We start from the raw sequence: 72,089 nt of genomic DNA, 5'->3' as shown, positions 1-72,089 counted from the left end.
CTTCTTCAACTTACACACGCACTCACACCTAAAACACACACTACTCACTAAACTCACTCTTTTCACCATCCAATCTTCAAACCAAGTATACCAAAACACTCCTTTTTCACTTGAGAGATGATTTCATAGCTAAAAATTCTTCAAAAACAAGTCTAAATTCGGATTTGAGCTTAGCGAGAACAAGGGTTTCAAATTTTTGAACTATCCATTTGAGGCCGAATTGGAGTGAAATTTTTGGGGGTTTCTTCACCATTTGCATCCATAATCATCAACCAACAAGTTTGAGGTAACAAATCTTCACCAAATGTTGTCATTTGAATTTTGCCAATTTTTATTTTTTTTTTATTTTTTGGGGCAATTTCGAATTTTTTTCATTTTGTGAAGTTTGGTGCTTTACATTGTGCTTATTGAACTTATTGATGATTATTGGTGATGTTTAACTCATGAGTTTGTAATTATTTGGTGAATTTTTGCTAAATTTATGCCTAATTTGGCTTGGTGACAAAGTTGCATATTAAGTGGCCAATGTAGCATTTTAATTAGCTTTGTGGGAGTTTATGATATTCATGTGAGTAATTTAGATTACCTAATGAATGAAAAGGGGCTTGGTTGAATAATTTCTTGAATTCTTAGGTAATTCTAAAAGAAAAGGTGAATTGAAGATGACCTTAATTGATGAAATTCATAAATGCGCTTATAATCCTTGTGGTTCAATGGTTTCTAGTATTTCATGAATTCTCAAGAAGGTCATTTATATTTTGGCTTGGTGTGTTCGCCTCCATTTTGAGATTGCTTTTGTACTTGCGGGGATTTGATCATTGATGACAAAATGTATAAATGGAACTTATTTTGTTCATGATTGTGGATTTTTTGTGTGAAATTAGCTTCCCTTTGCTTTGGATACTAATGCATATATTTGATTAGCAAAGATTAGCTCATTTCATGTTTTTATCCCTTGAACATTGTATGGTTCCACATGCTTGATCATTTTTCCTTTTTCCTTGAATTGCATGATTTTGTTGATTGCAACCTTTTATTTTTAAGAAATTTATTTGTTTTGATTTTGTCTTTTTCAGGGTGCAATAAGTGAACTCTCCATTCTTTCTCAAATACGGTTGGAAATTCATCACTTGGACATGGATTCGGATTGCGCAAGTTCAATTGAGCAGTATTTTCTTTTACTCTTTATTTATTTTCCTTTTCTCACATTGAGGACAATGTGAAGTTTAAGTGTGGGGGAGGAAATATTTGAACTTGCAAATACTTTCTATGTGATGATATTTTGTGGATTTAAATGGTTAGAAATGTTGGAATTGTGTTTTGAATTATTTGCCATGTGGATAATTTGCTTGAAATTGGGTTTGTTGGCAGAGAGTTTTGTCCATTTATAAGGGAAAATTCTGTCAAAATTTTTCTCAAATCTTTTTCAATATTTCACTGTGACCCAAAAATTTTTCAAATTTTGCATTTTTATTCAAAAAGGGCCAAAGTATTCCAACCTTAAGTGTTTAATTCTTCCAATTGTTGAAATTTTATGTGTATTTTGGAAGGTTTAGTCCTCATTTAATTTGAAAATGGTTATTAGGCAATTAGGATTTTTACATTTTAGAAAGTATATTCGGTAAAGTGAGGAAAATTATACTTATAATTTTACATGTTTAATGAGATTTCTTCTCTTTATTTAATTTTGCAAGTAAGTGATTGATATAGTCAATAAAAGCTATACTCCTCCTTTGATTTAATTTTCTATGAGAAAAAATCTATTTATTTTCTGATAAAAGAAAAAAAAGAGAGAAAAAAAGAAAGTAAATAAAAATTATTTTACTCCAATGATTCTCGTACCGAGTAACCGGGGGTTGGCATCTACAAATGTCGACATTCGCGTAAAAAGGTATTTGAATTAAGAGTATGCATAGCAAATTAAATAAGTGAAATATTGAGTAACCGGAGATCTTCACCTAAAAGTGTCGATTTCGCGTAAAAAGGCATTTTCACTATTTAAGTAAAATTAGTGTGAATAAATCCCTCTTAGTTGTAAAATATATAAAAAAGGGATGATTATAGGAGGAGGAATGCTATAAATTGACTATGTGATTTGCTTATTTGTGAAACTAGATTAGGGTGAGAGATTAAGTTTAACTTGTTAAATTAGGATATAATTATCTTTCCTTTACTTGATATTATGAGTATTTAGTGTAATTTGAACAATTATATAATGATTATTTTCCAAATCTTGAGGAATTAAATTTGACAAAGTGCATATATTGTTTCACCTCTTGAATCATTGTAGTTGATTATATATGGATTGTTTGAGGACAAGCAATGATTTAAGTGTGGGAGAGTTTGATAAGTGACTAATTTACGTTTTAATTGTATGACATTTTATATTATTTTTAGTCACTTTGGTTTATTACTGGAAAAAATGATCATTTGACGATAATTGGTGAAAAAATGCTTTTAAGTGGTTGATTAAATGAGGTTTTATTCACTTTGAATTTGTGCATTTGACAGTTTGACACATTTTCGTAATTTCTGCTATAACTTGAAGCTACAGTGATTGGATTGAGATGATTCTTGAACCAATTGAAGATAAGAGGATAGATAGATCTACAACTTTGGTGAAGATCATCTGAATCCAGGTTTGAAGGTTTTCAAGTCAAAAAGCTGAATTACAAGTAGCCAATTTCATTTGGTCGAAGTTTGAAATAGTCGGCAAATGAGACAGCCGTAAGGTTTCAGTCAGTTTTCTCAGCCTACATTAAATCTAAAGAGGTGATTCTTGATGCATTGAAAGCTAACTCAAAATGAGCTACAAGTTTCATGTTTTGGTCAAGAGCTAAATCAGCTTTATCATCAAAGAAAAGTTCAGTTGAAATTAAGATAAAATCGGAGTAGAGCTGGAAATTGAACAGAAATTGCACAAAACGTCACTATAGCAATCTAGCCGGAACTTGGCCGGATTTGTGGACGGATTGTGGTCAGAGAAGTCTGCTTTTTACGCGAAAAACTCAATTTTATCTCCACTAAGTCACATGTGATGCTAGACATGTGAGAAACATTTCCAACTGTAAAAGGGAGGTGTAAACCTCACTTCTTGACCAACTTTCACCTTTATATAGCCAAAGCTTGCAAGATTGAAGAGAGAATAGAGAATAGAGAGACATACGGGAGAAACTTGGAGTGCAGAGATGTAGCTCTTGCACTTTCTGAGTAGTAGGATAGTTTAGTTTAGAATAGTGTAGCTCTTCCAGTCTTGTATATTAGTTAGATTAGGATGAAAATGGAGATGAAGAAGGAGGAGTTGAAACTCATGTGACAAGGGTTACAATCCTTCCAAACTCTTTATCTTTTGTACTTGATTCCAAGTTTAGTTAATATACAAATTCTGGATTTTGTGTTCATTATGTGTCTTTAAAGTTTATGCCTTGGGTTTGGTTAAACTTTCTATGATTGTTAGTGTTTATTATTTGGTTATTTGATTGCTATTATTTGAACAAGTTATTTAGCACTTTGGCCCTTTAAATCATGATTAATCTGGTACCATTAATTGTGATTATCTAAAGTGTTGTTTCTGCAATGAAAATTGAGATTTAACACTAGTTCAAGAAGTACTAAACATTGGGAGTACACTCACGAGAGTAGAGGTGCACCTATGTGGTTTTAGTGATTAATTTCATGTAATTTCATTGAAGAAATGAACTTGTAACTAATTTCATAACCATGAGAATAGGTATGGATTAGTTATGAGTATAGTTGATTCACTACGAAAGTAGGTTTCACATGCATAAGGAAATTACACCATAACTAGCCTAAATGTAGTACTCAATGATTCAAATATAACACTTGCATGAGTAGTTAGCGATACCACAATCTAATGAGCTTTTATTTGTTATTTTGTATAATTACAGTAGGTTAAATTTGTTATAATTCATTGATAGTCTAAATAATAGAGAAACTTTAGTAATACCGGTAATTATTCACTCTTCCCTGTGGGATCGACCCAATATATACCCTAAACTACTAGTTGACCTGTATACTTGCAGTGAACGGGTGTAATTCGATTTTTTTAAACTTGTATGTATATTAAAATCCCGTCACCAACTCTTGCAATGCTTCTATGAGCACTTTTACCTCTTCATCAGTCCAAAAACGTTTATTTCTCCCTCTTCCACGTACAGTTTCATCATTCTCCATCCTATCATTTAGGAGTCAACTCATATATATCAATTAATTTCGATACACAATAGCATATAACTGTAATTTATAATATAAGAAAGCACACAAAAGAACATACAATTAAATGTCAATCCAAATTTAAAAGAACATACATCAAGTGTCAATCTAATTCACAAATCCACTACAAGAGTACATCAAATGTCAATCCAAATTTAATGAGTCTAAGAGCTAAACATCCATTCATAGCTAAATACTAAGTCCAGCCCTCCAATTGTCAAATATTTCATGTGCTAAATTATTTCTAAAATATGCCCATTGGTCACTTGGCAAAATAGTGGATATGTACTCTACTTCTTCATCACTGTCTTCATCTTCACTTTCATTTTCTTCACTTTGTAGTAATTCTTGTGGATCAAAAGTCATGAACTTCCTTATCAAGTTGTGCAGCAGGCAACATGCCATAATTATTTGCACTTGTGTTTGAATTGGAAAAAATGAAGGGAATGCTAGAATCTTCCACCTTCCTTTTAGCAATCCAAAACATCTTTCTATGATATTTCTAGCTTTAGAATGTTTCATATTGAAATATTCCTCTGGTCTTTGTGGTCGATAACCATTGAATTCATTAAGGTGATATCTTTGCCCTCTATAAGGGGCAAGAAATCCATCAGCATTACAATATCCAGCATCCACCAAGTAATAACAACTTTCAAAATTCAATCATGCACAAATTAATACTAGACTACCTTATTTTCCAAAAAAAAAAATTTGATTGAATGGTATTGGATATTGTAATATATGTTTACCTTGTGGGACTGTAAGACCATTAGGTCTAGAGATAGCATTTCGAAGCACACGACCATCATGTGCCGAACCTTCCCAACCAGGCAAGACATAGATAAATTGCATATTAGGAGAACAAACCCCCAATACATTCGTTGCAATACTTCCTTTTCTCGTTCGGTATCTTGATTTTTGTTTGGTAGGTAGTATCACATTTATTAATGTCCCATCTAAGGCACCTAAACAATTCTATTTCAACAAAAATAAAAAATGTAAAATGAGTTAAAATATCTATATTGGATAGTTTGGATGAAAATATACATTTTATTAAATGATTGTATTTTAATGTTTGAATTACCTTAAAACATTTCCATCTCTTATCTGTGCAATCTTCGGTAATAGGCTCAGGCTTCTTAAGCAATATAGTATGCAATTTCAAAACTGCTAGGAGGCAAAGATTAAATTGACGACTCACTGTTTCTCTACTTCTCCAAAATAGACCACAATTGTTCTATTTTTCTTGTGGTGAGCCAAAACATATACAAACATGGCAACAATTTCTTCTATTGACATGTTTCTTGTAGCTTTCAAACCTCCAGTGTCTCTAATCATTTCACATAATATCCCAAATGTTTGTCTATCCATACGAAGTTCGCTAATGCAATAAGCATCACTCTCCCTAATCAAATTGAATAAGTGTTGCATGCGCTCAGTGACTTTTTCTTCTTTTGATTTTATTTGTCGCCTTCTACTTTTGAGATGAATGAATATTAACTGGTACCACATTATAAACAGTGCAATAACAACCATTATCATTCCTGATAAAATTTGGCTTTGCCCTCGATATTTTTTGTGTCTTCTGTTTTCAATAGGCAAACGTGGCATCTTTGTCTACATTACAATATGACAACCAAACGTAAGTATTCACCAAACTAGATTACGACATCCAAATCTTCAAATGCATTAAACATCAATTGATCTTATTAAAAGGGTCTAGACATGCATCATACATCCGTAAACACAATGATGTACAGATATAAATAAGCATAAACAAACGAAATTGATGGTTAAAACTCGAAATCGTAATGTACGAATAACTATGAAACTGAAAGGTATTCAGGCAAATAATTTTACAAACAGGTACAAGGCAACCAGAAACCCACCCAAACTATACCAGTATTCACGAATCAAATAACTAAAAGATCAAGAATCGATTGACCCTTTGTTTCTGAGCTTCCATTGAATGCGTAATTCAAGAAAACACATTAAAAATATAAAAATAACAAATCTAGTGACATTAACATTTATCTCACCAAAAAAAGGAAACAAAATAATGTATTTGTTGAAATACATGAATTAAAATACATGTATTGCAACAAAATACATGGATTAAAAACATGTATTATTCTCACCAATAATAATGTATTTGTTGCGAAAATAATGTGTAAAGTACTAAGCAATCTTTTTAATTAATTTCTCATTGCGTTTTGTGACAAAAGAATATGAATTCATGGAAGGAAGACTTTTTTGCAAAACTTTATGTTGTGTAGCGTGAGTGAAATAAAAGTGAGAAGGTGATGGGTCCAAAACATAGCATTTTGGTCCAGTTAGTGTTATTGTGTCAGATTCCCTTCTTTTCTTCTTTATTTTTAGCTAGCCAGTGAGTAGCCCGAAAAGACAGAGAAGAAGGAAGAGAAAAGCTTGCATACGGAGAAGAAAATTGCAGAGGCAAGGGAGTTTGTAATCCACTTACCTGGAATCAAGGAATTCACCATAGTAGAAAACTCTTCAACTCCTGAATTCACTATCCAGGGAGAGTCGAAACCCACTGCTCTTTGTCGCTATCCAATCGGTCCTTGCTTCTTACCGAATTCCATCCCTAACTTGAAATCTACTCCTCTTTATCGCTGAAGATATTTGCCCATTCCTATTCCATTTAGATCTACTTTAGATTTTTTTTTCAAGAAATTTTGGATAAGAGATGAAAGCTATATTATGAAGTAGAAGAGATAGGAAATCTGATGAAGAAGAAGAACAGAAGGTGCGGTGTGTGACGGAGAGAAAGAGAGAGTAAGTCCGTCATAAATATTTTTGCTCGGGAATAAGTTGAGGGTTTTGTCCAAAACCTCCTAATTTGCTCGGGAATGGGATATGTCCGATTTTTTAGAAATGATTCCAGAAATTGCATTCCAATAGACTTAATCCAAACAACAAATAAGGGGTTGTAAGGATCGAAGACAACCAAGTAGAAGAGATAAACAACAATGTACAGATCACAAATGTAACAATAAGTAAATAAAAAGGAAAGAATTGCAAACCAATTAACTACCCAACTCCTCTTGAGCTTGTAGATTAATTCAAACAAGTTTCTTCAAGTTGATGAATTACAATCACTCTTGTGTACAAAGGAATGTTCACCTCCTCCTTGCCCCGAACTCCACTCGGTCAAATTAGGACGTTTTACTATCCCTCAGGACAACCCTCACAGAGCTACACTCATGAAGTATTCATTCACAAATGAAAAGCTTACAATGAACCTCACACCACTAAGACTACAAATCTTCCTTGAAGAGTATTTTCTCACTAAAATCACTCTAGATCTTTTGTATCTTCAGTGTGCAAAAGTTGTTTAAAGTATCTGACCAACCACTATTTATATAGGACCAAGAAAGTGCCTTATTAATGCTTCCAACGGATTGAAAGTAGCTGAAGAGTCAACTAGTCGTTGGAGTATCGGACGTCCGGTAGTCCTGTTTTTTGCGTTCGACAGCAGGCAGTGAGATAAAGAGTTTTTCTTCAATTCTTTCGGACGTCCGGTAGGCTGATTTTCTGCGTCCAAAGGTATGATGTAAAACTGGGAATTCTTCTTCAATTCGTTAGGACGTCCGGTAGGTTGATTTTCTGCGTCCGAAAATACTCAATGGTTGTCGGACGGCCGATGCAGTCTTTTTGTGCGTCCGACAGTTTCAGCATACTTTGTCCCTTTCAAATGTGCTTAATTTTGAACCTGATTTGTTTCATTTCTGAAAAGGCCTTTGAGGAGATGTTAGTAATATCCATTTGTTTTGTAATCATCAAAAGTTAGGGACCAATGTCAACATTCTCCCCCTTTTTGATGATGACAAAACAATGGATGGAAGAAGGAAAGAAAAAAAATTGAGCAAATAAGCATAACCTCCCCCTCACACATAGCATCCAAACTTACAAATTCAGAATAACTTTTCCTCACACATAGCATCCATATCTCCCCCTTTTTGTCATCATAAGATGAGAGTAAAAATCTCATACTGTAATTCAGCAACAATAACAGAAAATCTAATATTTCAAATAAAAATAGAGAAATGATACCAGAATTCAGCAATCACAACATTAGATCAGAATTGTTCTTTTCTCTCCTTTTTTGACATCATACAAATTCAGTAATATTCAAGAACATCAAGGAAAAACTCAGTTCAAAGCATCAGATACATCAAAAGAGAATTACAAAAAAAATATTATGAACAAAAATCTCATCAATCTTACCAATATCTTCTACTTGTTAGAGTTAGTATCATGTCTAACTATCCATATGCATTTCATGCCTCTTCTCATGTTCTTTTTCACATAACAATTACTTTTCATGTGACCTTTTTGACAGCAAAAATTACACATAACCAAAGAGTTATTTACATGAACAAGTTTAATAAATCTTACTTGTCTTCTCTTAGAAATAGCAAAATCATTTGCATTCTGATTCAGCCTTATCTGATGAGTACCAAAATTTATCTTCTTCTCATAAGTGCCAAAATAAGGTTTTGTTCCATTTTCTTGAAAACAGTTTTGTTTCTTATATTGTAGTAACTCATTTAAATCATCCATTTTTCTTTTCAAATCACTTGTTCCTTTTTGAGTGTCTCACAAAGACTTATTTTTCTATCAAGTTTATTTTGTAAATCAATCTCATTCTTTTTCAAAGAATCATTTTCAGTTTTCAGTTTTTTATTTTCTTGAAAAAGACGAGCATTGTCCTGAAGAAGAAAACTAATTTTATGTTTTAATTCCTTGTTTCTAGTATAAAATTCTTTCAAACTATCATGCAATTTTATAATGAAAGATTCAAGATCATCATCAGTTTCATCATCACTTTCAAATTGAGAGTTAGAAATTGTTACCTCATCATCTCCAATGGCCATAAAAGGCAATTGAGCAGATTGTTCTTCCTCTTCAATTTTACCATCGGAGTTGCACTCATTCCATGTGAATTGAAAATTGTTGAATCTTGGCTTTCGTTCACCGTTTCTCTTCTTCATTGGACACTCACTCATGTAGTGTCCAAGTTGGCCACATTCATAGCATTTGTCACCTTGCTTTTTGTTGGCATCATATCTTCCTTTGTTTCTTGCATTGTTGAAATGGTTAGAATCTAAATTGTTAGGTCCTCCTCTTCTAAATCTCCTTTTGTTGAGGATCCTCTTGAAACTTCTAGTGATGAGAGCTAGATCACTATCATCAGCTTCCGTATCTTCTTCATATAGGGAAGCAGAATCATTTTCATCTTGATATGCCATTAGAGCAATGCTCCTTCTTACTTTCGCATTCTCTTGCTCTTACACTTTGGACTTAAGTTTCAACTCATAAGAGGTTAGAGAATTAATAAGAGATTCAATGGGCAAGGAATTCAGATCTCTTGCCTCTTCAATAGCAGTCACTTTATTTTTCCAATCATTAGACAGAGCATTCAAGATTTTTCTATTTTTCTCTCCTAAGGTATATTCCTTTTCTAGAACCTCTAAATCTTTAATAAGATCATTGTATCTACAATACATTTGATCAATATTTTCATGAGGTTCCATCTTAAACGACTCATATTTAGTAACTAAAATAGATTTCTTTTGCTCTCTAACATTCTCACTACCTTCATGAAATTCTTTCAATTTGTTCCAAATGTCTTTAGCTGACATACAACCCTTGACTCTAATAGATTCATTTGAGTTTAAAGTACAATATAACACATTCATGGATTTTGCATTTAAGGTGAGATGAACTCTATCCACAGCAGTCAGTTCACTTCTTGTTTTTAGTCTAGATCTCTGAGTATTTTCATCTATAAGAGAGGCATCATATGGACCTTCACTAATAATAAACCACAATTCAATATCAATTGATTGCAAAAAGATAATCATTCTTTCTTTCCAACTCACATAATTTGATCCATTAAATATAGGTAGTCTAATGACAGAATGTCCTTCAAAAAATATGACATTATTGGTTGTCATTTTTACTCCAAAGCCGTTTGAGCTTAATCTCTAGGAGACCAAACTCTGATACTAATTGTAAGGATCGAAGACAACCAAGTAGAAGAGATAAACAACAATGTACAGATCACAAATGTAACAATAAGTAAATAAAAAGGAAAGAATTGTAAACCAATTAACTACCCAACTCCTCTTGAGCTTGTAGATTAATTCAAACAAGTTTCTTCAAATTGATGAATTACAATCACTCTTGTGTACAAAGGAAGGTTCACATCCTCCTTGCCCCGAACTCCACTCGGTCAAGTTAGGACGTTTTACTATCCCTCAGGACAACTCTTGTGACAGCCCCACTTTCTCCTTAGGCGAACCAGAGGGTTCAGCGGACCGCCTGCCCAACTCTCGCCGGGACTCAGTCGTTCACTCACACAAATCAGAAATAGAACCACAAGAAAGAGCAAAACGAGGATCCAAAACTTAAAACAAAACTTATATACATTGCTATCTCAGAAAGAAGTACAACCGTCGAGAATACAAAAGTTCTCAAGTCACCATAGAACCAGCCCGTGCCAAGCACTAGGGCGAGAACCAAAACTAGACCCAGCCAGTCGATACAGAGCTCTCACCCCTGCTCGCCTTCCCCTGTTAAGGAAAACAAAACTAAAGGGATGAGCTAAAAGCTCAGTGAGGTTCCGAACATAGAATCAAGCCATAAATCAAACAATAAGTCAAGAAACATTTACAACATGTACAATAAACCATACATGAAAAGGATACGTTCGTTCGTTCATTCATTCGTTCGTTCGTTCTCCTGTCATTCCCCTTTCCTTCATTCATTTGAAAATGCATTTTTCGTTTATACATAAAACCCTCGTTCGTTCGTTCGTTCGTTCATTTCATTCACCCTCTCCTGGACATTGGCCAGGCTCCACCAACCTCCACCAACCTACAAGGTAATACTCGAGTATACCAAACGTTCACCCAGGTCACCATATCGCCCGACCGAGTCCGCTTCTGGCTCGAGTCGATCGGTAACAAGGGGCAGTGGCCAGTTCAGCCAAAAGGCTTACATTCATGCACAAGTAACATTTCAATCGTTCAATCATGGACAGTCAAGGGTATTTCGGTCATGTCACATGCTACAGTAGTCGAATCAAGCTGAAATTTTGTAGGCAACTATTTTATACTATTGGCTACAACTTTCATGTTTTGGCCAAAATCTAATTCGGTAAGGATCATGGTGAAAAGTCACGGTCAGATTGGGTGAAATGACAACCCTGTTTGCTGAACTCCTACCTAGACCAGTCTGGGAATTTCTGTCTTATCTCAGGCTACCGAGCTCGGATTGGGCTGAAAATTTACAGGAAACTAGAAAACATTATTCTCTACAACTTTCATGTTTTGTGATAAGGCCAATTCGGCCTCTAACCTGGTTGAACAGAAACGGTCAGAACAGGGGTTAGTGAAACCCTAATCTGGAATTCATGCATTCAAGTGCTAATCTTCCACAAAACAATATCTAAAACAACTAAAAATCACTAATAATAAATTAATTAAAATAAAGAGGATGTTCTTGGCAAAATACCTTAAAACCACAAGAAAGGTAGGAGCTTAGGCTTTGTCCTCCAAAAATCCTTCCATTCAAGTTCCTAATCTTCCTTAACTAGCACTTTGTATGGAGTAATTTGAGTTTCCAATGGTTGGAACTTAAGATTTGGCTTGGATTTGAAGTTGAAGATGAAACTTTTTCTCTCTTTCTTTCTCTCAAGTGTTCAGCCAAGAAGGAAGAAGAAATGGGATATTTTTGGTCAAATTGTGGTATTTAGTAAATGTAAGAAAGTTAAGTCAAAGTCCAACTCCAATCGGGTCGCGACACCTAACACCTTTTAATTCTAACACTTATCCTTTTGTCTCTCCATCATTAACCATCTAAGCAACCTCTAATTATCTCTTAACATCTAACAAATTAATCCCAATACACAAAACTTAACCTAATTGGCCCAATTTTACCGAACTTATTGCACTAGCGGGTCCCACGCCCGGTATACGCTCCAAAAATCTCATGAACTAAAGTATACTAGACAAATAATTTAAAAACCCTATTTGTTCATAAAAATTATCTAGAAAATTTTCCAAATAAAGAAAAGGCATAAGAAGCGTGCAAATAAATAAAATAAAGCCTAGAAAATAAGAACTTTGACGGGTTCTCACAACCCTCACAGAGCTACACTCATGAAGTATTCACTCACAAATGAAAAGCTTACAATGAATCTCACACCACTAAGACTACAAATCTTCCTTGAAGAGTATTTTCTCACTAAAATCACTTTAGATCTTTTGTATCTTCAGTGTGCAAAAGTTGTTTAAAGTATCTGATCAACCACTATTTATATAGGACCAAGAAAGTGCCTTATTAATGCTTCCAACGGATAGAAAGTAGCTGAAGAGTCAACTAGTCGTTGGAGTATCGGACATCCGGTAGTCCTGTTTTTTACGTCTGATAGCAGGCAGTGAGATAAAGAGTTTTTCTTCAATTCTTTCGGACGTCCGGTAGGCTGATTTTCTGCGTCCGAAGATACTCAATGGTTGTCGGACGGCCGATGCAGTCTTTTTGTGCGTCCGACAGTTTCAGCATACTTTGTCCCTTTCAAATGTGCTTAATCTTTGAACCTGATTTGTTTCATTTCTGAAAAGGCCTTTGAGGAGATGTTAGTAACATCCATTTGTTTTGTAATCATCAAAAGTTAGGGACCAAGATCAACATGGGTTCATTCCATTCTGTGATTCCCAAACCCTTTAACCAAGCAGCCCCTAAAAGTTGCTTCAAGACACGGGCAGAAAAGAACTGCGGCGCAGAGTTGTACTTCAACTCCAAAACTAAAAAAGAAAAAAAATCCTGACAGCTGTCCAATGCAACATAAATAACACCCGCCAGCACTACCAAAGAAACACTGTCAAATCCCGAAAATGCTCACAACAGCCCTATATGAAATGACATAGCTCTCCGCCTAATAAAGGGTCGGAATGCAGAATTCTGATCGCAAACTCCTGCTTTTAGGATATGACTCTTTCATTACATATTCATGTATAAAACTTAATGTTGCATGCCATGATTCATTGACATAGGTTCTTTTTAAGAGTTCAACTGAACTAAAGATATAATTGTGATAATTTTAAAAAATATAAGTATCTATATAAAATATAAGTATCAATATATACAGTGTGTAACATGAATGCTACACTCCATTATATAAGCGAAGGCGTGTTGCCCTATTTTTATAGTAGTTTACATTTTGTCGTTTCTAGATGGATGATTATATGAGTGTGTTTGGACAGGGGATTGTTTGAAATATAATTAGGAATAATTATTGTAATACTTTTGTGATGTGATATATGTGAGATAAAAAAATAATTGCAAACATAAAAAGACATGCTAAATAATGTGTTTACAATGGAAGTAAAATTTTTTTGTGCAAATAATTCCTATCCACTTCTATCCATTTAAAGAAATTAGAAACATCAAAATATAACAAGCAACTATTTTGCCTCATTGCTAGTAATAACATATCATATTAATATGGATAGAATACACATTTGCCCCTGGTGGTTCAGTAATTTTTCATATAACCTTCTCACCCTCCATAGTTTCAGAAATTATGCATAACCTTCTCATAGTTTGGACTAAAGTATCAATGTAACTAAAATGATCCTCTGTAACGAAACCCAAGGAAATGTCGAGAATATCGTTGTTTAAAAACTAAAATGGGTGAGGTGACCAAAATATATAAACTTAATATGTATTATACTTTGACCCCTTATGATTTTATATTTTATTACATAACCCCCTTATAGTTTAGAGTTTTATCATCCCTTATGTTTTCAAAATATATACATAACCCCCGGTGGTTAATTAATAATTTTTAACTTCACAAATGGGTGCTTTTGACATTTTAGTTGACTTCGTTATTGATTGCAAATTCCTTGACTTTGACATTTTAGGTCAAATTATGCAGGGGTTATATATAGTTTTTCAAAATACAAGGAAGTTATGTGAAAAAGCGCTAAACCGCAGAGGATAAAGTGTATTTTAACCTATTAATAAACACCTCTGTTTAACCGCTGCCCTTCCAACCAAAAGAACATATCATATTAATAAGGGATAATTTCAAAAACCTCTCTTGAGGTTTCTAACAATTTCATTGACCTCTGTTAACGTTTGTAAAATTACACTAACCTCTTCTGAAATTAAGATTTTGGTAACAAAATTAGTCCAAATCGAAAAAAAGTCATTAAAAAATACTTTGAGAAGAGAGATAAAACTTTTATTCCATAAATGCTCTTTATGCTTGTGTGCAAATTATATTGTAAAGGAATGAAAACATGTTAATAAAAATGAGGGAAGATAAGTGCATATAGCAAAGAACCAAAAATAAATAGCAACTAACTTTCTCTACAAAGTTAGATCAATGCTAGTGCATTGGTTTATGATGGCTATTTTTTTAGGTCTTTACCAATTTTGCATATAACGGCAACAAGAAGCATTAAGATGGATCTCATTTTCACTTCAACCAGCAAAATTTGAGGTGGAAAAATAGTGATTTTGTATAGAGTTCGCAAGTTGAAGGTGAAGTATAGGTGTAGAAACTATAGCGCTATCAAACTACAGGAGAAAATCATAATATTCACCCACATCTTTTAGCATTAAGAACAAATATTGCAAGTGTAATTGCAAGGCAACTGTGAAGATTTTTAAGAGTACAAGATATCCAGACAAATTGCTGTTTGGTGTATCAAATTCTGAGAGTGAACAAAAATTTGGTTCATCAATTGGCACCATTTTGTAATTGCAGGTTATTGTTCATCATTAAAAAGTTTTCTAATAGCTATTTTCGTTAATTAGTTACTAACAGTTAATTAGTACCCTAATTACTTAATTGCTGGATGTTAGTTTCCAATAAAACATAATATCTTAGGGTATATGAGTAATTTTCATCCAATAAAACACAATAAGGGAGGTTAGTGTTATTTTGGAAACCTTAAGGGAGGTGAGTGAAATTGTCAGAAACCTCTCTTGAGGGAGGTTTCTGAAATTATCCCTATTAATAAATACCTCCTTAGTTTTGGTTGGGGTGGGAGGGGTGTTTGGTTTGGTTTGGAAGGCAAAAGCAAAATGGACAAAAAATAATTAACCTCAGCTAACATGTGGTCTGCCTCATCAAACACAAGAATCTTCAAGAAAATTATGTTCAATTTCCTTGCTTTTATCCACCAGTGGTGATTTGAGTGGTGATCCGATCACTTTTGCTGTAACATGTGGCCTCTTTGAGAGTCGTACGATGTTGGCACCAGTGGTGCAATGTTGACATACCTGCTGGGCAGCTAATTCTGTGAATTGCCGCATCTTCAACAAAAAGACAAACCGATAGACCGTAACAGCTTGACTTAGCAAGAAACCACTTTACTTCTTTCAAACGCTCCGCATAACCCAAAAGAAATCAACTCGCCCAGCCCTGTAATCCGCTTATCCTGCTGATTATCTTCAATGTCTTGCTCGTTCATCAACATTGGATCTCTTTGTTTCTAGGTTTGATGCTTTCCTCTTCCTCTCACTAAGCTCAGTTTGTACTATTTTCTTCGGACATTGAATCATAGATATTCAAATTGGATTAATTCGGAAGAAGATAAAGAAATGTTTTCACAAGAATAAAGAGATTGGTGTTGACATAATTGTGGTGTATATAAATTACATAGAAGTAGCAATAAAAAAAAAATCATTGATCATATGCTCTTAAAAGTATGACTCTGTGTGTGGGTGCATGTATGTGCAATTTTGTGTGCTCTCAAATGTGTATCTTATGTTGAGAGTCAAAGGTGATGGAGAGACCAACTTTTTTTTTTTTCCTTTAATCCATCCACTCGTCCCCTCTCTTTCCCTATTCCCCAACTGCTAGGGCTAAGGATTGATCCCTAGACCTAGTAGGGGAGAAGAGCTCTAAACTCTCCCCCGGCCACCTAGGACTTAGTCCTAGAGCTCTCCCCCAGGCACCTAGACTAGTCCTAGGTAGGTGGCTGTGGGGAAGAGATTTACCAAGGCATATTTAAACAGATTATGCATGGACAATTGTTTTTGCTAATATGCATTTCAATCCATTTCGAACAATTTATACACGTTTACTAAACCGTTATAATGGATTGGATGAATTTTTATCACTGCTAATTAAATGAAAATCAATTATAAACAATTTATCAATTTTGCCACCACTATAATCAAAAAAGTATTATATTGACCAGACATGACTTGATCGCCATTTACTGCCCGAAAACCTTCTCCTCCACTTCCAAAGAAGCCTTTATAGATCCTAACACTTGAGCAGTGGTTTAAAAAAAAAAAAAAGAATCTTCATATGTAAGAAAGATTAATCCTCAAACAATGTTCTACTAGCTCCGGAAGATCTCCTAACGAAGACCGAGGTTGGGTCTGGATCAGGATTTGGTGCTTTGTTTCTTTAACTTCGGAAAAAATTATCCCATTTAGTTTTTTTCTAAGTTGCATCAATCTATTCACATTCAGTAATCCATCTAATGTCTAAGCTATACCAACCTGTCTGAAGAAACTTTTGTTTTGTTTTTTTCTCTCTCTTAAAACATTACCAAAAATGCTTCTTTGACTGATTTCCAAAACTGCTTCTTAATATTTTTTTTCCGTATGAAGTCCATTGAAAATTTGACTATTCTTTGTCACCCTGTGATAGTGATAAATGTACAACAGATAAGCTCTACATCTCTGAATCTCGATCAACGGTTTGTTTCCAAGCTTTCTTTTCCTTCTCAGTTGCTCCTATTTATCCAATCTTATCCTTTCACTTTAATTATCTATCATCCAAATAACTGAAAAACAGGCTTCCTCTCCTATTGTAATTGTTACAAGCTTTAAATTTTCTTCCTTCGGTTCTCTCTTTCTTCCCCACCCACCCCCCGTTCTTAATCATGTAACTTTTAATTTTAAACGCATCTACTGCATGAATTATGTGGAAGTTGAAGACTAGCGAAGGCAGCGGACCATGGCTAAACAGTACCAATCGACACATTGGAAGGCAGCATTGGGAGTTTGACCATCAGGATGGAACTCCTGAACAACGAGCAGAAGTAGAATTAGTTCGTCAGGATTTCAAGAAGAACAGGTTACAGAGGAAGCAAAGTTCTGACCTCCTAATGCGAATGCAGGTACAATCATGGTTCAAAGTCTTGGCCGAGTCGTTACCGTTTCGGGCCCTTCCGATACGATATCGAGATAATACGATTCCGAGATATTCAATTTGCCGAGACGTCATCGTGAAGGATTGAAATGGCCGAGTCACACTGAATCACTCCAAGTCATCCCGAATCAACTCGAATTTTTATTATTTTTATTATTTTTACTAATTTTTTAATTATATTTTTACAATTTTTAGAATATTAAATATTTCAAAAATTTGTGTCTCACCGAGACTGCCACCGATATGCCAAGACCGATGTGGAACAGTCCAGGCCGCGACCGCAACCGCGACCGCGACTTTGAACCATGGGTACAATAGAGCAGTGGTACCATTACTGTCACCCCTCTTTGCCCACCACAATTGATTAACATTAATATCCTTTTTTACATAAACTCTCACATATGTTACTACAGTTAAGAAAGGAGAACTCTCATTGTCCTCCAATTCCACCGGCAATAAACGTTAAAGATATAGAAGATGTAACAGAGGAAGCTGTGGTAACTACACTCAGGAGAGGGATAAGCTTCTACTCAACTATTCAGGCCCGAGATGGATTCTGGCCAGCCGAAAGTGCCAGCCCACTGTTCTTCATGCCTCCATTAGTATGTATACTGAAATTTTTGGTGTCAAAATTTTAAAAATATTAAGCAACTAATTGAATGGAACAAGGCTAATTATTAACCATGTTAACAGGTCATGGCCTTGTATTTTACCAGAACACTGAATACCGTTCTATCATCCGAACACCAAAAGGAGATCATCCGTTACATATACAATCATCAGGTCCTAAAAGATCTTGATCATGGAAAGTTAAAAAAAAAAAGAATAAATTCTTTTGTGCTTAAGAAAAGATGGAACATTTATTTATTTGACATTTTCTTTTTTCATTTATAGAATGAAGATGGAGGCTGGGGACTGCATATAGAGGGACACAGCTCTATGTTTGGTTCAATCCTTAGCTACATCGCATTGAGGTTGCTAGGAGAAGGACCTGAAGATGGGGAAGATAGGGCCATGGCAAAAGAGGGCGTGGATGGATTCTTGATCGTGGTGGTGCTGTTGCAACACCATCATGGGGAAAGTTTTGGCTAAGTGTATGGTTATACAGCTTTACTCGTACTTGCTCATTTACTCAAAAAGCCTTCTCAAACTATCGGGGGACTACATTTGTGAATGCACTTCTCAATTGCATTTGTTGTTTAGGGCGACTAACGTCTTGGTGGTGGGCAGAAGTAATAATATAATATTTTCTTAAAAACAGGTTCTTGGAGTGTATGATTGGGCAGGGTGCAATCCACTTCCTCCAGAGTTCTGGCTACTTCCCAAATTCTTTCCAATTCATCCAGGTTCTTATATACTAATATAACTGTTTCGCCCTTTTCTGTAACACTAGTAATATTTCACGTGATTTGCACGAGATTGTAATATCTTAAAATATATTATTTTTCAGATACGTCCGAGTACTAAAAATTTTTTATGAAAATTTGATCATCAACATCATAGTATAGTTTTTTTAAGCTAGTTACTTTTAAAATTTTATTAAATGAAAAGAGACAGAAAACATTCCAATGTAGTTGACATATCCCTTAGAATTGAATTTGAAATCACGAACGAAACACTTTTTGATTTATAGCTTGAACTCTAACATATCAAATATTGATAATATCATGTTTTACCAAAATTATTGTATATTCATGACTCTATTGCATATAAACCACAATCATCACAATTTTTTATAAGCGAAGAATATAATTAAGTTACAAAAATAAATATAAATGTAATTTGAATTCTTTGTATTATATTAATTCTATTTTTATCAATAATGGAGTATAAATGATCCACCACGTAAAGTTGTTTTGGCTTGTATATTCTAACAATTGAAATTTTATAGATAGAGATAGTTGAGTTTTTCTATTTTCCTTTTCTTTTATTCATGTTTTTAGCACAATCCAATGCGAAGCAAGAGCAACAAGTCTATTTTTTCATATGAGGACAATATTTTTGGTTTTAATATTCGTTTTTTTTTATGATCATGAAATTGGAATGAGAATTGTGGCTAATTAATAATTTCAATATAAATTTTTTGTATATTGCAGTGTTTTAGTGTTTAATTGCCAACTTTTAATCCATAACTGCTATCATTATTATCGATTATTGGAATGCATTAAATCTGTCTAATTACAATTGTCACCATAAATGAAATTTTACTTAATTTTAAAGCTTTTCATTTCATAATCGCTTCCATTATTCACTAATATTGCAATGCAATAAATGTATGTAATCATTAGAAAAATAAGGGTATTTTGGATATCACCAAAAATAATTTGGATATCATTTTCATTTTATATTTACTCTTATTATAATCCTTATTTTATCATTAGAGATGGTTTCTGACTTGATGGATGGAATTGGTTTGTTCAAATCAATACAAATGAAGCATTACTATATTATTGTCAATAACAATGTTTGTTTTCCCCTGGATATTAGTGATTTGGATATTGTCTTTGGTATTATTTGAATTGTATTCTAACTTTTTAATTCATTCGCTATTTACTTTATGTCATTTTATAAATAGTTTTCAATTTTATTTCGATTTTTCTTGTTTTGATCAGTTGCTATTAATGATAATAGTGGTTTGTATGGTGCTATTTTAGATTCCTTTTTTCTAGTTTAATACTGCTATTTCAGTTATAAAGGTGTCATCACTTTTTGTATATTGAAATTTCATTGGATGCAACATGAAAAATTCTTCATATTGGTAAAAGTGCATAATTGTAAAATTTATTTGTGATATTTGTGTGAAGATATACATATGAATAAGGATTTCCTTGTCATTGTATGTTTCTCCATTTCTAGAGAGTATCTATTTTTTGAAATTGATTTTTTTTAATAATCTCAACTAATGACTAATGAGAAATTTTTCATGCTTCAATTAAGAAATTTTGATACGTATAATAATAGGAGATGGAGTTCAAGGGTAGGTAAATAGTTTTTAATGAGGAATTTTTAATTATAATTACCAATACCATTAAAATGTAATCAATTGGAGTGTTTTATTTCTTTGAATTAGTGCCACATTAAAAGGTAATAATTCTAATTAAAAGACATGAGGGTAATTTAGGAATAACAAAAACTAAGATAAAAAAGTGCTTACACTTGCACTACCCAATACCAACATTCATACTTTTTATATAGTAATGATAATGATAATGATAATGATGTTATTGTCAAAGGATAATAAATGGCGGATATCCTTTAAAGGCTTCTACACTGAGTAGTAATATGCCAATCTACTGTAAGCAATTTGACAATGAGGATGTCTAGATTCTTCAGCATAGTATTCAGAGCTTAACTCTCTATTTCATTCTAATGCTTTAGCTTACTGGTTGTTGCATGCTTTCGGCTTATTTGTTCCCATCATGTCAATATTTGTAATGCAGCACAAATGATGTGTTATTGTCGCTTGGTTTACATGCCCATGTCATATTTGTACGGGAAGAGATTTGTTGGGAGTATAACAGAACTGATACATTCTCTGAGAAATGAGTTGTACGTCCAACCATATCATCAAGTAGATTGGAATAACACACGAAATACCATTGCAAAGGTCAGCTCAACTAGCTCAAGCCATCGCATCATTTAATCTAATCATATGTTCATATATCTTCCAATTCAAGTAGAACTTTTTTTTTTTTTTTTTTTTTTTTTTTTTTTTTTTAAAAGGATACCATCCCTTAATATATTAAAAACCGAGAAAAAAATACATCAAATTAGAGGGGGGCCAAACCTGACCTCTGTTAAAGAAAAAGAAACATGTAATGATGGAAAATAAACACACATATAAAGGAATTGTAAAGACATAACAGATCAATCCAAAGAAATCATCCACACGAGGGTGCTCCACATTTGTGTGACTGCGAGTGAGCATTGGAATTTGGTTTGAGATCTTGACGTGTTTGCATTGTTTTACCTTTTTTTGAAAGCTGTTTCCTCGCTTTCTTTGAAATCACTTGGGTAAATTGCTGTTGTACTAGATTCTGGTCTTGATCTTTGTGTTTGTCGTGTTGTGAATCGTCTTCCTCTTCTTCTTTTTTGTCGTTATTGCATGTTATACTTGAACGAATAAAACTAATTTGATGTGGTCGGGGAAGTGTACCATGTAATTTTTCCCATTTAACCTCTTCGAACACATCTTTGAAAGCTGGCACTGGATTTTGAGGCACCGTGGTTTTCGTTTCTGTTCTTGTACTTGTACTTGGAACCACAAGGAGTGGTAAGGCAACGTCGGGGTCAGTGGTGTCGACCTTTTGATGATTATCGTCTCCCAAATTCTGCTTCTCAAAAGCTTGGGACCCATCACTTTTATTCCAATTAGAATTTTCAGCATTTTGATTTCTAATTGAAGTATTGTCGGCCATTTGCTGCTGACCATCTCCCAATATTTGCTCCACTAGAATATGGGACTCCTCACAATCATTTCCAGCAATGTGATCGCATGGTCCCTCCCTTTGGTCATCAACAACGAACTTTGCTTTTCCATGCTTGACAGCTTTTTCGTTGCAGTTTTGCCCTGGCACAGCAGCCCCCTCTATGGGCTCCATCATGCCTGGGCCTGCTACCACGTTCAGCTCCACCAGCGCCAATTCTCCCGTATTAGCAGTCCCTTCCATCACTTCCTCTGGTTCGCCAATCACGCGGTCAGCCATAGCGTGAAGAATGGCATCAGCAGCAGCCTCTATCCCCTTCTCCACAAGCACAACCGTAGACCCTCCAAGCTGGTTCAGTAAGCACGATGCATCTCCCACAGCAGTAGTAGGGGTGTCAACGTGCAGTGACCCCTCGGAATGGCTCTTACCCGAATTCTGTGTCGCACCAGATTTCACCCCATCTCCTTCACTCACCCCCCTTCGCTCCTCATCCTCTGTACGCTGCGTGTTAGCTGGTGAGGAGCGAACCTTTGCGCCCATCACCCCTGTGACCAGATCCTCCTGCGTCTTGTGCAAGCGCAAATCAGGGTGCTTCACACGGCAATGATTCTCGCCATGCCCTTGACGATAGCAGTGGCTGCAATAATTAGGGAGGTTCTCAGGGATAAGAACCTGCCAAAAACCATCCCCATCTCCCATATCGACCCACACCCTCGACGGAATCGATTTGAGCAGATCCACCTCAACACATACCCGCGCCACATTCGGTCGCGAAAACGAAGACGTAGCCGCATCCACGAATAGCGGCGTACCCAAGCAGGAGACAAGATGAAATAGACATGGCTTAGCAAATAAGTGAATTGGGAGTTTGGGCAATCTAAACCAGACGGGAGCAAGGGAAGACTCTCTGTTCACATGGAACTTAGATGTCCACTTAAAAACCCTCATGGGGGATCCATTCACATACCACAAACTCCGTCCCCAAACGCGAAGGAAATCCGCTTCACACTGAAATTTCAGCAACACATGCCTATCATCTAACAATCCCACAGTCGCCGTATCCTTCAAATCAAGAGTCGACAAGAATTTCCTCAGGTCAGGCAGCAGCGGCCGCCCCTTAGAGAACTTCCCAACCAAAGTGTAGCGGAATGGAGCAGCAACCACTGCTATGTCAGCCGCACTGAAGACCACCGCAGGCTCTCCACGGTGTGTTGTCATCCTCGCTTGAACTTGCACTACCTCGGACGTCGGTTGTGGCTCAAACAATGCAGAGAAGGCCTTCTTCTTAAAGGGGGAGGAAGAGGCCGACAGCCCCCCACCCGGAGGAGGGGGGGCAGTCTCGGCTGCCATGGTTAAGAGAGAGTCACAGACACTTAGTATGCTTTCCAGAGTCCTATTAGAAAAGGTTAAATGATTTCTTCCAAGTAGAACTGATTCTCTGTTGATACAATGAAAATATACGAAATGCATTAAATATGTGAAGAATTTCTTGGTTATTGTTTCCATTCAGGAGGATTTGTACTTCCCACACCCTTTAGTACAGGATATGCTATGGGGATTCCTCTATCATTATGTTGAACCTATCATGACGCAATGGCCATTTTCTATATTAAGGAAAAAGGCTTTAGAAAAGGCAATGGAGCATGTGCATTATGAGGATGAAAACAACAGATATATTTGCATCGGAGTCGTAGAGAAGGTATTTCTTGCCAACTAATTTTATATGGTATGAATCATCAAGTCGAGTCTAGAGTGAATTAAGGATATATAAACAAATTTTTGATGCCAAACTTAAACACTCAATGCAGGTGCTCTGCTTACTAGCTTCACTACAAGAAATATATTTTTCAGTGACAAAAATTTATGTGACAACAAAAATCTTGTCACAGATAACCTAATTCAGTGACGACATTAGGTGTCATCACAGATGAGTACAGCACAAGCATAATCAGTGACAACATTGGAAGTTGTCATTCTCAACTCGTCACGAAATAGTTGGCGCGCATCTCATTTGATGCCGCGGGAAATGATTTTATGACAACTCAAGTAAAGTCGTCACAAACGCTCTCTCTACAGTGACAACATAACTTGTTGTCATTAAAAGTCTACCCGGTTCCAATTTTGTGACAACTTTTTGCATCACTGTATACTACAGTATTTTCATCAAATTTCACTAATTTTGCTATGGCACCCTAATTTTATTATTTAGCCCCCAATTCTTTTATATTAGCAAAAGCACAGAAGATATGACACCCTAATTTTATAATTTAGCCCCTATTCATTACGTATTAGCAAAATGCAAATGATATAATAACAAACTAGTTTTAGATATTTGTAATTTTTGCTAAGTTGACATAATAGACATGTCTGAGCATAAAATTTTTTTCATGAATTGTTTATTATTACTTATAACAACCCCCAAAAATCAATAACTGAAATAATTTGAAAAAGTGTAATTGAATATAATTTGTAGTCTAATGTTAGCACTGTGAAAGATTAGTATAACGTGTAATACATCATAAGTAATAATTATTTTCATATGGAATGGGTATATACGAAATTAAAATTATTCAGTAAAATATCTGTCGTGCAATAAGATTGAGAGTTGTAACACATTTAACAGAATATTTGATTACATGTTTCTTTTAATTTATTATAAAAACTAAGTAATAGACAAAGAGTAGGATAAGCATGAGTAAGAAGTGCTATACTGTATATAAGCAATTCTATGCATGTTAAATTTTTGAAACATGTTTTATTGTGTAAGTTTTATTGTAAGGTAATTTCTTAAATAATTTGTATATTGAGTTGTCCAAACCCAAAAAGATGTATATAGACACAAACAAGCACACATATATATACATGCACAAAAAAGAAACCAATATCAAATAATTTATTTGATATTTATAGATGAGATTAAGGAAAAAAAAAAGAGATTAAGTATGAAAAAAGAAACCTGAAAAAAAAATTTGACCAGGGAAAAAAAAAAGAAAAAAAATGTATGAAACTAAAGGCGTGAATCCTGGAATCTCAAAGACGTGCTTAGATGCCAAAAAAAAAGAGCGCCAGTCTGAAATCTGAAAGAGGCGCGAGGCGAGTGGCTGAAATCTCTACAAAACGACGTCGTTTTTGGTTGTTCACAGACAAACAAAAGTCTCGCCGCTTCTCTCTTCCAACACTCAGACAAATTTCATTCTCAGTCTTTCCTTCCTATGGTGAACACAAAAAAACTCTGGACCTCAAACACCTTCTGCTTCCGCAAAATGCTCCTCTGAAGCACCATTGACGAGTGCCAATCTTCAGGTCAAGCTCGCCGAAGAAGCGAAGTCAGAACACTTCCAAGCTCCCTCCTCGTTCCGCGACTTCAGCTTAGACTTTTCTCCGACCCCCTCTTCAGCTAATTGTGCGGTATGTGTTTTTTTTTTGCTTTCAAAAGCTGCTCAGCCTTCTATTGTAAAGACTAATTTATGAACTAGATTGTTAATTAGCAGTGGGGAAGGTAATACTCTTGGCCAAATCGCATCCGAAACACTTGCGATCTGGAGTATGAACAGTGTTAGGGTTCATCCAAGATTTTTTTTTTTTTCATTTGTGGATTTTTTCACTGTTTTCGAGAAATTTGGACTGATTAAACCAAAAATTGCTTGCTTTATATTTTGATGGAACCTTTTTGTGATTAGGATGGTCAGAACCGGCTTTCTTTGAGGAGCTATGAAATGCGAACATTTTTTTCCTCTTTTTATTGGAACCAAGACTCAAAATATGGCACATGATTTTCAAACTGCTCTGAAAAAGGTAAGAAAAAGAACTGCATGACATTTTATATGAAATATATAACAGCAAAGTTTTAATATATACCACAGCAAAACAGAGAAAAAGGAATAAATTCTTTGCTATTCTATTCTCTTAACTTGATTATTCAATTTTTTGTTATCAAGATGTTAGAATGCCAGTGAACAGAAATTTTGCTTTTTCTTTAGACCTTTTGGGTTTATATGGCTGTAAAGAATGGTTTATTCTTTCCCCCATAGGACCAAAAAAATAAAAAGAAATGGTTATTAAAACTTTTGGAGCCACTGGAGAAAGCCATTGTTTCGTAAAAATTGCAAAGACTAAAGGTAAATCCAAAATTTTTTACAATGTATGATAAAAGTTCTCTAGTTTATATATATAATACATTCAGGGGTGGTTAGCTTTCATTTCATAGTCTTATAGATGGTCAAAAACCGAAAAGAACAAATTCTAATAAAAAAAATGGTCTATTTTATATATATGGTTAATACATCCAGTCTGTATTAGATTCTCTCATGAGAAAATTTGAGGAGAAATATCACTTCTCATGTCAATTCACAGCTGACCTGCTTGCTATGAATCATTCAGATTTTATAATTACCAGCACATACCAAGAGATTGCTGGAACGTAAGCTTTTTGGTGGCCATATGACTGTTATTTCGTGTAATGAAGCAGTTCAGTGTTCTTCGTTCACTGTTTGCTGTTATATATCTCAACTGCAACCTTGTCTTTGTGTTTGATTTGTTTGCTTTCAGGAATAATACAGTTGGTCAGTACGAGAGTCATACGGCTTTCACTCTTCCTGGCCTGTATCGTGTTGTTCACGGCATCGATGTTTTTGATCCCAAGTTCAACATAGTTTCTCCTGGTGCAGATATGGCAATTTACTTTCCCTACTCAGACACAGAAAAAAGGCTGACTTCTTTTCATGGTTCAATTGAAAATCTGTTATTTGATCCTGAGCAGAATGATGAGCATATGTGAGTGACTCATTTTGCATTTTTTCCCCCAATATTAAGGCTTCATATGTAAGTGCATTATGATGAGTTGGAGAGGCTTTTTTACCAAAATAATCAACTATTCCTACATGGTTCTCAAGATGGTTCAACTTTTTGAGCCCTTCCTGCTATAGCACTTTCGCCTTTGAAAAGGCATCATTCAGGATTAATTGCTTTTGGTTGACTCTATTGAATGCAGTGGTACCCTGAAGGACGCATCAAAGCCCATTATTTTCTCCATGGCAAGGCTGGATCGGGTTAAAAACATCACAGGCCTGGTAGAGTGCTATGCTAAAAATGCTGAACTACGGGAATTAGCAAACCTTGTTGTGGTGGCAGGTTACAACGATGTGAAAAAATCTAGTGACAGGGAAGAAATTTCAGAAATAGAGAAGATGCACATGCTTATGAAAGAATATAATTTGGATGGCCAATTCCGCTGGATAGCTGCCCAAACAAATAGAGCGCGGAATGGTGAGCTATATCGTTATATTGCTGACAAAAGGGGGATTTTTGTTCAGGTACAGTAATCATGTTTCCCGCGGATCAGCAATTTGCGTGCAGGATGTTTTCTTAACGGATTAAATTGAAAAAGTTCTTGAACTTCTTTGCAGCCTGCATTTTACGAAGCTTTTGGGGTTACTGTTGTGGAGGCGATGACCTGTGGCCTTCCTACATTTGCAACTTGCCATGGTGGTCCTAAGGAGATCATTGAAGATGGGATATCTGGGTTCCATATTGATCCATATCACCCTGATAAGGACTCTGCAGCAATGGTAAATTTCTTTCAGCGATGCAAGGAAGATCCAAAGTACTGGGAGAAAATATCTAGAGCAGGACTTCAAAGGATTTATGAAAGGTCTGAATGTCTAGGAAAGAATATTTGGTTCTTGTTGGTGGTGGCATGTAGCCATTCATCTTGGCAGGCATGTGAGGTTTGATAATAATTGCCTATACAACGTTTTCAGGTATACCTGGAAAATATATTCAGAAAGGCTGATGACTTTGGCTGGAGTTTATGGCTTCTGGAAGTATGTTTCAAAGCTTGAGAGGCGGGAAACTAGGAGATATCTGGAGATGTTCTACATTCTCAAGCTCCGTGAATTGGTAGATCCTAGATCTCTCCTTTGTTTAAGACTAAATATGGTAGTAGTAGAAATGTTACATTGTATTAGTGTCAGTGTGGATTATCTGCAAAGGCGGTGCCTCTCGGCCAGCAGAAGAAGAGCCCTTGATTTTTGTTTCCTTGTTTTCTCTGTTTCAGGTAAAATCTGTTCCTCTGGCTGTTGATGATCAACATTAGAGGGTTGTACTACTAACAGAAACAAGGCACTATATCCTTAAGAGTTGATTAAGACCTTGCAACAGCAACGAACAGAAACAAGAAGCCTGTATGATGAGTTAGCTAACCAGCTGAAAGACTTGCGCAAATATGCAACTTCTGTGTCAGGTATAAATAAATTGTTTGCTCTTCATAGTTATTACAATTGAGGCACTTGAATTCTGGTTCTACAAAATAGAGATTCATTTTTAATGCAATTGAGTTGCTTGAGACTGATTTAGGTGCTTGAAATCTTGTTCATGTTTAATTACAGCCATTGAGGTGCTGGATGTTGCAACCAAAACTTTAGTGTTTTTAAAGCAAATGTGTTTGAACGTTGGGATGTATTCCACTTTTTTCTTTGTCGAACTCATCTAAATTTTTCTGTATCAGAATTTTTTTTTGTGCTAAGGAAAAAGAGGCACCTGTGATTGTGTGTGTGTGTGTGTGTTTTTTTTTTCTTGATATACTGTGTGGTTCACGATCATCTAGGCTCTCAATGATTTTAGGATTTTATTGTTGTTATTGTTATTGTTATTGCATATATATTTGTGAACATGCAGATATTTATTGTGTTTGTATTGTTATTCTATATTTCATAGAATATACATTCAATGTCTTATTTGCTATAATTTCACTTTATTTTTGTGTTAAGCAATTTACTTAGATTGCTATAATTTCAAATTAGAGTGACATTAGTTTTTATAATATGGTGCCTATCTAGAAGTGTAGTTCCAGTTTTAACACCAGTGCTCATTGTTTCAATTTTGGTAACGTGTAGGTTCTAACACGATTCCCAAGAAGAAGAAGCCAGTCATTGCTATGAAGATGGTTTTTGAATTGAAGACTACAAGGCCTATCGTGCTCATGTTTTGTTCTAGATGGGAATCGTGCTCATATTTTTGTATAGAACTTTACTACTCTCTATTGTGGATGGGAAATCACTAGTATTGTAACTGAATGGCTTATTTTGGATGGTGCATGGTTTATGACTCATTTGAGGCAATATTTATATATATATGTATTTGAGTTCATCTTCTATTGGAAATGAATGTTGGCTTTTTTTTTCTCCTTGCTACTCAATGAACGTTTTGTGATTGTTGGCAGCTATGTTGCGTAATTAACATTAGATTATTGCTTTTTACAAAAAAATAAATGACAATAAAAAAGTTGTCACTGCCAACAAGTTTTACTAGTGACACCAGAAAGTCGTCACTTTTTATGGATGGAAAACAATGACAACAAAAGTCGTCACTGAACGGAAGCATAATGTGACAACTCCAAGGGTTGACTATGACAAGAATTTAGCTAGTTTAGTGACAATAAAAGTCGTCACACAATGTACAACAATGAGTGACGACAAGAGTCATCACAAAAGCGAAATCGTTTGTGACGACTTTCAACAGTCGTCACATGGACCCCCTTTTGTGACATAGAACTAGTGACAGCTCTGTGACAGCAGTAAAAGTCGTCACTGACTTTTTTTGTGACGACTTCTGAATTTTTAGTGACGACTTTCGCCTGTCACAGAAACGCAATTTTCTTGTAGTGCTTGTTGGGTGGAAGATCCACATTCAAAAGCATTCAAGTGCCATCTTGCTCGTCTACCTGATTACTTATGGGTAGCAGAGGACGGCATGAAAATGCAGGTCAATTTATAATTATCATGCTACTAGCTATGAGACAAGATTAGTGCCTTGTAAAGGGGAGCAAAAAATTAAAGAACAAAGGAGGCTATTAAACAAAAATTTGTCATATGGGAATAGAGAGTATAGTGGCCCTATTTCCTTGTCCTGAAATGGGTAAATACATGACCATTTTTTACCGTTCCTGATCATTACTAATTGCATAGTATTAGATATAGCGTTTCTAGTAGATTAAATTACATCCATTAGCGGATTCTAAATACATATGTTGCCATATAAAAAATACCGATGCTCTTTCCTACAATCCAAGATCTGTATTGTTCTATATTTTCCAATTTGATTGTCCTTTTTTAAGAATCCAGCTTTCCAGTAATAGTAGCTTAATTGAACTTTAGTCCTTTGCCTGATGAAATTTAGAATTTGAACTTTAGTCTCATTAATTTGAATTGCTGTCTAAGTAATTAATCAAGCTTCCCAACTAACTAATTGATTCAGCACATTATTCAACAAGTAAATATTTGAGGTTTTAATTAGAATGAGTTGCCTAATCTTCAGAATCAATCTTGACATCCAAAAAAACTTGTCAAGTACCAACTTTCATTTTAATTCCAAGTTTTGCAGACATTCGGCAGCCAAGCATGGGAAGCAGCTTTGTCAATTCAGGCAATTCTATCTAGTAATCTAGCTGAAGAGTATGGACCAATGCTTAAGAAAGCTCATGACTTCATAAAAGCATCGCAGGTGAGACTATAGAATCAAAAACTCATTGACATTAATTGTTAACCAACAATGCAAAGTCTAACACAAAATTGCTTTCTGATTCAAGGTTGGGGATAATCCTTCCGGGAATTTCATGAAAATGCATAGGCACATTTCCAAAGGATGTTGGACATTTTCAACGCAAGATCATGGCTGGCAAGCCTCTGACTGTACTGCTGAAGGATTAAAGGTATATTTGCACTAAAATTTTGTGAATCCTTCTTTAGTTTTCTTAAGTAGCATTTTGCTTCTCATAATTATGTAGTCTCTTACTTGTTTTATAGGCTGCGACTTCTTTTGGCACAAATGCCACTGGAACTTGTTGGGGACAAAATTGAAGCCGGGCACTTATATGATGCTGTTAATGTTATATTGTCTTTACAGGTTTGTGCAAACACTAACAACTGAATTAACTCTCCTTCTATCTTTTAATAAACCAAATTTAGTCCTTAAACCTTTATTTTTGCCTGTTTGACACGGAAAGCTCATATTTTCCTTCAAATACGTCCTAATTAATTAGGAGACACTAGTTCCTTCGTTGAAGAAAATATTTCTGCCATGGTTGACTCCTATGTCAAGAAAAATACATTTAGTTTCTCTCAATCACTAGATTGGAGTTAAACTTTTCCTTAAACTAGGACTAATTAATTCCACTTTGCATCTTTAGTTTTTTCAACAATTCTGAATTTGGATTCTAAACATTTAGGGTTTGTTTGGTTCACGGATTGGATGAAATGGGATGACTCATCCTCAAATTATTAATCTTGGATTGAGTCATGCTCAAATTAATAATTCAAATAATCTAGTGTTCGGTTGGTTCTAGGTTGAATAAGATGTATTGAGAAATAATCCTATCCTATGTATGGTTGGAGGTTGGATGAGATATGATTACTATTTTAATGACTAAAGTATCCCTTAATTTGTAGGATCGTTTTAGTAAAATAATTTAATAATTTACAACTTTTATTAAAATATAGTAATTTTAAACTTTAGAATTATAAACTAAATCAAAGGGTTTGATATATAAAAATTTGCATTCACTCAAACTCAGTCTATTCAGGCCCTTAAAAATTGGTTTTAATATAGTTTTTTAATCTAAGTTTGAAATTCAACTAAATAATGAGCTGAGTTTTGGCTGAATTAGGGTTAAATTGACTAACATTCAACCCATTTTAAAAGAGCCAAACTCAAGCCAATATAGAATTTTTTTTTTGGATTGAGATTGAACTTATTAAAGCCCTCATTCATAAAGCCCAATTGATAAGGTTATGTATTTATATATATTTTGGTTGAGAAAATAAGATTTGTAGGGGCAATTTAGTCTAGGGGCAATATAGTCCTTTTTTATGATGTAAGTAGGGCAAATTAGTCAAAAACTTTTAATATAATTAGTAGGGGCAAATTAGCCTGTTTTGTTATCATATTATTATGTGAGTATGGTTATATGATATTCAGTATGAATTTGTATCATTAGTAAGGCAAATTAATCCAAATATTGTTATGTTGGTAGTAGGGTCAAATTAGTCCAAAAAAAACTTTAAATTAATTAGTAGGGGCAAATTAGTTAGTTCATGTTTTATCATGTGAGGGTAAGGTTATATAATTATGAGAGTATAAATTTATATTATTTGTAAGGATAAATTGATGTAAAATTTCATCATCCTAGGATGACTAATACAACTTCTCCCATGGGATTATTTTATCCCATGAATAGGAGATTAATTCGATTAGTTGGGATATGTCATCCCATGTGCAAAATGCAACTAAACATGGGATGATACATGATGATTAATCTAATATTGTGTCATCCCATGAACCAAACAGACCCTTAAGTATTTCGGCCACGGTTCTCGCCTAGACAAGGATGGAACTAGAGGAGGGTGCGAGGGCCTCTGCCTCCCATTCTAGATATTTATGTTTTCTTTCCTTAAAATTTTGAAAATTTCAAAAAGTATTCTATTATTTTTATAGGTCAATTACTCTGTTTGATTGCAAGTATACAGGTCAAATTAAAATATAGAATAAACTAAGGTCGATCTCGGAGAGAATTAAAATAATTACTATGCTTTTTTAAACGCACTTTATTATCTAAACAAATAAAAGTTCAAGTAAAGACAATTCTACAATTAGACTATACTAATGAAAAGATAGCAAGTCATAAATTTGATGAAGAAATTTCTTAGGGATTTGAATTCCTTGTAGTTTAACTTGAGGTAGTTAATTCGGTTGATCAAGGCTAGTGACTTATGACTTACTAACGACATAACTTCCAAAATCATTTGTAAATTATTTTCACCAATAACTAACATACTTATACTAAATCTCCAACTATTTGCATGATGAATTAATTTAGTATGAGGTCATGAAACTCTGAAGTTATCATATCAAGTCCACTTAAACTCGTCTCCTACAATTGTGAACATGGAATCTGGGGTTCGTACATTTTGAATTACACCACGCAATGCAATATCTAGCACTAACACATGCTTTGATGATTCATAATTGGAGCACAGACAATTACAAATTTTGCGTACAAATAAATGAACCAACAAGTCCACAATATAGCCAAGTTCGACACAAATTAACATCAAGTCAAAAAACTACACGTCCATCTTTATCCCTAGGAACTATTGATTTAGCTTGTCATGGAAATTGTCATGTTAAAGCACATATTACTTTTGAAACAAAACATGAATAACATGTAAAAAAATAAGAGAAAAAATTGAAGAAATCTTATTCAGGATGAACTCCTCAAACTCTTCTTTGCAACTTGTTCTTCAACTTTGATACGAAAGTATCTCTTCACGAAGAGTTCCTCACTTTGCTCTCCTTTATCAAGAACTACTACTACTACTACAAGTGAACTATTAGCTAACACCATCTATCCAACCTCTCCTCATTTCTATGTCCAAGTACTACTCTTTATAAATTGCCCTCCATTGGTCTCTTGTGGAAGACAAAAAGGTATTCATTTTTTCTATGTGAACACAAAGTTAAAGTTATCTTCAAAAAGTCAAGAAAGATGGCTCCGTGGAATCTAGATGATTTGAGATGATTAAAAGTGTTGTCGATGTTAAGCTGTCATTGATTTTCAAGTCATCAATATGTCCAATCAACTTTCCAACCAAAAGCAAGTAGCATGTGGCAAGAAAGAATCGAGTTGTACAAGTCGTGTAACTTGCACATATTTTTTGGCTGGAGAAACTGGGGGAGAAAACTCAGCATGCTCGTGGGATTCTGGGCTGGTTTCTGCGAAGTGTTCTTGAGCAACGTTGAACCGTTGCAAGCTTCATTCAGTTTCTTCACCTGTCTCACCGCTGCTTTTTATATGCACACTTCTTGCTTTTCTTGCTCAATTTGGCAATCCAATTTCCTCAAATTCTCCGGTCTTTTTCTCTACAATACTAATCAACCAAATGAGTAAGAAAAAGGACAAAAGTTCAATCATTGATCAACATGTTCAAGCATCAAATTGTAACACTAATTCCAACTTCAACATTTGGTTTTGATTAAGAAATGATTGGAAATTACTTAAAACATCAACAAAATATGATGCATATAACATACTTATAATAAATAAATCAGTTCTAATAATGTGGCTGGGTACTATATTCGACTCTTTGGCTACAAAATTGCAAAAGTAGTTAATTTTTATTTTGAATTATTAGTCGGTTACATAATTTACCAAATTTTCCAGTCATTTTACCTTTTTTTTTTTGGCTTGTGATCCTTTTCTCAAATTATAAATAGCACAAGAATGGTGGATTTCCAGTATGGGAGCCGGAGAAAGCATGCCGTTGGATGGAGGTAACAGCAACAACTAGTTCCACATTATACCATCATCTTGCTTTTGTCCTAACAAAACACTATTTTTCGTAATCCAATGTAGAAACTCAATCCAATTGAAATCTTCCAAGAAGTTATTATCGAACGACGGTCAGATGTCCCTCTCTTTCTTTCCTGCTCCCCCATCCTCGATTTCCAGTCTTGTTGTGATCACAGAAAAAAAAAAAAAAAAAAACTACTTGACTGAAACAAGTACAATGCTAGGTATGTGGAATGCACTTCTTCAGCAATTCAATCTCTGATTCTCTTTCAAAAGTTGCATCCTGGACAAAGGGAAGCGGAGATAAAGACTTGTATCTGCAAAGCTATAGCTTATATTGAATGTGAACAAAAACAAGATGGCTCATGGTTTGCTTCTCTATACCCTGATTTTACCTTTGCTACTTTCTTTTTCACAAAAAAGAAAAAAGAAAAGTTAGTTTCTTTATTCCGACATATAATCTCTAAGCAATCAAATCTATCACCACTTAGAAAGTAATGAAAATGTTTTCAACTAAGGGTCCGTTTGTTTCGGGTGAAAATGTTTTCCAGGAAAATATTTTCCTAATTTCCCGTGTTTGGTTGCACAAAAGTTACTGAAAACATTTTCCTATGTAAAATATTTTCACTCATCTTATGGAAAACAACTTCCCTTCCAAACTTACTGAAGTTGTTTTCCGAAATGCATGCATCCCGCCTGTAGTATGTTCCAAACTTACTGAAAACATCTTGTAGTATGTTCTTTTTTTTTTAAGTGTAAACAGGAGGATTCGAACCCAAGACCTCTTCCTTACACTCCTCCCCCGTATACCCAACCCAACCCAACCCTCCCCCTAGTATATTCAAAATAAAAAAAAAACCTCATCCTGCTCATCCTATGCTAGTAATTAATTATGTATAATAGGGACATTCTTTTCTAGAGAAACTTTCAGCAGTGAGAGTATGTCACAATAAGCATTGCATGTGATTGATATTTGACACTAAATGGCAGCAATTTGTTTATTGCTTAAGGAGATATTTTTTATTCATATATACATTTCTCCAAGATTTTTTAAAGTTAAACAATGAGATAAATTTTCTTATTTTGCATGGGAAGAAGTATGTAGTTATAATGTGTAGAAAGTAAAGATAGAGATAAAAGTGAAAATATTTCAAAAGTTAAACAAACACCAGAAAAATGAAGTAAGAAAATATTTTCAATAAGCTAACCAAACACCTGAAAATGATGAAAGGGAAATGATTTTCATTGAAAATTACTTTCACGGAAAATATTTTCCCAAGGAAAATATTTTACTTCCAACCAAACAGACCCTAAAAGTTATTAGACTTTTAGAAATGTTTCCTATTTCGTCACCTGATTTTTTTATCTCTTCATTTTTATCTTCATTATTGTTGTTATATTAGTAATATCATTACTTGAAAAAAAAAAGAACAAGGTGGCTCATGGTCCGCTTCTCTATATCCTAAATTTTTTTTTTTTATTTTTTTGTTCCTTCCCACTCCCGCCCCCTCTCCGCCGTGGTTCCATTACAATGGTGAAGGTGGGAAGAAGAAAGTTTGAAAATTGAATCAAGGATCTCATATATACCTGATTAATATCCTTATGAATTGAACGAGATCTTAGGAACAGTTTTTTTTTTTGGGTAAGTTTATGGACAGTTTCTTTATTATGGAATATAATCTCTAAGCATTCAGATTTATCCATCAGAAATTAATAAAAGCATTATAACTTACAAATATTTAAAAATTTACCAAATTTCCTATTATACCCATTGAATGTTATTTTCTTGACTTTTATCCCTATTACTATAACTATTACGATTTTGACAAAGTTTTGTCCCCATTTATATGCAATTTTAACGAATAATAGCAGTCAACATCAGCGTATCATGAAGGTTTGAATTCTTCATAGGTTTGGTCGCTGGGGCATTTGTTACACTTACGCGACCTGGTTTGGGGTGGAAGCACTGGTTGCTTCAGGAAAGAACTATAAAAACTCCCAGACTCTACGAAAGGCTTGTAGATTTTTGCTATCAAAGCAATTGCCTGATGGTGGATGGGGAGAGAGTTAAGTTTCTTGCTCAAATGAGGTTCATAAATTTTTTTTCTTTTTCTTTGATCTCCAATAGTTTCATCCATTTTGAAGTAATTAATGTATCACTATGGACACATCAATTAGTTTGTTTTGATAATATCTTTTATTGTTTTATGAGTTATCACCTTAAATTGTTCATTCATTTAACATTTTGTTGCAACAGGAGTACATTAATCTTGAAGGAAACAGATCAAATTTGGTGCAAACTTCATGGGCCTTGTTAACTTTGATTGCAGCTGGGCAGGTCAGTGTGAATATTAAAAGAAACAAATTTTGCTTCTTATAACTAGTCTTTTTATTTTTCCCACAAACGTTAACAGTTATATATATTTGATAAACCCTTGATAAATACAAGAATTAATTACACAAAGGGACAACTACCCTCATTTGCTTCCTCACTAAATCCATCAGCCAAACTGGGAAATCTTGTTCCCATTTAATATCATTCACTAGCTGAATAGCAAACTGAGCTAGAGCATGGCTAATTTCATTTTCTGTTCTAGATATACACACAAACCTACAGCTTGCAAAATGTGAAGTCAAATCCTGCACATCTTCCAGAATAGTTGCAATGGTACTATCATACTCATGGCCACTATGTATCTGGTCAATAACTGATTTGCTATCCGAATGGATTGTAATTTTAGTCCATCCTACCTGTTTAGCCATCAGCATTGCATTCCTAATTGCTAAAGCTTCTTCTTTACTTGGTTCCCCCTTATATTGATTGACTATTGCCTTTGCTTTCATGATCATTCCGTTCCACTTTCTTGCAACAATGCCTTGACCCCCGTCCTGATCATCCTTGATGATATCGCCGCATCCGTGAATAAGCAAACATCATCATCCCCTGCTGTTTGGCCTCGCGTTTGATGCTCCTTGATGTTTGCCATTGCAGTCTGCTCCTTTTCTTCCTCCCTTGCATGCTCATATTCCAGCCATTCCACTTGCGCCTTGGAGACAATGTTGGGTGAATTCTGGATTTCATTGTCAAAAACTCTTCTGTTTCGTGCTTTCCAGATTTGCCAAAACAGATTAATGGTGAGGTTCACTCGGTCAGGTCCACATTCCTTTGAAGTAGCTTTAGTGGCTTCCTTCCACCATAGCCAGAGATTGTGTTGTTTGTCTACTAATCCATCCCAGCTAACCGGTGCCAATTTCCAAACCTCCATCGCATTCACACAAAAAAAGAGTAAGTGTTCTATGGTTTCTATGCCTTCTCCGCAGCAGCTGCATCTTCCCTCACCTTGTCCAATCCTTTTGAAAATTACTTTATTGGTTGGTAAACAATTTTGCAAGCATTTCCACATGAAATGTTTCAGCTTGGCCTTTACCTTTTGGTGCCACAGATTCTTCCACACCGTCTGTTTTCTAACTTCCCAACTTGACTCAGCATTGTATGTTTGGTTTCGACTGATCTGATTTTCCTCCTGCCTTGCCCTTGCATATCCTGTTTTCACCGTATATGCTCTAGTCTTTGAAAATTTCCAAATCAGTCTGTCCATTCTCCTTCCAATGCTGGTGGGAATACGTTCAATGAGTTCAGCCTGTGTGTTACCAAACCATGTCTGCAAAAGTTCTCTTTTCCATCTCCTTCTTCAATCAGCTCACTCACCCACTTGAGATAGCATCCCTCAGGTTTTTCAGCCTCCATCTTACCACCTTCGGACCCTATTACCCATCTATCCTTCCATATACTTACCGTTCTTCCATCACCTATCCTTTTCCATAGTCCAGCCAACAACAAATTTTTTACACTATGAATGCTTTTCCAGCTCCATTATGCTGAGCCAGGAGGGCCTTTGTTCATCCAATTGGGATCCTTCATATATTTCGCCTTCATTACCTTGCTTACTAACAAATTCGGAGCAGTTAGAAATCTCCAAATTTGTTTTGCAAGCAAGGCAGTATTAAAGGCTTCCAGGTCTCTGAATCCAATTTCACCTCTACCCTTCACCTCTGAGAGTTTTTTCCAGCTTGCCCAATGAATACTTGCCTCTCTCTCCCCTTTGCCCCACCAAAACTTTGCAATTTTCCCAGAGATTTCTCTACATAATCCCTTTGGGAGCCTGAAACATGTCATTACATATGTTGGCATGGCCATTGTCACTGCCTTTATCAGCACTTCCTTTCCTCCTTCACTCAGTAGCCTTTGTTTCCATCCCTGTAGTTTGCTACTGATTTTGTTCTTTACAAAGCCAAACACTTGTGCCTTTGATCTTCCAATAGCCATTGGTAGTCCCAAATATGTCCCATTCACTGCTTCCTTCATATTATCCAGGCCTTCGCTTATTTCGTGCTTCATCCTTTCTTTGGTATTTTTACTGAAGAACAATGCTGATTTTTCATAATTCACAACCTGGCCAGATGCATTACCATACTTTGTCAAAATGCTTTTCACCTTTAGAGCTTCCCGTCCGGTTGCTTTACAGCACAAAAGAGAATCATCTGCAAAAAATAGATGAGAGATAACCAGACTGTCCCTACAAATTTTCACCCCCGTTAGCTCCTTTCCTTGCACAGCTTTATGAATAAGGCTAGAAAGACCTTCAGCACATATGATGAAAAGATAGGGTGATAAGGGGTCCCCTTGCCTAATGCCTCTAGTAGGTGTGACATTTCCAACCTTCTGGCCATTTAAATTGAAGGAATAAGTCACTGTGGATAGACAAGCCATAATCCATTTGACAAATATTGGACAAAAACCCATTTTCAACATTAATCTCCCCACAAAAATCCATTCTACCCTATCATAGGCTTTCGACATGTCTAACTTAATAGCCATGTAGCCTGTAGACCCTTTTCTCTTATTTTTTAGAAAATGCAAAATTTCATGGGCTACCACTACATTATCCAGAATTTGTCTCCCTGGGATGAATGCAGATTGTGAGTTGCTAATGTAGTGCTGGAGAACATGCTTCAAACGGTTTGCAATAATTTTTGAGATAATCTTATAAAGCACATTGCACAAGCTAATTGGCCTATAATGTAAAACGGATGTTGGAGAATCAATCTTTGGGATTAGAGAAATGATGGTTTCATTCACAGTTTTAAGCAGGCAACCAGAATGGAAAAAACTATTTATGGCTAACACCAAATCCCCTTTTATTATATGCCAATAATGTTGGAAAAAAAGTGGGGACATACCATCCTTGCCTGGTGCTTTGTTTGGATGCATAGAAAATAATGCTTGTCTGATGTCCTTTTCCTCCACAGGTTTAATCAGCTTCGCATTCATCTGTCGTGAAATAGTGCTCGGGATCTCCTTAAGGATCTCCTCAAAGTCATCCGGGTTGGTTGTAGTAAAGAGATCATTGTAGTATTGACACAGCTCCACCTCAATTTCCTCCTCACTCTTGCACCAGGTCCCATCTTGTTTTTCCAGCGTGCTGATGGTGTTTCTTTTCCTCTTTGCCTTGACAGTTGTATGGAAATAAGCTGTGTTTCTATCTCCTTCCTTGAGCCATTTGCTTCTAGATTTTTGGCTCCAATACAGCTCTTCCTCCTCATATGCTTTGCTTAGCTGGTTTTTTAGCTCAATGACTCGACTTTTATTTCCAGATTCATGTTCCTCCTTCACTTCCTTGAGTTTCTCCTTTAATTCCTTGATCTTTACTTTTGAGTTTCCTTGTACCTTTCTCCGCCATTCCAGGATAGCTACCCTAACTTCCTTGATCTTCCTCGTTATTTTGTACATTCTTGATCCAATTTGAACTTTCCTCCATGCCCCTTGTATCACCTCCTTCATGTCTGGATTTTTTGTCCATCTTTGGTCAAAATAGAATCTCATTTTCCTCTTGGTTATCTCTGGATTTGTATCTACCATCAAGATGGCATGATCCGAAGCATCATTCTCAATATGTGTACACACAACCCTATCAAACCTTTGCAACCAACCAGCAGAACATAATCCCCTATCCAGTCTCTCTTTTACTTCCCCCTCCCCCTCCCAATAATTACTCCAGGTCCTTGGTAGCCCTTTATAGCCTATATCTAATAATTCATTGTCTCTTATGAAACTATAGAAATCCTTAAAACTACTCTCAGCTCGCACCCTCCCTCCCCACTTCTCCCCATTTGACAGTAAATCATTAAAATCACCAACCATTACCCATTCTTCCCCCCAGCCCTTCTTCCATTCAGCTATGTGTTTCCATTGCTCTTTTCGGATATTGCTATCAGTACTAGCATGAACACACATCAACCACCACTGGCTATTTACTTCCTTGTCCGTAATGCATGCTAAGATGTACCAATCCGTGTGGCTTAAATGATCAATAGTCACAGCATTGTTCCAGTATAAAGCCATGCCCCCTGCCTTCCCAATTGAATTAACAACATATCCCTTCTCAAACCTTATTTTCTTTTGCACAGATCTCATAAATTTTTCTTGATTCTTTGTCTCACTCAAAAACACCACATTAGGAGAGTGGAAGTGTAAAACTTCCTTTAGTTGGGGAATTGTCAAGGGGCCTCCTGCACCTCGACAATTCCACACCACAACTTTCATTTACCCCTTGGAGGCATTACGGGATTAGCCTCCAATTCCCCAGTTACAATCAAGTTGTTACTCTCCAGTTTTAAACACTTAGCCTTTGGTGTTTCCACTGCATCCACATCCATTTGTTGAGTCTCTTGTTGCATTGCTTCTGCTTTCCTTTTCCCACGTAGGTTCTTGTCTGCATCCGAAAATTTATTTTCTTGTATAGTAACCCTTCCTCTTCTCACTCTCCTGGTACAATGTTTTTTTCCTTCCTGCTTACTACTTGTTTCCCCCCTTGGTTTCTCCTGAATTCCTAACAATATCTCTAACTCGTCCCCTGCCTCTCCCCTGTCTAAACTACTGCCCCCCCTTGACCCCCCTTGTTGTACACTTCCATTTCCACATGCACCAACTCTAAACTTTCCCTACCTCCTACCCCAGGGTCCTCACCCTTACCATACCTTCCCTTGTCGTTATCTTCTGCTACCCTTTTATTCCTTAAAACCACCATGTGTTCCTTTTCGGTCAATTCTTACTGATCCTTTAAATATGCGTCCCACTCTTCCTCCTGCATTTTCCTCCTGATTTGTTCCTGAGAAATTCCTCCTTTGTCCACACCCTCGGTCTGATTGGTCTTGCTCGGAATCACTCTATCCCCATCCCCTCTGTCTCTCACCACTAAATGCCCAGTACTCTCTTCCCTTTCCCTTTGTGCTTTTCCTTTCTCAGGTACACCCTCCTTCGCTCCTCTTAACGGTGAGACCATAATGTTGCCTGCCCTCATCCAAGCTCCATACTGCACCTCTCGCTGACCACAACCTTCGTCTCCTGGCCCAGAACAAGCTCTGTCATTGTGTCCTATAACTCCACAGTTGTAGCAGAAATCCGGACAACGCTCATACCTAAACTCCACCCATTCAGCTTGTTCTTTACATTTGATTTTTGTGCCTCTAATCAGTGGTTGTACTACATCTACTTCCGCCATAATTTTCATATGCCTTCCACCTTTCCCCCCACCTCTGGAATGATCACCTCTCTTACTGAGTTAAAAATCTGACCCAGTTTAAAACCCACTGCTCTACTCATCCAATGAACAGGGAGATTCCATAATTGCACCCAAAGAAAAACATACCTGAAAAAGCTACTGTCTCATGCCCAACCAACCTCCCACTCTCTAAGCACAAAGACCTGGTTATCCATTATCCAAGGACCCCCTGTCAGTGCCTTTTTCTTTTCTTCCTCCTCTTCAAAGTGAAACTGAAACAATGTGACAGCCCCACCTTCCCTTAAGGCGAACCAAAGGGGTTAGCGGACTGCCTGCCCAGCTCTCGCCAGAACTAACGGTGCAGTTTAGAGCGATCTATTGCGTTCCGGAACTTATAACGCGCGTAAACAGAGTAAAAGGGCAAAATAACCCAAAATAAAAAAAATGAAATTCGGAGTCGGCCATGAATAGTAACCGACCCGTCAGAACGCAACCAAATATCAAACAAACATTCACATCTTGAACTTTAGCAATTACAATCCAAAGTGACATACAAAAGTTTTTCAAAAGTTAATATATACACGGTTTGCCAAATTGAAAGTGAAAACGGCCCTAAAGATACATTTAGGGTTTCACTTCATATACAATACAAAAGAGATATACATCTAGTTCATTCGGCAACCATCTATCAAGATTCATTCCAAAAAGAGTCATATTCCTATAAGGAAAACAAAAGGAACGGTGTGAGCTAATTGCCCAGTGAGATACTATCACTTACGCAACCAAGTGCATATAAGCATCAAACTTTCATTCAATATAGTAAAATAAGCAAAGGTACACGTCAAATATGGTGATAAAAGGATACGGATGGCTCTCAAGAGCCCTTTCCTCGTTTGCATTTCTTGATCGGACGTCATTGACTCTCCGTCAATGTTCAAAAGTAACCAACCGTAGACTCCATTTTACTCCCACTCCTTCCACCTAACATCCCCCTACCGGGCCCGAAATCCAAACACTTGCACTTTGGTATTACTCGAGTATACCGGAATCGAGAGTCTCGCATACTACAAGATTCCATATAACTTTACCCAAGGTTCATTAATTGGCACGACCAAGCCCTCGCCGGCTTGATTCAATCAACTACCAATGGGGTTGAGCTCAATGATAACATTTGTAGTCGTTGGATACTCGTCCAATCGACACCAAGTCAAGTACTTTCATTTCATGTAACATTTCATGTAACATTCAAATAACATGACAACAATGATATAAGGCATATAAGTGAGAGTGATAAAGTACACTTTCACTTCAATCAAGTCACATTCAATTCACTTCAAGCAATTTACATTCAAAGCCATATAGTAACACACAAGTGAGTAGTACACTCACCAGGGTCAGTGCAGATACCTCCCAAAAGAGAGCTTTAATCACCAAGAAACCCTAAAATAATCCAAGGAAAACAATTGAAGGTTCCACTTTCAAAATCGAGTATACCGAATGCACATGTGAGGCTCGACTACCGGTCGTATGCCTTGCCAAATAATTACTAAAGCAAGGGTGCAAAACATGATTTTTGGTAATGAAAAGGTAACATGAAGACCTAGGCTCAAACAACCCAAAAGCCCTTCGTTCAAATCACAAGTAAATCCAACTAGCTTTCAAGAAAAATTTCGGTAGCATATCCCTTGTTTTTACCTATTTTCCAGCCATCATGGCTTCATTATGTCCTCAAATCAGTCCCAACATCTCGTACAAAAATAATCTCATTCCCAAAAGCCGTTCACTAGGCTTCATGGCATTCAAGTACAAAATTTAGCTAGAAAATGACCGGATATGAAAGTCAAGCCCTAAACTATTCAAATAAACACAATAAGACTCGATTATAAGTCATAAACCAATTCTACATACTACCAAAATAGGGTTCCCTAAGCATACACAAACAATAGAGGAAACCAGAAAATTTGGAAATGCAATTAGCTTTGGCCCTGAAAAAAAATAGTTTTTGTCCTCATTTTGCGGTAATGGTGCCAAAGGCACTACGATTATCGGATGAGGGTACAAGACCCACCATTTCGAAGCTAAAAGACAGGGCTACAACATCACAGAAGGTCACTCAACCCATTTTTGAGTGCAAACAGGTCAAAAATGCAAGATACTACATCAAAACCGTAAAAACAGATTCACAGAACGCATTCTAGCGGAAACATCATAACTCAGGCTCTCCAAGTCCAAATCCAGAAATTCCAAAACCAGCTGAAAGCTAAGAAACAGGGATACATTTCGTCAGAAGGACTCAACAACCAATTCGGAAGCAATTCCAGCCAAAACAACCAATTACAGGCGCAATTCTTACATTCGGGTAAAACCAGAATAGCAATAGTAATTTCGACTTTTCTCATTCTACACTACTCCGATTGACCTGAAATTTTGTAGGCACCTCTAAAATATCATTCCCTACAACTTTCATGTTTTAAGCCAAGGCCAATTCGGCCTCTAACTAGGAGCTATAAATTCGGGCAGAATGTTCCCAACCAAAACCCTAACTTTCTACAATTTCTTCCAAACCAGAAATTGGTTGCAATAATCCACTTTTTCCACCTTCTAGAGGCATTATATACCATTTCCAATCATCATAGATAGCCAAACAATCATGCTTATATTAAAACAGAAAAATCCCCAAAAATAATAAAACTTCATCACTTCAATCACAAATCAAGAAATAATCCATAATATTGCATCTCATACTACCACTAATCATGATTTAAGCATCAATTAAGGGAGGAGGGTGGTTCTTCACAACTCACCTTAGAAACAAGAGAGAGAGAGCAATAGGTCCTCCTAGCTTCCCAAATAACTCCACAAATCAACTCCCTAACACTAATTGAAGAGGTTTTATGGAGAAATTGCAAGTTTCAATGGTTGGTTGTATGGATTTGAGCTAAATGGAAGCAAAACTTGAAGAGTTTCTTCCTTTCTTTTTGAGAGAGAGAGTCGGCCAACAAGGGGAGAGAAATGGAGAAATTTTGGTTGTTTTTTGATTTAATTAGTCAATTGGTAAGACCATGAATAGTGGTCTTAAAGGTAAACCCACTCAAATGGTGACACTTGTCACCTTTTATTAAATTCTTACCTATCTTGTCTCTCTTATACCAATCCACTTAGCCTCCTCTAATTATCTCTTAACACCCGATAAATTAATTTCAGTATCCAAAACTTAACCTAGTTGACCGAATTTTTTCGAACATTTCGCACTAGTGGGTCCCACGTCCGGTATACGCTCTTAATTTCTCAAAATCCATTCGATACTAGAAAAATCATCTAAAAATTATATCTGCTCCTTAAAAGTATCTAGAAATTTTTTCCTAATCACGAAAATGCAGAAAACAAGCCACGGAAAATAATAAAACCTAGAAAATGGAAAAAATACGGGTTCTCACAAACAAGTTTGGACCCAACTCTGTTATCTTCATCCTCCTTGGATATCCCCACACATGATTGATGTAGTTCTTGACACCAGTGAAGTTGGCCACTTTATCCCCCACCAGCTTACCAAGTAGACTTCCTGTGCATCCCAACATTCTTTCTTCAATATCATCTCCACTGAGATCTATCCCCTCTGTTTTCTTTGCTGACAGTTCAAACCTTTGGAAAGCCCTTGCAAGAGATTCCTCCATCTTCCCGTATAGATCCAAGTAGAAGCCAAGCACTATTTCTTGACGATGAAAGAGCACAGCTGATAAACCTGCAAGGAAGTCCAACAGACACTCAAAACTCTTTAGATCTGTACCAGAGTGAAAGCTATTTCAAAAAAGGAAACAGGAAAAAGAAAAAGTAAAAGTCCGTCCAAAAGCCAAAGTGGAGCCGAGAAACTCAGAAAGCAAAAAAGAAATAGCTTTGGCCTTGCCAACATCTCCCTAGTTCCGACAAGATTAGAGTGTTCCACTACATTGTCAAATGGATCATGTTGTCCCCTCGCATTTACTCCAAACAATCACTGACCAAAAAGTCTGGAACTTGCTACAACCTAAACAAAGACAAAACGACTTTAGACAATTTTTGTAATCAACAAATGCTGTGCTTGGATCTAGAGCTTTGGGTTTTTTAGGTTTAGAAAGGAATTGAGACTCTGTTTGCCTTCCCCCGCTCCTACACAGAAGAGAAAGGTACTCTAAAAGTTAGAGAGAGAAACTCCCAATGAGAGAGACGTGAATGAGTTGAAGATGCATAAGTCACAAATTTTCTGCTTCTTATAACTAGTCAGTGTGACTGTTTATAAATTTTCAATCTTCTTATTCCTTTTCTCTAAATTGTCCCTATAATAAAATGCAATAGCGAAATGGATAAATTGTTTAATGGGATTATTCCATGAACCCCCCTTGGGGTGTATGATAGTTCGATGAAAGTCCTTCAGTACTATTTCTTTTTTTTTTTAAGTCAATTAGTAATATTTATACTATTCTATTGTAGAGAAGTAGAGCCTAACTAGGTTGTATAAGAAGTTAGAAGGGAGATATGTCCATCTAGATCAAAGAGATGTTTTGGCACACTCTTTGAGTTTTTTTACCTATAGGATGCGAGATTTGAATTCTGACCTATAGTCCAAAGAAAGATTTTAAATCCCTTTTGGTGATCAACTTGCCTAAGACAACTTGGTTTCCTTCGCCACTCTGTCTTTTTTTTATTCCCATCACCTTTGATTTAGCCAAACTTTCCTCTCCCTAAAGCCCTATCCCTCTCTCTTCATAATGAGCCAAAACCCACTGTTCCAACCCTAACGACTACTGTGCCATTCCAAATGTTCATTTCCACCACTAAAGAAGTCCTTCTCTAAGACACATACACACCCACATTCATAAACAATTTCATTTGGATATGCAAATACTTGCTCAAGAGAAAATATACACTCAGAAAAAGATTCATAAAAATAATATAAGAAACAACAGCATTTATAATCGATAGCGAAAGCTCTGTTGCATCTCCTTCCATTTATTGCTACTTAGGGGAGTTCATAAAACTGAAAACTAAGTCTAATTCTAAAGAAAAATTCAAGGGTGAAGTGCTAATTTGTTGCATTCATAAAGCTATAGGCATTTGATAATCAATTGAATTTGAGCACTGAATTGAAATGTTCTATTCTTTGAATTTATACAGTCTAGTACAATATTACATTTCCATTATTATATTTAATTAGCTGATTGTATTTCCTTTTTAATAATAAAAAATTATATACAAATAGAAAAGTATGCGTAAGAGAGATAGAGTGCATCTATTTGTGAATATTTGTGTTTGACATAAGAAATATGTGTCTTTGTGTGTGCATATGAGAGAGTGATAATGTTTGAAAGTGTGCCTTAGACAAGGAAATTAGTGTGTTTGCAAGAGAGATTGTGTGTGTGAGCATGAAAGTAACATACATACATGCATACATATACATACATACATACATACATACATACATACATACATACATACCCTATATATATAGAGAGAGAGAGAGAGAAAGAGTATTCATATGCATGAAAGTTTGTGTTCCGGAAAGAGAATGTATATGTGTAAATTTGAAATTGTGTAGCTGTGTGAAATCTTAAACGAGTGTTGCAACATTAGTCTTCAACTTTAGCAAAGCAAGTGATGAAAACTTTTGGCTCAGAATTTTGAACACTAACTAAGTGCTCATAACCTAATCATAAGAGAATTCAATTATCAAACCACCGTTATTTAAAAAATATTAAATTAAGGAAATTTTAGTACTTAACGGACTTATCAAACACCCTTTTAGGAGAAAAAAAAAGGAAAGAAATTAAGCTCAACTATAGCCCAACTCGTTTCAATAATTTTGGGGTAAGAAGAATAAAAAAAAGTCAATCCTAGTACAAGAAACTTGCAATTGGGGAGGGAAGAATAGGTAGGTACCCATTCCCACACGAGCATGGCGTTTCAAAATAACATAATCTCTCTTGCATGAATAACGTGATAATCAACATTTGAGCTGCATTTTTTCCCCCTTTTGGAGTGGGAGATGGGATAGGAGAAAGCAATGCCATGAGTTGTGATGAATGATCGATCATAGAGAATGTAGGTCGAACTTAGAGGATAAACTTAGGGCAACCCAAATCTTTGGGATCTGAGGGTATAAATGAAAATGATATGCATAAATTGGGTTGTTTAGGAGGCTAGGAGTTCTTTATGTTCCTAGTATAAATTTGTGCTAGTTAATAATTCACTTTAGAGCTCATCGTTGTCATTTTCTTCTTTATACATGTCACCCTATAAAGGAGGTTAATGTAATTACTGAAACGTAAGTAGAAATGGATACAATTGTCATATATTTTTGGGGAGATATGTGAAATTATTGAGGAGAGTTGGCATAGGGACATTGTCAATTGGAATGCTATAATTGCTCGTTACTTGCAGCTTTCATGATTAACACCCTACCATCTGTTTTGAGAGGAAAAAAATTGAAAGAAAAAAAAAGACAACTCTGACCTGTTTGACATATTAAAAATATTACAAAAATGAGTAGTTTTATCATTTTATGTTATAAAATTACTGACAGGAGGTGACTGCAATACGCCTAAATCTCAAGATTTTATCTATAATATAGTTAAACCTCAAGGGGGGTAAATGTAATTAACCCATAATAAATGTTAAATTACTAATATTCATTTGTATACTAACATAATATGTACAAATAACAAAATCTATTCCTTTTTCATGAAAAATCTATAACCTTGTACATTGCTCCATGATACCTTATGAAATTTCCTATGATCTCAGGGTGAGCATGATCCAACTCCTATATATCGTGGCGTAAGATTGCTAATAAACTCGCAGATGGAAGATGGTGACTTTCCTCAGCAGGTATGTAATAAAGGTCCTCCATATATCTCAATTTTTGCAGTTCTACTTAATATGTATAGATCAACTAAGCTTTGTAGATTCATGCCCTTTTCTTCCTTTTTTTTTTGACTGCATTCATGGCATCTTTATCATCTTGAACTTTTTTATAGGAAGCAGTAGGAATGTTTTTCAAGAGTTGCATTATGCAATATGGGACATTTCGAAATATATTCCCGATTTGGGCTCTTGGTGAATTTCGCAAACGTGTCCTCCATCTCTAACTCAGCAATGCTGAAAGGGATCAAATTGGACATTACAAGCATCCAAGCCAAAATATTAGCAAACATGTATGGAAGCTTTGAAATCAAGCCGGTTGCTTCATATGTTTGTCAATTCCTTTTATATATCTTACCGTGTTACAAACTTGAGAATATCCTTGGAATATTACAATTTATATCTATAATGTTAAATGTTAACATTTTAATTTAGTTGGTTTGTATTTGATTTCTCTAAATGTTAAATATTCCAATCTATATCTATAATGTTGAATGTCAACATTTTAATTTAGGTGGTTTGTATTTGATTTCTCTAAAGTTACCCTCACTAAAAATTAAAAGAGTATGTAGTGTCCTGAAATTTGAATGCCTTTTGTATATTGTTGAGGTTAGCTATCCATTTAACTTCATTTTTTTAAAATGGTTCAAGAAGAGACTCCAAATCTACAAGGGAGAAGGGGGAAAGGGAAGCAATTGCCTCAACTTTTAGGTTTACGAGGAATGAATACAATTTACACAAAAATATGTTATGCGTATAGGAGACTTGGCAGAGTTGGCAACCAAAGGAATGCACTAATAAGACTAGGAAGAAAGGGAATGAAACAAACATCAGAGAGAAGAAAAAAGAGAAAGAAACTGGATTATAAAATTATATTGAAAGCACTCAGATTTTCTTCTTTTCTTTGAAGCCAATTTACCTTTGCTTTGAACATATATAGTAGCACGTTCTTGTTATGTTTTCTAGTATATGACTCAGAAAGGTAGAAATTCAAGCTTATAAGAGGGACTTATTTCATGATACCAATTTGCCAAATTTCAGTGGACTAGCTAGTTCGGGAGGCAATCAAGTAGTTCATACATTGAGTATCCAACTATTTTACATTCGCCGCTATGTAATGATTAGTTTGAAGTAACAAAAAGTCAATTATAAAAAAAAACTAATAATAACTAAATCTCACCCAGTAAGGGTGGCCGGCATCAACTTAAACTGAAGTATGGAAAAAAAAAACTAAATTGAACCTGTAAGAATAAGACTACAATGTCTCCATGTCATAATGCAATCACCACAATGAAGGGTTATTAACTATCTAGCTCTCTCTATGGGAGTCTCACATGATTCCAAAATTAGGACTCGAATGTGTTATATCGCAACTCACAACAGTAAATGGTGATGGTCTCAACTCTCTTATTAAGACTCATGATCGTAGCTTACACGATTCTGAAGATAAATTCTGAATTATATGTGTATTGATTGCCACTCTGGCGCTTGAGAACGTTAGACATGAGAATATTAGACATAGAGAGTAGGGTTTTGGTTTAAACTTATAAATCATAATAGTAATAAATTTAAGGTGTACCTTATGATCAACTCTATAATTCACTAATGTCTAGCATCCATGATCATTCCGTCAATACAGTTGTTCGGACGATTGATTGACTTTTAAGCCATTGATAACATCACGATCAATTGATTCTACTTTTTCCAATCACCAAGCAACCTAGCCTTCCCGCACTTCCTTCTCTTCATTGATGACTTCACGATCGATTGACTTTGTTGTTTCCAATTACCAAGCAACCTAGACTTTCCATTGCCAAGCCTTCCCTTACCTAATCACCAAGCAACCTAGCCTTCCCTTACCTAACTCTATTTATGTTGTTTTATTGATGGGTAAATTAGACAACGTACATGAAGTGTTAAGAGGGACCAAAAGGCTTTTGCATTTATAGAGTCTATAAATCCCTCCCATCATAATGGGATAAAGATAGACTTTAATTTCATCAACAGCTTATGTATTTATAGCGTTTATAAATCCCTTCCATCATAATAGGATAAAGATAGACTTTAATATCATCAACTAAATCATATTTAATCTGTTAAAAGGGACCAGGAGGCTTATGCATTTATAGAGTCTATAAATCCCTCCCATCATAATGGGATAAAGATAGACTTTAATTTCATCAACGGCTTATGTATTTATAGAGTTTATAAATCCCTTCCATCATAATGGGATAAAAATAGACTTTAATATCATCAACTAAATCATATTTAATCTATTAAATACAACCAATAAGATATACCTCAATAAGCATTATAAAAATCACATAAAGTATTAGAATAATCATCAGATAATATGTCTACAAACAATCAATATGGTACTCCTTACTTTCTTTAATTGTCTATTTCTTTCAAAATTCTATAATTAGTTATCTATATGCATTTATATAGGTATTTATCCTTCTACTCAACAAGAGATTATCTTAGTAATATTATATATGGTCATGTAGGCCACATAAATATTCTAATAAAGAAAAAACCAAAAGATACGTTAGGGGCAATACAAGTCCAATATTCGAAATTGTTCAACGAATTTGTTACTTTATATTTTTCAAAGCAGTAGAATTGTGACACATTTTGCGCTATAAATCACCAAGTTGTAAAACATCAAGCACACTTACTTGCGGCTCCTAGAATTCGTGAAATGGATCAATTGAATAGGGCACTTTCAATAGTGTGAATTCAATAGGCACTTTTTAATTATATGCTTTTGTAATATCAATAGAGTAAATCTTATATACACTTATAGTATATACACTATCACGGTTAGATACATGACATATGAGCAAAATTTGGATTTTAAATTTAGATTTAGATGAGTTGTCATTCATCCAATGATGATAGTATATACACTATACAATGTGTTTGGATTGTAAATTATTTAAGATAATTTTGTGAAAAAGCACTGTAGCAAATTTTTGATATGATGTATGTGAGATAAAAAGGTGATTGGAAAATGTGTTGATGATGCAAGCAAATTAGTGTATGTAAATAAGGTGTAAAAAAAGTGTAATAATTTACAATCCAAACACTATATTAGTTTCTATGAAGTTATAAATACACTATGAATTTACACTTTACTTAGCGTACTAAATTGAATAAGAACTCAATCATACAAATTTTATTTGGATTAAAAAGTGATATATGCTAAAGGAAATATTTATTGTTCTACAAAATATTTGTGCATTTGAAAAAAAATACTACTCTTTCTTAAGTTTTGTAAAGTTATTATTGAAAAAATGCATGTTTTTCCATAGTTACAATGTAAAAGTGCTACTTTGAAATAATCTTGTTCCACGGTAGTAGGATTAACATATTATAAATCATCATATTATAGCTGAAGCTAGAAACTCTTATTGCTAACATTGCAATTTTGGTTATTTAATCACTAAACTAAGACCTCACTAACAATTATTTTTTGTATTTAAGCTTTTAAAGTTCTGCATTTAGGTTTGTGTAATTTTCTTTAAGGGTTAAAAACAAAAAAACCCCTTATGGTATGCCTAATAAATGGAAAAGCCCTCCGTGATTTCAAAACATATAAAATGACACCTCATGTTTTGAACTAAATTGTAAACTAACAGAATTCGTTAAACTTAACGGAATCCAATAAATTTAACAGAAAACTTAACGGAATCCGGTAAATTTAACGGTAAACTTAACGGAATCCGGTAAGTTTAACGGTCGATACCGTCATTTTCATTAAGTTTAACGAATTCTATTAGTTTACAATTTAGTTCAAAACATGAGGTGTCGTTTTGTATGTTTTGAAACCACAGGGGGGTTTTCTGTGTATTAGGTATACCACAGGGGGTTTTTTGTTTTTATCCCTTTTCTTTAATAAAGTGAAAGACACAACTAGGAGTAAATAAAATATTATGAAATGCCAAAATCATTTTGACGAGGTTTTTCCTTTACACCAAATTTTAAAAACCTAATTATCACATTTTCTACAAGTATATGGATCGTTTATCAAATATAAGAGATATTAGGTATCAATCCCGTAGGGAAGAATGATTAATTACTGGTGGCTTTCAAAATCCTTTATTATTTAGATTATCACAAATGCAAGACACAAACATGAAATAAAACGAGTAAAAATGACAATAGAAAGCTCGTAGGGTTATGAAATTTCTATTTACTTTTGCAAGTGAAATTTCTAGTTAATTGATTGTTATTATCTTAGCTAAGTTATGACTTAATTTCCTAAAGCATGTGAAACCTATTTTCACCAATGAGTCAACTATACCTATAACAATTTCATTCTTATTTTTGTGGGTATGAAACTAGCTATAGGTTCATTTACTTCTATGAAATTACACGGAACAAAATGGTGAGTACATTAAGGTATGAAGGTTTATTCTGATTGGACAAAGTATAGTGTGTTTTCTAAATATCAAGAGTTAATATTTGAAAGTTTATTTGAAGTTTTTAAAGTTAAAAGATAATATTTTCTTTACTATAAATTGTTTTGAGCTAATAAAAAAGTTCGATAAATCATTTACATATTTTCTAATTTTCCAAATTGATGGCTTCAAAAGTAAAAAGATACAACATGCTAAAAATTATACATATTATACATAAATTTGTTTGTATTTTTTTAAGCTAGTGCAAAAAAATATTCTCATGATCGTAAATTATTGCAAGTTATTTTTAAGAATGTTATAAATCATTTATAATTTCAAGTAATTTAACATTTCTTACTCGAATCAATGACACAAAAACTATTAAAGAAATTTTCTATCTTATTATGAACTTTTAAATTTTCATCAAAGAATTACATCGATTAATTTATAAAATTTAAGAGATAAATTTGGTATTGTATGATAATTAAGAAATCATAAGAAAAAGGCAAATTTGGACTGAACTTATATTCTCTCTCCCAAAATGAGTTTTTAATATTGCATTTTGAAATGAGTTTCAAATGTTACAAAAAGTTTAAAGTAGGGGACTGTCAGCCCCTTAGGGCGCGGTCCCGACGAAACGCATCCGGCCGTGGCAGATTTTGGCCGACCATGACCAAGTTGGAAGGCCGAAGGTGAACTGGCTTAGAAAAGCTTAGATGCATGTTTAATGATGTTTTCCATGCCTATGTATGAGTTTGGGAAAGTTTCAGGGGCAAGTGATATCCCTAAGTTAGTTGGGAAATAAGGGGTGCCTCTACTAACAGTCTGAATTTTTTAGTCAGGACTATTATATAGAGGGATAACTATGACTAAACCAAGTCAAGGCCAAGGGCTGGGGGCCAAGGGCGTGGAACGACTATTGGCTTGTGGGTTGTTTCGAATGATTCCAAGCACTTCGAACCATGGTACCTAAGTTGTTAATTGTTGGAGCAAGTTTGGGCACAGAACGTAGCAAATGGCGGGAAGCTGGGCGCGTGGAACCATGCCGCCATTGCGTGTGCGCGCCAAAGATGAATGTTGGGTGGTTGCTGACAGTTGCTAAACTAGTGGATGGTTACCGGCCAACTCAGCCATGTTCTTAGCGGGTTTCCTAACTTCATATACGTTCGAGTCGGAACAGTGGTTGGGTCTTGTCAACTGTAACAATGCCTACAAATATATGGCTAGGCAGAGAGTGAAAAACACCTTTAGATGTTCTGCACGTCAAGTGTTTGTAGAATTGTCCTTGTAAATTTTATTGTGAAATACAAGGTTGGCCGTTTGGCTGTAACTTGTGCGTGTTCCTTTATTTTTGCCTAAGTGTTCTACGTTGAATACTTGTGTGCAAGTGTGAGTGTGAGGGTTGACTACTAGTACGGCTTACCAATGCCATTACGTGCATGTTTGGCTAGTGGGAGTAAACACATCATAACAGTTTGGTATCAGAGCACGACTCTGATCCATCAGACCGTGCTTCTATTGCATGTTTGTTGGTTCATGATGGTTGGACACGGGAATTCTGTCCAAGAATGGTTGCAACGATAGGAACTTGCATTCGAGGACTTGATGCAGCGTTTGGGAGATGTTCCAGAGGGCTTCAATATTGTAGATATTCTGTTGCAGACCCGAGAGATGATCAACACCCTAACTGCACAAATGCAGGAGACCCGGCAGACAGTTTCTTCCGTTGGGGATGTTGAGATGCTGAAAAATGAAGTGATTTTATCCCATGCAGAGATTGCGGATTTACAGACGGAGATTAGTGTGTTAAAGAAGGCAGTTGGCTCTTGTAGCACACAGACCATTCAGAAATCTTCCAAGGGGAAAGTGAAAGTCCCAGATCCGAAACCGTACCAGGGAAGTAGAAGTTCGAAGGAGTTGAAAAATTTTCTGTGGGATGTCGAGCAATACTTTAGGGCTGTTGGCCTTCCTGAAGAGGAGAAGGTGTCAATTACATCAATGTACCTTACAGGTGATACAAAGTTATGGTGGAGAACAGTACAATCAGATTCCATCAAGCCCAAAATTGACACTTGGGACATACTAAAGGAAGAATCGAAGAAGCAATTCCTTCCCACGAATATTTCGTGAAAAGTTAGAGATGCATTATGAAACTTGAAACAAAACAAGAGCGTACATGAGTACGTTGCAGTATTCCAAGCCTTGATGTTGGATGTAAGGGAAATGTCTGATGACAATAGACTCTACACATTCATCCATGAACTTCAACCGTGGGCACAGATGGAGTTGTGGAGACAAAATATTCAGACCGTGTCTCAAGCACTTGCTGTTGCCGAGAAGTTGATAGACTTCAAGTTCATAGGATCCAATAGTGACAAGAAAAAGGACAAGGGCAAGGACAAGGCTAAGGACTCGAAAGGTGGTCAGTTCTCAAAGAAGAAGAAAAAGAAGCAGACGGTGACAATGATCGAAACCGGTTGTGCTTCTTTTTCCAAGGAAAAGCAGGCACCCAACGCCAAGAAGGATGGCTGCTATACTTGCGAAGGACCACACTTAACCCATAATTGTCCCAAAAAGAAGGACCAGAACATTGGTGCTTTGGTAGCGGAAGACGATGGCGACCAGTTGGAGATCCAGAATGCACGGGTCAACCCCATGCAGTTCTTGAATGCCATCATAGGTACTAATGCCCGTACTCCTTATAATGGTTTGATGTATGTGCAGGTTATGTTGAATGGTAACCCAATACTGGCGATGGTTGATACGGGAGTATCGCACAGTTGTGTGATGGAACGAGTGGTGCACCGATTCCAATTGTAGTTGAAAGACTTAGGCTTCAAATTGAAGGTTGTAATTTCTGAAGCCAAGCTTGTATTGGACATGGCGACGGTGGAGTTGGAGCCATGGAAAGGTTGGTGCAACCTCATGGCCAGTCAAATGGACGATTTCGACTTGATCCTAGGCAAAGATTTCATAGTTGCAAACAGGATCTATCCAATTTCGCACTTGAACAGCGTCATGGTGGATGATGGCCAGAGTCCAGGATTTGTTCTTGTAGTGAAGTTGCCGAAACAAAAGGACAACTAACATAAGAACATGGTGTTGGCGGTACAAATCGAATCATGTTTGAGGCACGGTGAAGTTGTGTATATTGCTGCATTGATATAAATCAAACCTGACATGTACCAAGAGGTACCGGATGCCATGGCCCATGTATTGAAGGAGTTCGCAGACCTCATGCCTATGGAGTTGCCAAGACGACTTTCTCCCGACGTGCTATGGAGCACAGGATTGAGTTGGTACCAGAAGCCCAACCACCTGTCCAGGCTCCTTATCGCATGTCCCTGATGGAGTTGCATGTCCCTGATGGAGTTGGTTGAGCTACTACGCCAACTTAACGAGTTGCTAGATAGCTAAGTGCTGAGACCGTCAAAGGCTCTGTACGGTACTCCATCCTGTTCCTATTCTTATTCTTTCTTTCTTTCTTAGCTAAAACTGGGACGCAAGGTCCACTTCTGTACTCTATGTCGCAGGAGTTGTTTCGCTGTGTATATATATATATAGGAGAAGCACGTAAGACTGAATAAGTTGGTTGTGATAGTGCCTGGTGAAGGGTGAGATGAAATTAAGTGATTGAGTTAATACTTGAAGGCGTGCTATTGGTTATAGAGAAAGCATGCTCAAAAATCTTGGGACTCATTAACTATTTAATAGCAACAGCTGAACCATTGCTGGTCATTGGAAAAGGAAACATGTGATAATCACAACGGACACACTAACGGTGCTTTCATTTTTTGGAGAGGACACATTTATGTGGATTTCTTGTTTTGATTGTTTCTTCTTTGTGGGAGAGGACCAAGCGCTGGGCAGTATCCATAATTGAACTTAAAGCAATAGGATGGATTATTTTAACGGACTAAGTACCGAAAGACAAAGTACGATGCCACTAAAAAGAACATTCTGTTTAAAAAAAGGTAAAGGGGAAAAACACAGAATAAAAGTATACATGAAAGCTACTGCTGCATTGAACAGCAGAGCAATGTGAAACTGCAGTTGCAGATGCAAAACTAAAAAAGGCATTACGTAGGGCCTAACAAATTCAGCACGCAATACAGAAAAATGATAAGCAAGAACAACTAATGGATATAGTCATTTTTGAGGCTAGCAAAGCTACAAAGTTACTGTCCAGTCCAATACAAAGACTGAAGCGATACAAAAGGAGTGAAAAAATCAAATTTCATAGACCTATTAGTAACCATTCACTAAGAGGCATTCAAAAAAAGAGGAGTTTGAGTTACACCATGTGAAGGCATTTTAGTTCAACTTAGTTTTTTTGAGTGGATTGCCGTCGACAGTAAGTAGGTCAGTTTCCTGAGCATCATCAGATTCATTGAATCTCTGAGTGAGAGAAGTTTTAGCTCTTGAAGACGAGCATTCGGCAGCCAGCTTTACTGGAGGAGAGTCTATGGTAGAATACTCCTTATAGTGCTGCAGTGTATAGCGACGTTTTCCATCTGCCAGTGGGGTCTGGACAGGCTTGATGTGAGCTATAAATATTTTTGATTTGAGTTCCTGATGCAGCTTTTCCAATGGAAGCTCCATATTCTGCAGAACGATCAAACAGTGCAAACATCAGGCATGGCTAAATTGCATCCATATTTTGGTGCTAGACACGATAGAAAGCTAACCTGATTAAAGTGTTCCATTACTTCAACAGCCGTAAATGACAAAAGTTGTTCAGCTAAGTCACCAAAGAGTGTAGCTGTAATGGTTCCAGTGGCATCAGTTAAATCAACATCAAGTCGACATCTGTTTGAGCGAGTTTCCAAATCAGTGTTAGCTATAAATAAGCTGCTAAAGATGCATCTGGAAATGCAAGTAATAAGGTGGAAACGTAAAAGACCTTGGTTGTGCTTTATATTTTTTCTTGCAAGTATTACACATAAAGGTAACTCCATGATCAGCAGTTGTGGAGCGAAAGCATTTTTCACAACCCATATACCAGAATTTTTGAAAGATATTTTCAAACGAGAACAATGCTTTCACCCAAACAGCCTGAAAATAAGAGGTAAATGAGCAAATCAGTTGGTCAACTACAATCGTATCAGCAAACTGTTTGACAGCAATGAATTCATTACCCTTTGGCTCGGTGTGATATTTATTATATCGGTGATTTTCTGATCCGCTTGTAAAGAAATATCAGGGTTGTACCTGTTATATGTCTCTTGGTTAACAATATCTGCAAGAAATTTGTAATTTCTCATAGCCCTGTAAAATAAGCAACACTATGAGCAAGAATTAATAGCTAACTGATAAAGTTGCAACAAGCTAATTCCAAAAAAAAAAATTACAGACTAACCAGTTCTTCATGGCTCTTGCTTCCTGTATTGGGGGGTCAACAAGAACAGCTGAGTCAAACCAAGTTGTCAGAGCAACTCCTACAAGTGAAATAAAGATATTGTTAGACGTCTCATGTATCTTGCAAGGACGTACAGCAAAAGACTGAGGCATTCCAGTCACCATTGTAATTTGATACTTTGAGCCGCCTTCCAATGATAACTGGATAGTTTCGAAGATCTGCTATAATTCTCGCACCCTCATTTTCAATGAAAGCATCACACATCGACAGCATGATTGGCTGTAGGCTGTTGAAATCAAATGCACACAGATATTTGCATCTGCAGACTAAAGCATAAAGCTTTTATAGAATGTAGAACAAAGCAATACAATTAGAAAGCCTACTCTTCATTGACAATTACAAACTTTTGCACGTATGACTCCTCTGATTTTCGAATGACAAGCTTCTTCTCCAGTGCAGTAACAATGATTCCAAGAACATCTGATAATTTATAATAGATACCATGTGAACGGAACGCATAAGCAGGTGAAGTAAGTGTGTATAACATAAAAAAATGCTCACCAACAGATTTATCTTTTCGATCCATATACTGTGATAGATCTTTGAACTCTGTATAGCTAAACTTGCAGGGCATGAGATCCTCTTCTTGCATAACCTCTTCAACAACAGTTCGAGCAGAAATAATCCATTGTGCACTTATTCCTGGAACTCTGAATTCATTGGGGATTTTTTTAACCTCAGCATTGGAAATGAGATAACTCTTATACACTTCAATCCTTGGGCTCATGACAGGAATATCTGTGTTAAATATAATCCCTTCAACTTTTGATCCCTTCAAAATAAAGACATGAACGGTATTCTTGTCAATGACACCGTTAAACAAATAAGCAATAGAGGCCACATGAGTCGATAAAAAAATGATTAGTACCTCTGCATCAACGAAGATAAACTTTTGTTTCTTCGTTGGCGTGCTCCTTGCTGAAGTCACCTGTTGTTTCTCTTGGACAACAATCTTTGATGTCCATTTATGCATTCCAAATGGAACATCTTTGATATGTATGACATTATCCATCTTAAAATGGACAGCAAAGAGAAAAGTAAGGCTAAGCATTAATAAAGGAGTAAAGGTATAAATAGACGGTAAAAAGCTAAGGTTAAATTAATTATCAAAGATAGTTCACTGAAGCATGCACAATCAGCAAGTCAATTCTAAAATTTCAGTAAAGACAACATTTCTTGTCTTGCAATCCAGTTTCACATCTTCAAAAGTTGCAGGCAGTATCAGAACTTTCGCTGCATCAGCAGATTTGGCTCTTGATAAGGCAACGTATAACTGGCCGTCGAAAAGACTGGTTCTCGCAAGTAGATTCCGACATAGTCTAAGGTCTGACCCTGAGCTTTGTTGATCGTCATGGCAAAACACAACAGAACTGGAAACTGTGTTCTTATGAAAGGGATACCATTCTTTTCACTGTCTGATGTCTGCAATGGGATCTTGGGTATAAAAATTGTTTTCCCTCTGTGCTGACCAAAGGCAATTTCGGCGCAAATAGTGTGTCGCAGAAGCTGTCGACAAATAAGTCGCGTACCGTTACATAGGCCTTCAAGTGGATTTAAATTTCTAAGCAGAATGAGCGGACAGTTCTGTTTTAGTAGAAGCTTATGTGGAGGCAAGCCTTTTGGATTCTGAGAATTTAAAAAATCTTCGTAATCACCCTGATGTCGCTGATCCAAAGTTCTATCTGAGCTAGTGTAAACATGAAGCTGTCCAGGGAATTTGTTGATTAGAACCCCATTGAGATCATCAACAGATGCATTTCTGGGGGTCAAAATGCATCTATTGATAAATTTGTAAGGATCATTCCAGCAGGTGTTCAAATCTGGAAAAACACAGTGAATCAACCTGGCAGAGAAAGATCATTTGAACAATATAACTAAACAAGCCGCTAGAGCACAGACAGAACAAGTAACATTCTTGTAGGTAAATGTAAAAGTGAAGTAACCTGCTGAGAGACTCTTCTGCATCAACAAATGGAATCACGATATTGCTTGGAAGACGTATCTGGTTGTCCTCATCCATAGGTTCCAAACCTTCACCAACTCTCAATAAGAACTGAGAGAAAGAAGAGTCTGAGAGAGCTCGCATGTTTTCCGTCAATCTCAACCGTAGCATTTTGGACCATAGTGCCGAACTAACAAGACTGGAGCCAACTAACTGGTCTCTGGTGGCGCCTTGAATTACAGGCAAGGTCTGCCGATAATCACCACCAAATACAACGACTTTACCTCCGAAAGGCTCATTGGAATCCATTATATCTCTGAGCAATTCATCAAAAGCTTCGATGGTCTCTTTCCTTGCCATTGAAGCTTCGTCCCAAAGAAACAGTTTACATTCTGCAATTAGCTTGCCAGTGCTGCCTTGCTTGCTTAGCTGGCAAGTCCTATTTCGCGAACAATCCAATGGAATTTTGAACCTGGAGTGTGCTGTTCTGCCACCAGGTAGTATGGATGCTGCGACACCAGAAGTTGCAACAGCAATCGCAATATATCCTTGTGATCTCAAGGTAGCGAGAAGAGAACGATACAAGAATGTTTTACCAGTCCCTCCGGGGCCATCGACAAAGTAAGCCTTTCCCTCTGAAGAGAAGACTGATTGGAGGACCAAATCACATGCACACCTCTGCTCTGCATTTAACTGCGAAGATATAAGTAAATCTTCTGGCGTAACTTCGATGTTCCTTTCATTATCAACCTCTTTTGTTACGCGGTCTTGACAGTTAAGGTTAAAATTAAAATGGTCTGAAAGTAAATGATAATCAGTGATGTGTCGGCCCATCTGCTCAAGTGTCTTACTAATATCTAGTAACACTCTTCTTTTGATTTCATCAGAAGAATATTCACCAGAGAGATGAGCTCGATGAAAATCCCTGGACATCTCACCTTCAAATTTTTCCCAAAGAAAGCGTGGATTCGCTGGAGAACAACACAATAAAAGAGTGGCAAAGAGAAACCTGAGGGACGAAGGCATTTGAAACCCAGACGCTTCTTCAAGTGTATCCTCTATGTAAGAATCAGAACTCAACAAGCCAAGCTGTAACGCTGCCTCTCTAAATGAGCTCATCTTTTGGCCATCAATAGATAATAAATTATCAAAAGATGTAGGACCGCGAACATGTGATAACAGCAACCGTAGATAATATCTATCACCTTCATTCGGGCTAACGGTTACCAATCTGCCAATAACTTTTCTTCTGCTTCTCTCCGACCACGTCCTCTTTGCTGGCGCCCAAACAAAATATTGAGGAAAATCACGATACAGGCACAGTAAGTCATGCTCCCTTTTATTGGTCTTGTTCATTTCAAAAAATTCGGTTAGCATAGTCTTGGACAAATCGATTTGGCTCAAAAGGTTTAAAAGATCAGCATTTTTATCAAAGGAGACGTATTGCTGATCAGGAAGGTGCACCTGAAGAGTGTAAACAGCAGGAGTCATTTCATTTAAGCGGAAGCCATAGATATGCCACAAAGCTTCTGGAGGCGAAACCCATCTACCCTGCTGGAATTGTTTAATCTCATCAACATCGTCAGAGGTATCCTGAGCTATAATGTGAAAGTTAACAAGATCATGCCCCTTGAAAATATATTTGTAGAGATACTTAACTAATTTGATGGTGGAGCAGATTTCCACATTCATGTGACAATCAAATAAAGCAAGAAGATATGGATTATAGGGTACAACCCATCTATTATCCAAATCATAACGCCTCACCTTAACATTTTTGCCATTATTTCTTCTACGATAAGAAGGATAACAATCCTCAGCATGGGACGTTTGTTGGCAGAATTCTTTTGGATACTGATTTCTACACAGACCATTTCTCATACAAGGGCTCTGAGCATTCATTTTTCCACAAGGGCCGTGCATCATATGTTTGACCACAAGGGAATGCAAGTGAGGAAATTTAGTGGAGTCGGGCAATTCAGCACACACGAGCCTATCATAAGCCTCTGGATTGAGCGGCTTAAATCTATGCTTCAAAATCAGCAGCATATGAGCATGTGGATAACCCCGTTTCTAAAATTCAATGACGTAAACACAAGCTGCAACGTCCCCAAATATTTTTTTGTTCAGGATTTCAGCCTTTAGCAATTCAAACTTTGCTCTGAAAACCCGGGAAAGTAAATCTGGTCGATCATGCGCCTTCTCTTTATACATCAGATTGTCCTGAATTTCCCTCCACATTGGATTGCATGTCATAGTTAAAAAGATATCAGGTTTACCATATCTTTGTACCAAAGACATTGCATCGAGGTACCGACGTCTCATATCCCTTGGACTACCAATAAAAGAGGCAGGCAATAGAATTCTTCGGCCAACCTTGGAACCTGATGTTTCACCAGACGAAACACTATCCATTATACCCTTTAATGCCTCTGTTCGGACCTCATTTTGTTTCTTTCTGTGGAAAGCAAGCCTTGATGTTTCTATCTTTACATAGACATCAACAGAGTACTGTTGCAGCAACCTTAGTGTATGCAACAGCATGCTGTCATCATTCGGCCTTATCTGTAGCTTATAGCAGTAGTATTCCCTTGCAGTGACATTGCTTTTGCGCCTCTAGCTACGCTCAGCAGCTAAAAACATGTAAAAGATGTGTTATGAGTGTAGGATCAACGAAGAGTAGAAAAGGTAAGAATCTAGACAGAAGAAAACTTGCCTCTTTCTTCCGAATCGATCAACTGCGAAGCACTGGCAAAAGATGACGGATCCACAATGGTTTGGTCTTCACAGGTACGAGTGCTTCGTTTTGTATTTTGTTCTTGAACTCGATGAATACCAGGATGCCATCCACATTCGCCGCGAGGAAACAACAAAGGATATTGCAGAGAGTCATAGCAAGAGTAAAAATGCTTGATTGTATGGCTTGTATCTGAGTGACTATAAACCTGAATATGAGCGGAAGCATTCGTTGATTCATCACCATCTCCAACCCATATCGCTGCAACCTGTGAAGCGGTTGGGAGATTATATACACGCTGATCCAGACTCACATTGCAGTTGAGAACGATCGTGTGGTCATCAAGGTTTGGCACACTGCGTAGATCCTTAAAGAACCTGGCATAAGGGTTGTGTGCAAGGACACGCAGAAGTAGCCTGAGAGTAGTTTCTCTTAACTTAGGCGATCCATCGACTCTTCTGGCAAGCTCTTCCTCGGTATCAAAGAAGTATAACTGAATACCAGAAGCTTTATCATCGCGCGACTGTAATCCATCAAGAAAATGGTAGACCTGGCCCTGGACGCGAAATGTATAAAGGCCATTCCTGTTTTTGGTCAGTTCTCTATCATACTTTGCACCTAATGTTGTAAAAGCTACGTTATTGTTGTAAGTGCGAGCATTTTTCCTAAAGTGTTCACACTCTTCATCGTCTCCAGTAAACAAGCGACGAAGATCGTAAGGCATCGATGAGCTAACAAGGCTAACCCCTCCTCCGGAACAGCAGAAGTTAGGAGGCTCCATATGGAATCGCTGAGCTCCACAGTACTGACAAGGAGGAGCATAAGGGAGGGGCATAACTTTTTCCGCAATCTTGTCCAGCCGAGAAAGAGTTCCTTTGCGACCCTTTTTACATTGACCTTGTAGAAAATTGAAGCTTCAGACATCAGCGGTAGCAGCAATTAAGAAGAAGAAGGTAAAAAGAAACATGGCCTAAAGCAGTAATCAGAGGATAATTAGAGGACAACTGACAGTGGTGAACACGCCAAGACCAAAAGGAGCTACCACTTAAATGGCAGAGGAAAAAAATAAGTGAGAAGGCACACCTGCATTAGCAGATTCCGGCGGAACAGCAAGCAATCCAAGGAGAGACGAAGCACCTGCTTCAAAAGCGTACGGTGCAGTTGATACAGAATGAGCTAAAGATGCTAGTCCATGACCGTCTAGGGCGGCTCTGTCTGGTTCGACAAAGTATCTCTGCCTAGGAGGTGGATACTGGTTATTGGAAGTACCAGAAATGACAGATGATCCAACGCTTGGAGAATTTGGTTGCTGACCGTCAGTTCCGCGACCTCTCTTTAAGAGGCGAGATACAGATCCAGTAGCAGAAGGAGGAAGGGCTTCTTTTTTTTTCCGTGCAGCATTTGATTCCCTGCGGCGCCGCAAGAGATCTTCCTTCTTGTCCTGTGGCATCTCGGCATAACGCTTTCGACGCTTGGCATTTCTATCCATGGAGCTTGTACAACCGAAGCAAACAATTCATGCTATCTTAGACAGAAGGCATCTAGCAGCCATAAAGCAGCAGAAGACGGGCAAGGCAGGAAATATGTCCTTGACTTCCATAGCACACAACGGCCGTAGCAGACAAGGCATGCAATGGAATAGACAGAAATAATAGAAACAAGAAAGGAAAAGCAAATAGCAGAAGAAGAAAGCAGGAAAAATGGAAAAGGAAAAACAGAAGAGGCTAAACAATTCAGCATTGGGATGGAATGAGCATGAAGGTCAATCAGCAACAAAAAGTTTGAATGATCATGAAGGTTTAGCAGCACAGTTCGTACAGTAGAAAAGAGAAAAAAGAAGAGGCTAAACAAATGTATAAAAGATGGAATGAGCATGAAGGCTAAGCAGCAACAAAAGTTTGAATGATGACGAAGTTGTAGCAGCAAAGGCCAGACAGGGAAAGAGTAGAGAGTACCTTTAATTGAAGGAGATGGAACACACAACCTGCATGCAAGAAACAGAAGGAACGGACTGAACGTTAACGACACATGAGGCGAGCAAAATAGCAGCGGCACATCTAGGAAGAAACAACGAAGAACAGTTCGACGAACAAGGACACATGGAATGACAAAATAAATAAATTAAACCAAGCGCACACGGCTAAGAGGAGTAGCAGCAGGTTCAAGAACACCAGCAGGTAAAACAACGGGGCTAAAGAGAAAGAAAGGCGCAAGTAAGGGGCTAACAAAGTCAACGCACACAAGATGACCAGCCAAGCCGCGGATAAACGTAAACCATCTAAGCAGCAGGCACCATGGATAAACGTACAGGGACAGGAACTAATCTCACAAATGAAAAAAGCTAGCCAGTAAACAAGCGAAACTTGAGTGCAGAGTGATAGAACCACAGCATAATTAAGGTCAGAACCTGGATAGGAAGGAAGCAAGAAATATGAAAAGAACCGAAAAGTAGAAATAGAATGAGAACCTCTTCAAGCTAACAGCAGCAAGGAGTATATTGGTGGTGAGAGGTAGAGGCCCAAAAATGCAACAAAACCAGCGAAGGCCGAGGAACAGGTCCAAAATAAAGTGGAGGAGAGGAAGGGATGGCGAGGCGGCTGCAAGAAGTAGGACTAAAAAAACTACTCTCGACCTCCGGCCATGGAAAGGTGGGCCGAGAAGCTCCATGAAAAGCAGTAAAGAGTGCCCGCGTGCTTAAAACCCGAGCAACCATTAAGGCGGTTGAAATCAGCGCACAGCCGGCCTGCATGCATAGCTGCTGTGTCTACTCTAAAATTGTATACTGATTGATGATTATTGATGGATAGTGATATATTAAGGTTCCAATGTCTGCTATCGGCCTTTAATTTAATAGGAAGCTAATCATCACCATCCCAATTTTAACAGCTCAATACAATATGAAAAGCACGCTGCTTAGCAAAGATGCTATAATCAGTGCTGGGTTCCCAGGAGCTTTCGTATAAGGTTGCTAGCAGAGATGCTATAATTAGCGATAATCATCACCATCCCAATTTTAACAGCTCAATACAATATGAAAAGCACGCTGCTTAGCAAAGATGCTATAATTAGTGCTGGCTTCCAAGGAACTTTCGTATAAGGTTGCTAGCAGAGATGCTATAATTAGCGTTGGGTTCCAAGGACAAAAGGCATTTGATGGAGGACGCCGATAACTTGCAGAATGAAGAAAAGAAGAAAGACGTTGGGTTCCAAGGAAAAAAGAAGAAAGAACAAACAAACAAAAAAAAAAAGAGAAAAAAAAATATAAGATTTCCAGCTCGGGCCACTTTGACAACCCGCACGTGAGCAATACATGGAGGACGACCATGCTTTGACAGCCTCTTCCCGGTTTATATACATTCTTTAAATGAGTCGGGTATAGTTTCGGAAAGCACTTCCAAACGGCCTCATTTGGGCAAAATATTTTTTTAAATTTCCATTTTTCCAAGAAATTGGCCCTATTCCTAAGGAAACTCTCGCTTTTTTGTTGTTTGCATTTGGATATATTGTAAAGTCGGTCTCGAAAAGTAAAGAACAATTTTAGCATCAGCCAAGCATGTTCTTGATCAAGGCATAATTGTAATGTCAGCTTATATTAGTATGTCCGTTTATAGACTCATTATAGACTCGATGGCTTTTATCGTATCACACAGTGAGAAACAAGGAAAGCTTGGGACTATGAGCGATCTAAATTAAAGATAAAATCAGTAACGTAATTAATAATAAAAAAGGCACTTCTTTTTTTGGAAAAAAGGGTACTTTTGGAGACGTATCTTGTAATTAACTTTTGTTTGTTACTGTTAGTAAGGTGGGATTATTTGGTGTTTCTTTGGGGAACCAATTTGGGAACAGTAAGTTATGAAAAGTCTGTGACAATTGTTAATTTTCGTGTAAAAATTTTAAAAATATCTTGTTAACTCATTTCTCAATTATTTTTTGAATCTCACATACAATTTTTTTTTATAAGAAATTACAGTTCAAACGCTTTAAAAAAAATTACAATTCACAGACCTTAGCATTTTTGCTTTAACACTATTTTGGCAATTTGAAAATTAAAAGTTAGTGAATCAATTTTAGTGTAGAAGAAATCATTAATGTTGGTTATCGATTTAGTTCCCTTCTTGTTACGTGGGTAGGAAAACTATGGGCCAGTGAGAGTAGGGTACCAATAAAGAGATAACTTTACTAGTCTCGGTTTCTATTTAATCTACTAGTAGTTCTTGTAGGGTGGTATTATAAATAACATGTAAAAGATGACCTTGTTAAACTGTGAAGATGAGGCAGAATGGGAAGAAATTGGTGAAGAGTCCATGTCATGTGAAGTGGCACCAGCTCCAGAGTTCATCAATATGGAACAGGTAACAAGCAGAATAGTTGATGCATTAATTTCTTGTCGACAGTCTACAACCCTCTCTAATAATGCATTAATTTTTTTTAATGTGTCTGTGATGGCCTTGCAAATTAGGTAAACAATCAATTATTTTTCTTGGATTTTCTTATCCATGAATGGTAAAGAAAAATGGTGAGAAGTTGTTACTTTTAATTGGTGAAGCTTGAAGTGTAGAGCACTGGTTCAAATCTTTCAACTCTACTTGCAATTGGATCACCTATCTGTCTTTGAAAATTTTTCTTCTGTCTTGGAAATTTATTATAGTTATACAATGACAGTGTTTTCTTAAGTCATCCTACTCTACTTAGAGATAAAGAAGAGCCGTATGCTTATTTGTCTTCTTGGTTCTCATTAAGCATAACTTTTTGTTAATTTTATTTGTTCTATCAACTATTTGAATGATTGCCAACTTATCTGAAACTTGTTTTTAGAAACCCGTTAACTAATTCCAGCTTGATTTTCTTTCATATTCTGAAATTCTGGTTCCTGATTAGTTAGGAAATTGTGCAAATCATTAAGAGTTGCAGCAAAAAAAAAATATAAAGATAAAACATTATGTACAATGCAGGAAAATATTCGTTTGGAACTAGGGAAGGAAAATAAAAAAAATGGTCCATGTCTTTGCATTCTAATGTTCCAAATTTTGTAGAGGTAATTTGGCTGTCTTTTTACTTTTGGTTAAGTAGGAAGGTTCGAGTTGCCATATCTTTTTTTTTTCCTTGTGATGATATCATATCTCTAAGCTTTAAGCCTGCAATTTAAGAATAATGCATCCAAACACGTTTTTTGAATTTTAGTTTTCTATTATTTTACTCGTGACACCTTTTTGTTTTCCTCACTCCCCATATGTGATTTGTAGTGTTCAAATAGAGCTTACCATTTTGGGGATAGGATAAATGAAACACTTGAACTTAGTTTTTTTGAATTGCCTGAACAAAGGATCAATGGATTGCCTAATGAAATTCTTGTATTCATTCCCTCTTTGCTAATACTTATGGAAGTTTCAAGAGTGTTGGTTCAAATATTTCAAATTTGTTTGCAATTGACAACAATTATGAGACAAATTTTTCAATTGCAAATTTATTGTAATTATACTATGACTAAGTTTTTTTAGTTCAGAATATCTTGTTTTTTAGTTATTTGCATAAGATATGGATGGTGAGAACTTTATTGCATTTTTAAAGTTTAATAAAAAGCTTATTTTTGTCATTTTTTCCTTTACAGCATGACTTTTTTTTCCAATAGTAGGATGCCATTTGCCTTTTATACTTGTTGATTACTTATATAATAATTTGGTAGTTTTTAGTTTGCAATTGAAAACTTGAAATTTTCAACTAGGTGTGGTTAACTTTGGATATCCATTTAAAAAATCCAAAATTTTTAGAAAGAGTGCTATTTTGGTAAAAAAAAAAAAAACTCAAAGCTGTCATATCTTGGCTAAAATATTTCTCTCGCGGATGTCTGGCGGTATCAATTAGTCCGCATAAGTTAGGGAAGTAACACTCACCGCTGATGATGTTACATGTATTGATTACATTTTCGCGAAAATCTTTCTGTAACGGACAGTCGGACAATCGTTTATTATGGTTGGCGAATTATTATGGAAACCCATTAATGGGTTGAAAATCGCCAATCCACCAGCCGCCATGTCACCCACCAAACTGACATTCCGTTTTGTCCTTTTGCACTTTACACACCTTGGCGTCCATTTTCGCTGCCAACCGGCTCAAGGCGCTTCTGGCAAAATAATTCGTCATGAAGATTATGCTGACAACACGTATTTATTGGGCATTCCCAAACGATAAGGTTCTGGCAGAAGGGATAAGTTTGTTTAATCAGCAAAGGAGATCAGCTGGGCAAATCCATCGGGATTATGGGGAAACGAGTGAACAATTAATGGTTCCGCAGTGGGAAGTTAATGACACTTTCAGCTAGAGGTGCTATCGAGTCGAGTCGAGTTCGAGTAGCATCATCCTTAAACTCGAATTCGATCAAAATTTGTGCTACTCGAGTTCGAGCTTGAGCTCGATAGAGTAAAAAAATTTGAACTCGAGCTCGACTCGATGAAATAAAACTAAACTCGAGTTCGACTTGTTTGAGCTCGAGTAAGCTTGAGTAAATATCAAGCCCGAGCTACTCGAGCTCGAGCTCGAGTTTTGAAATAAATCTATAATTTTTTTTAAAAATATATAATATATAATAATAATATAAATATATAATATAAATAAATATGAAAGTTCGATTAAGCTCGGCGAGCACTCGAGTACTTATTTCTTGAGTTTGAACTCAACTCGTTAAATTTAACGAATAGCTCGAGATCGAACTCAAACTCGATTTTACTGAGCTCGAATCAAGCTTTTGATCAAGCTGCTCGCTTGACTTGCTAGCAACCCTACTTTTCAGCACTTGTTCGGTTGCCTACAAAAAGTGGCATAATTTTAGAAACCTCCCTGAGGTTTGTAACAATGGCAGTCACCTCCCTTAAGATTTGAAACACTACAAATAGTGATATAAGTACAAAAAAGTATAATAAATATTCTATATTACCCTTATTTGATTTACAAAACAAATTAAATGACAAAAGAAATCAAATATCAGGACTACTTGCTAAGTAAAAAATTTTAAGATAGTTTTTGGCAACAAAATTTAGGGCATATTTCAAGGCATTATTTTTTAATTTTTGGACTTCCATTTTTTCCCTTTGCTAAGTAAGTGTGAAGAAACTGATTTTAATAAAGAATAATTGCAGAAACCTCCTCTAAAATTTCTAACAATTACACTCCCTCCCCTGAAATTTTGAAAGTAGCACTAACGAAGTAAAAAGAAGAATTGTAGGAGCAAAACAAGACTATGACAGAGGCCGGCAAGTTCGCTTATCAGCAGAGTATATTGGCTGGGCAACTCAAACGGGAGCATGGCGGAAACAGAGTGAGCGATTAATGGTTCCGTAACGCGAAATTGATGACACTTCCACCACTTGTGCGGTTGCCTAGAAGAATTATACAAGCAAAACAAGAAATAAATTAGAGTAAGCATTAAATAAAATGTACACAAAATAAAGTATTTGAGTAATTATAAATAATCAATCAACTGACCATTGTGATCTTCATTAATATTTATCTTTCTTCTGGAGAAGTAGAAAATTCTTTTTGGGTAAGTAGTTTTATCTCTATACAACGAGTTATTGCCATGTTAAGAATAACGAATCACATCTAAGTGCATTGGACAGTATCCTAAAGTAGTTAATGAAGCGTGAAGAAACACAGCGTACAATAATATTTTACCAAATTCGCAGTAGTTGATGATCGAATGTATCCACAAAGTTCAAACTCCAATCTCACAGCTGGAAGATCTGTTGAGTCATAAATTACTCAAGCACAACTATGAACTTCAAGAATTAAGAGGTCTCACGCTTTCTAGTTGTTTCAACTTACAAGTAAATTGGGCTGTCATTTCTTAGCTACGTAGATGACATTCAGCAACTTCCCTAAATGTACCAGCTTGTCATATTCTATTCTTTTTTTTAGTATACATTATATTTTATAGAGCGTAAATTAATTTACTCTCCACTACTTTAGTGCTTCCAAATACTTCTACTATAATTTAAAGTTATATACAATAACTTCTTTATAGTTTGGACTAAAGTGTTAAAGTGGTGGAAATTGTCCTTTGTAAGGAAAACAACTAAAATATCAAGATTAACCTCATACAAAAACTAAATTAACTAAAATACATAACATAAAATAAATGCAGTATGGATTAAAATTATATCCCCTATAGTTTCGCGCTTGTTCACATTACTCCTTTGTGATTTTCGAAATTTATTCAAAACTCCCTGTGGTTAACAAATAATATCTATCATGACATTGGGATGCTTTTATTGTTTTAGTTTGCTCCATTACATGATAAGTATATTCAAATTAACACTTTAGTTTAAACATTGAGGGGGTTATGTAAAACGTTTAAAATTATATGAGGGTATACAAAAAATGCTAAATTATATGAGGTAAAGTGTAATTCCATCAACTTGCAGCGTATTTCCACCATGAATGCATCTTAGCATTCTATGTGCATGCAAGTTCTTTTATATGATTAGCTGCGCCATAGATAAGCTCTAAGGTTTAATATACTGCAGTATAGAAGTCCCAAAAGTTCCATTTTACAAAACCTAAATCAAGAGGTTATATCCTCTTTCTCAGTTCATCTTATATATCCAATCTACCCTTCGTTTGGTTATGCATCAGCAAACCATTGCAAAACATGCTTAGTTTTGAATTCTAACTATTGCTAGCTCCAAAAATTCTTTGGTTTTCCTTCCAACAATCCAGTTTATTAACATCGGCCTTTTTAAGCTTCCATTATGTGGAAATTGAAGATTAGTGAAGGGGTGGACCATGGTTGGAAACTACCAACGGTCATTATGGAAGACACACTGGGAGTTCGATGATCAGGCTGGAACAGTCGATGAACAAGCACAATTGAAAAAGTACGTGAAGAATTCAAACTGAATAGGTTTCACAGGAAGCAAA

The 72,089-nt window shown here is 36.2% G+C and overlaps 2 protein-coding genes and 2 pseudogenes across 2 annotated transcripts; 2 read left to right on the top strand and 2 right to left on the bottom strand.

Moving 5' to 3' along the window:
- The first annotated feature begins 17,216 nt into the window (after positions 1–17,216).
- Positions 17,217–48,899, top strand: LOC113781174 (annotated as a pseudogene).
- An 8,490-nt stretch (positions 48,900–57,389) lies between these two features.
- LOC113780494 (replication protein A 70 kDa DNA-binding subunit B-like) lies at positions 57,390–59,506 on the bottom strand. Its single transcript, XM_027326293.1, has 8 exons — positions 59,363–59,506; positions 58,996–59,266; positions 58,818–58,914; positions 58,596–58,720; positions 58,435–58,513; positions 58,287–58,343; positions 57,764–57,884; positions 57,390–57,680 (listed from the first exon to the last, which is right to left on the bottom strand). Exons 1-8 carry the CDS (start codon positions 59,504–59,506, stop codon positions 57,390–57,392), a joined length of 1,185 nt encoding a protein of 394 aa, XP_027182094.1.
- Positions 59,507–59,715: 209 nt separating this feature from the next.
- LOC113780493 lies at positions 59,716–62,980 on the bottom strand. Its single transcript, XM_027326292.1, has 3 exons — positions 62,606–62,980; positions 60,438–62,509; positions 59,716–60,337 (listed from the first exon to the last, which is right to left on the bottom strand). Exons 1-3 carry the CDS (start codon positions 62,978–62,980, stop codon positions 59,716–59,718), a joined length of 3,069 nt encoding a protein of 1,022 aa, XP_027182093.1.
- Positions 62,981–71,920: 8,940 nt separating this feature from the next.
- LOC113781421 overlaps positions 71,921–72,089 on the top strand; it is a 9,199-nt pseudogene continuing 9,030 nt past the window's right edge.

This window comes from Coffea eugenioides, chromosome 8 (assembly GCF_003713205.1).
Source record: "Coffea eugenioides isolate CCC68of chromosome 8, Ceug_1.0, whole genome shotgun sequence".
NCBI lineage: Eukaryota > Viridiplantae > Streptophyta > Magnoliopsida > Gentianales > Rubiaceae > Coffea > Coffea eugenioides.
This window is presented reverse-complemented; position numbering and strand designations above follow the sequence as displayed.

What these genes read in the sequence shown, in the direction of transcription:
- LOC113780494 (XM_027326293.1), bottom strand. Translation starts at nt 59,506, where the DNA reads ATGGATAATGTCATACATATCAAAGATGTTCCATTTGGAATGCATAAA. An exon ending in GCAAGAGCCATGAAGAACTG is followed by an intron (nt 58,344 to 58,434) that starts GTTAGTCTGTAA and finishes CTTATTTTACAG; the next exon opens with GGCTATGAGAAATTACAAAT. An exon ending in AACCAAGAGACATATAACAG is followed by an intron (nt 57,885 to 58,286) that starts GTACAACCCTGA and finishes TCGCTCAAACAG; the next exon opens with ATGTCGACTTGATGTTGATT.
- LOC113780493 (XM_027326292.1), bottom strand. Translation starts at nt 62,980, where the DNA reads ATGCTGTTGCATACACTAAGGTTGCTGCAACAGTACTCTGTTGATGTC. An exon ending in GACCAGATTTACTTTCCCGG is followed by an intron (nt 62,510 to 62,605) that starts GTTTTCAGAGCA and finishes ATTGAATTTTAG; the next exon opens with AAACGGGGTTATCCACATGC. An exon ending in GCAGAAGAGTCTCTCAGCAG is followed by an intron (nt 60,338 to 60,437) that starts GTTACTTCACTT and finishes TTTCTCTGCCAG; the next exon opens with GTTGATTCACTGTGTTTTTC.